Raw genomic sequence first — 72,089 nt, forward strand, 5'->3', positions numbered from 1 at the left:
ACCATATTTCTTTCCCCTGTTCCTGTCAATCATTCCCTTATGCTCTCTCTCTGAAACTCTGTACAACCTCTGGTTCTTTCAGTTTATCCATGTCCCATTTCCTTAAATTCCCATCTATTTGCAGTTTCTTCAGTTTTAGTCTACAGTTCATAACCAATAGATTGTGGGCAGAGTCCACATCTGCCCCTGGAAATGTCTTACAATTTTAAACCTGGTTCCTAAATCTCTGTCTTACCATTATATAATATATCTGAAAGCTGTCAGTGTCTCCAGGCCTCTTCCACGTATACAACCTTCTTGCATGATTCTTAAAAGTATTAGCTATGATTAAGTTCTGCTCTGTACAAAATTCTACCAGGCACCTTCCTCTTTAATTTCTTACCCCCATTCCATATTCACCTACTACTTTTCCTTCTCTTCCTTTTCCTACTATCGAATTTCCAGTCCCCCATGACTATTAATTTTTTGTCTCCCTTCACTATCTGAATAATTTCTTTTACCTCATCATACATTTCTTCAATCTATTCATCATCTGTGGAGCTAGTTGGCATATAAACTTGTACTACTGTGGTAGGTGTGCGCTTTGTGTCTATCTTGGCTACAATAATGCATTCACTACTGTAAAACTGTGATGTCTATTTAATATGTGAAAAAATTGAAACATAAAATTTGGAGTGCAGTGTTTCCAACCATACATCAAGTCTAAAATGTGTGTAATTCTGGGCCTCTATAGGAACCAAGCTGGAGATCTACTCCAAGCTTGGTGTAAAACTTTAAAGTCAATCACACCCATCTCTAAAAGGCAGTCCTTTGCACAAATCTCATAAAGTCTTGTTTCTTGTTGCCATTGGTGACCAATCAGTGGTATGGTATGCAACTGTGTCTGGCACAAAGAGTTTTTTATAGGCCTGTTGTATCATGAGAAGTTGTCTCCTGATGTGATGCCGCAAGTCACTAGCCTCAGTGCAAAGGCTTGGTATGAGGTCGATTCTAAAGCCCCAAGTTACCAACCAAATTCCTTCATGTTTGCACCACGTCCAACATTTTTGCACCTGTACTCCCTTAATCAAAATAAAATCACATGATGGCCATGTAAAACTGGTGCAGACAATTTAGTCTGTTACCCATGAAATGAGGCTAAGACATTTTAAAATACCAAGTGTTTTTAGGGACTGTCTTTGCAAATCCTTCTGGTGAGGCAACCATGTGAGTTTAGTCAAATGTGGGGCCTGGAAACATCAACAGATCTTTAAAATTAAGAACAGTGTCCTCCATCCACAACTCAGGAAAGTTTTAAACAGAGCATGAACAGTTAAAAAGAACAAGGATAAACTTTTCAGATGAGAAATTAAAACCTTTCTCCCATGCATAAAACCCTTTTTCTCTGTGCATTCCTCCAGTCAACAAATAGCCAGTTGCAACTGACAAGTTGTTGTTGCAAGGCTTGAAAAGAAACAAAAGACAGAGAAGTCATCAAAAAATAAGAAACAATGGACAGGATATTTAACTACTGATGTGTTATTATTAATGGCTATGGCAATGACAGTTACACTTAAAACTCTGTTTTGAGGTACACTGTTATCCTGCTCAGAGCGAGCAGAGAGGAAATCATTGACTTCATACATAAAAAAGCATGCTGAGAGGAAGGACTGCATAAAGATCAAAAGAGACCCTCAATAACACCACTCATTAATCTGCCCATGGATATTATGTCTCCCAAGTAGTATCATAGGCCTTCTGAATGTAAAAAACTGTATCCATTAAGTGAGGCTAGTGCAGGAAAGCCAGTAATACAGCTCTTTCCAGGAGGGCCAGGTTATCAAAGGTGGAGTGATTTCTCTTGAATCCTCACTGAAAATGCCTAAGGAGCTTCCTGGATCCTAAGTTTCACATAAGGACACAGTTGACTATTTGTTCCAAGATCTTTCCCACATAACTAGTAATAAATATTCCAGTATGTACAGTCTTTCCTGGTTTTAGAAGTGGAATTAAAATTGCTTTTTGCCATGAGTTGGGAAAGTATCCTGCCTCCCAAACAAGATTAAGAATGGTGATGAGGATGTCTTTGCTTTGTTCTGTGGGGTGTCATAACATACAATAATTGATTTTACCATGACCAATTAATTTATCATGAGAGACAGATAATGCAGAATCCAGCTCCCACATGGAGAAGGGGCAGCTGTATTCATCAGTGGTGGAACTGTCTCTCTCAGCAGTCGCTCTGTAGTATTGGAAGGATAAATCTTGACTGGCAGTGGCAAAATAGGACGTCATAGTTTGGGCAATGTCTTTCAGGTTGGCCTTGATACTTCCATTTGCCATTACAACAGCCATTGGGTACCTCTCGTCTCTCACAGAAATCCTCCGGATTGTGTCACTTACTACTGTATATTTACTGAAGCAGTTCATAGTGGTCAAGAACTGTTTCCATGATCTCTTTCTGCTTTCTTTAATCCTGCAGCCATGGGTGACATGAAAGTGTGCATTCAACTTTCTCTGGACAGTTTTGTAGGTCCTGCTGTTATCCTGTGGGACATAATTTCTACTCTGTTTGCATGTCAGCAGTCACAGTTTTCCTGTCAAATACTTTTCTGTTGCTCTGGAACATCATAGGTTGCTATTTTCCTGTCATATCTTTTTCTGTTACTCTGGGACATTGGAGATCAATATTTTTCACCTTATACTTGGAACATTGATTCAAGAATGTCAGTGGGGGAAAAAAAAAGCTTTTATAACATTGTATATGATTTTTGAATATCTCACATTATTCATGTAAAATGTCAAAAATCAGCTCTGGTTTTCTTGTTACATTCCCTTAATTCTATTCTTACAGCTATTATAAATATTGAATAAAAATTTCCTGTGACTTTCTATGGAAAAATCAGAAAATTGCCCACAGTTAGGAGTTAACAGTTCAGTGACCCTTTCTACCGAAAAGGCTATGAGATTCTCTGAAGCTTCCCCACACTTGAACCTATAGACCATCACATGGTCATGATTGCAGAACAGCACTCATCATTCCACCATGAGACAGGCTGCTTTTTCAGCTGGCCTGAAGACTGCAGAATGGATACTTCAGTGGTATGGTGAATAATTTTGGTAATGTGATCCTCCAATTCCTGGATGCTGGAACAATGTTCAAACACAGCAAGTTATCTGTTAAGTGTCCATTCTGCCATTAAAAAACACTCATCTTGGTGGCTTTCTGTCAGGAAACATTCTGTGTGGCAGGTGAATCCAGATCAGGAAGTGATCACTTGTGTCCAAGTCATTAATAGCTTCCCACTGAATTGTTGTGCAAGATGTGGAGTGCAGTAACAGTGAATGACTTCACAGTACTGAAGTGCTTGATCTGTCACATGTTCAAGAAACATGCACATCAGAAATTTAGAAGGCTCTCAATTGCTCTACCCCTGGGACACAGGGTTGCAGATCCTCAAAACACACTGTGTGCATTAAAATTAGCAGAAAGAAGGAAACGTCAGGGGAGCTGAATATGTAGATCATGGAGAGCCTCTCCGTCCAGCATCTCATGTGGGGGCAGGTAGAGGGAACATATTGTTAACCTATGATGCACATGCACTGATAGAGTGGCTGCTTTTAGGTTGGTTGCAAGAGAGAGAAGCAATTACTAATAGGCATTATTTATGACAATAGCCACTCTGCCTTCATCTCTCTCTCCTCTAAGGTGATCCTATTTGTGGATAATGTAGCCACATATCTCAGGGGCATCAGAGAATTATGAATGTGTCTTTTGAAGACAGATGCATATTGGTCTACCCTGAACTAACAAACCTAGTTCTTCCACAAGAGTCCTGAACTAATTCAATATCCACTGAAATATGGAAACATCTTAATTGAGAAGTTTTCCTCTGTCTTTCACCCTGTTCTTTCCCTGTGTTGGGCAGTTAATAGTGGAGGGGAGTTACTTGAGGGACTTGCCAGTTCTCTCAGGTTTATATCAATGTCCATACTATAAATGGGACAGTCATCATCTGATATGTCAGACAGGATCAACATCCCATAGTCTGATGGCTTTGACACAATAATTTTCTCTAGTGTTTTTTTCCCCAGCCTGGATTTTGGGGATAGTGGTAAGGCCATTTCGACAGAAACATTTTGCTGGTGCTCTTGTTCTGCCTACCACGAGGAACCATTATGCTTTCTGATATTAGGTGCTGCAACTACCATTATTTCAGCAGTAGTAAGTCTAGGTAGTTGAACTAGTTATGCAGGCTTGCAGCTGCATTTACAGATGCAGGTCTATGTGTCTTGATAAGTTGTGAAAGTTTGGATGCCAACACTGGTCTTTTGTAAAGGCTGCTTCAATGCTGAGGGGAACAACTTAATGAAAGTGTGTGGCTATGTGGCCTCAAATACCTTCTTTGATCAGATTATGAGATGTGTTAGGTGACTTTAATCTCTTGGATTTTCTTCTCATCTGTGGGATAAGGCATTCTTTGGTCCAAAGCAGACAGGCTTCAGAGCAATTGACACACATGGCTGGGGCAGCGCATTAAATAACTGGTTTGTGGGCAACAGAGCCACATCCTCCACACATGGCCTGACCATTACTACCCATGGTGGTGTTACAGAAGCATTGACACTGAAAGCAGCACACTGTATTAGGTACAGAGGGCCTAAATTTAAGGAGGAGAAAGCCTGGTGCAATGTATTCAGGCGGATATGGTAAATTGAAGGTTGGGATAAAGGATAGTGATATCTTGAGCTCACCGCCAATGCTTTTCCTAAAATTCTGATCTTCAGTGACACATTCACTTTCCCATTCCTCTTGCAATTCTTTGGTATCTATAGCCATTATGCCCCAACATGTTACAACTCCTTCACACTAACTTAAACCAGTGTGCAGCTCACTGTTAATAGCATATTCTCCAAATAGTCTGGCATTTAATAACTTGGCTACCCTTCAGAGTATTAATCAGGTATCAATCAGGTATCAATCACTGTGAAGCCTCTTGATAGATTTAGGTTTCCTTGCAAGCCGCTCAAGAGCTTTACAGCTGTAGAGAAGTGATAATTTTTCAAAGAAACTGTCTCACATTTTATATTTGTCTGTTAATATTACTGCTTGCAATGATATTCATGTCTGCATCCATAGATGGGTGGGCAACACGACAAGCACTCATGCAGGGTACCTGCAGCCAGTTCCTGATACTTCCAGAAATTTTTCCTCAGTGGGAGGATAGCTCCAGAGTGCAGTCAGCCTTATTATGTCAATTGAGGATCTACCTGATTGAGAGGTAGTGGCTACCAAGGTCCAAATGTTGACAATACCTGGGAGTGCAGTGTACTGTCACCAAGACACTCTGTACTGCACCTGATGACAAATAGCTGAGGGTGACACGGTGGTTGGTCCACTGCTGTGTGGTCTTCAGGGCCTGATTGTGAGATTAAAGTATTTACTGAAATTCACAGAAATCTCAAATGGAATAGACACACAAGGCTTCTTTGTGGTTTGAGTGTTAATACCATCCAATGGACCACCTTAGCTACTGCAAACAGTAGAAAGTAAGGTTTAATGCAAATCCCAAGAGAAATCAGGGAAGTAGGTGGCCACCCAGATAGAGCCGTGCCTGCATGGGTAAGCCTTATACAACAGAGATATGGCAGGTTTCACAGAGGTTGGCTGATAATGACTGTTTCCACCTCAACAGCCATGCATCTCACCGGCATGCAGCACACCTTCAGATTGAGGTCTTTTTATAATGGTTTTCACCATCCTCTCAAGCCAGGCAGTTAAGCCAAGATCCCTGTTCCCTGTGACACACAATATTTCACTGGTATGTCACATGTTGGTCACTGAAGTAAGTCCAGAGCTTCCACTTACAGGGTACTGGCAGATCTTAGCAGTCCCCAGCACAGGCAGCCTGGGTATGTCAAGCCCATACCCCTATTTACCTACACCTCTCTAATTTCTTTTATAGTTCTTTGTACCTTTGTGCCCAGTGTTGTTACAATTTCATCATGGACACTAATCCCTATTTCCATGTGAACATCTATAAAAGGTCAGTTCTGAAAAAGTGTTGTATATTTCCATGAAGTGCAGGTTTTTGGGTTATCTGTAACTGGTAATTTTCAAAGAAGTCCTTTATAACTGTTTTGCAGGGTTTTTTGCATCTGCCACTTTAGAAGTTTTATTTCCCAAACAACTGAGGTGATTAAAATTCCCTCCATTTACTATAATATGATTGCATGACTTTCTCTGAAGTTAGTTAATTCTAGAGCTGAGTTTGATTGTTAGTGAAAGGATCTAACTATATCTTTTACACTGTTTGTGCCCAAAACATTTTAACTGTAGACTTAATTGCTACTTCTGTTGATTCAAGATTGCCATGCAGCCTGTCTTTTAGTAAACATTTAGGATTATCTGAAAAAACTTCACTGCTTTCAATTTATATTTATAGCTTAACTCTTGGTGACAAGCATTATGCAGGCCCAAGAGTTTTTCAATAACACTTAGAACTTCAGCTCTTTTTTTTAACATTTCTACAGTTTGTGGCACATTTGCTGCTTACAGACTTAAATCCAGACAGGAGGAAGGTCAAGATCTGCATAGAACATTGGCCACACCTTTAAACCATACGTGCAGAAGTAACAAGCCAACTAAATTTAGTGTTCACATTCAATCAACTTACAAGACTGTGCTTATTTTTCCCCATACAAAATTATTATTATAACAGCAAACACAACAAAAGAGTTCACTGTTCTCGGTTTCATGTTTTGTTACTAATCAGAGGCTTTGCAAGCATCTAGGACTGCATGATGTATTAGCAGGAAATCAGCAGGTCCCAGTACAATGGCCTTTGTAGTTGGCAGATAGATATTTCATAAATACCATCATTTTGCAAGTGCCCACTAAGATCTTTTGGTGCTGCGCTAAATGTGTGAAGACCCATGGGGATCACTTTCACTGGTTTAGACCAGAGTTGCTGTAGTTTGATTTACAATGCCTCATATCTGGCAAGTTTTGCCACCAGTCTCCTGCCACTGGCAGATGGTAAAGCTGATGTGAGTCCCAGCAGATATTTTGGGCCAAATCATTGTACTTCTGCTTTATCAGTGTGAGTTATCTTTTTCTAACAGCTCAAGATATGGGCAATTGTTTTGACAGCTTCTTTGCAGAATCTGCACTCTAGAGTCCTTTTCAGAATTCTTGATTTTGGCTTTCACAAAGTTGGTTCTGATGCCTTGTTCCTGTGCAGGAAAAATCATTCTTCCAGTTTCCCTCTTAAGTGCTGCACTTGTGGGGCAGCAGGTGGAATAATTGAATAAATGATTTGTATTTATGCTGTTTGCGTTCTCAACACTGGCTCTCTAACTACAATATTGGCAACCAGGAAGTGATTAGCAAAACGTGAAGCCTGTAATTAGAATTCCTAGTGCCCACTTCATCTGAGAAATACATTTATAGCTACAGCTTATAGCTCTGAGGAATTAGGAGATTGTCTGGGATTCATAATCAAAAACCATTCTCTCTAAAATGTTCACTATATTCTGAAAGTCACAGACCAAAAAGAATCCACACAATCCAACTACCAGAGCAGTTCAGAGTCTAATGCACTGATGCCACTATAACTGTTCAAATTAAATGTTTAAGTGAATGCTCGCCATAATTTGATGATAATGTTCACCAAATGCCACGCAAAATATTGGTAGAATGTCTGTCCTGCGGCGGCACGTGAAAATACGACATACGCAAACTAAAGATAGATCATTAACGTCATCCCAAAATTAACACTTCACTCGAAAACGATTTCATGGTTATGTGTATCCCGAGTAACTTATTACTGCATCCGAGGCTGTTTATATCAACGATACCGACACGATGCGACTCCCGGCACAGATGGTGCGCTAATCAGTGTCTGGAGAGCACTGGGGCCTTCTTTTTTTCTCGCGCAGCATTCTTATATATAAAGCCGCGGTGCGGACGGCTAAGGGAACGCCTGATCAAATCTGGTACTCTCCCGACTAGCCACTGGGCTAGTAATGCACCACTTTAAGTTATCGAATAAATCATTGCTTCCTTTGCTGATGGCCGATAAAGCTTTCAATTTAATTGTGCAATCAGCACACAAGTAAGTAGTCATAATAAAAGTCTGACATGGCTAAGTCAAATATTTTTGGCGAGAGAATTAATTTAATTACACTACACGCAGTAGACGAGCTCTGATCTTGCTCTTTGGAGATACGCTATAGCTATAGTTTTATAGTTATTCTGTTGAAACTTCTTACATTTTTATGATTATAGTGGATCTCCCCTCTACTTAAATTTAAACATCCTAGCTTTATTTATTCGCCTACTTAATCTATCTTGCTTCCTTAATTTCTAAGACGAAAACCAGAAAATCATGAATTTCAACTAAAATTTTAATTTGTGAGATCCAGAATACTGTTTCTACTAAATTATTATGCAAAAGGAATCTAAATATAAATTTTAAAGTTTCTAGCTCTTTTCTGTTGCGCCAATGATTTTTACAGAAAAACGTCCAAATTTCGAAAATGGTTAAAGTTATTGAACTGATATTCAACACATATTGATTTTGTATTACTCCTGACATGCTAGAAACGTTTCAGGTTATTTACTTCATTTTAAAGTATTGCGCAATATTTATGACGTCAGAGCTAGTTACAGCGGACTAGGCTGGCACACAATGGAAATACTGATGTGAATTCTATAAGGTGTGAGTATGCTGCTTCCCTACACACTGATCAGTCAAGAGCAGGTCCTATCTGTATCTATTTTGCCTTCAATCTTCTTTAAAAACTGGCCATCCAATGCTTTATTGCATAGGCTGTCAGTCTAGCATTGGAGCACAGCTTTCTGGTATTAATTACTATTATTATAAATTGAATCTTTAGAAAATATGGTTGTTTATTAACCAATGGCTTATGCTAATGCTGTGAAGCAAAATATTCCTACTCCTCAGTAACCCAGCCTACATATCAAATATGAATCACACTACACACTGCACTATTCACAAAATAAAGTTCAAGTGTCATTATATCTCATGTATTTTAATATACTAGCCTTTTCCTCATGGCATCACTCAGTAATTTGTTCAACACATACATCACACAAAAATCCTCCTCCACCTCTCTCTCTGTCCACCTTCTCACGCCCCATTCTCACTGCCCATCTCCTCCTGCACCCTCTTTCCACCCATCTCCTCTGGTTTCCCTCTCCCTACACCTCCACTTTGCCACATCACCCATCTCCTCCTGCCCACCTCTGCCTATCCATTTCCTCATGTTCCCCCTCTCCCTATCCATCTCCTCCTACCCCTGCCTCTGTCCCTCTTTCTTCTCCTCTCCCTGTTCATCTCTTTCTCTTCCCTCTTCCTCTCCATCTCTTCCTCCTCCTCCTTCTCTCTCTGTCCCCCCTCCTGCCCCCTCCCTCAGTCCCATTCATCCTCATCCCATCTCTCTATTCATCCCATCCTGACCAACCCCTCCCTCTGTGTCCAACCCCTCCTGCTGCCTCTCTCCCTAATCATCCCCACCTGCTTCCTCTTTCTATCCATCCCCACCACTGTGTCCATCCAGATCTATAGCCCCTGTACAACAGGTTTATGAAGTAGGCTGATACTACTCCCACAGCATGCCTGCTTTATTAGGCAGCCTGTATGTCAGGGATTTGAGAACTGTATTTTTGCCCCTGACATATACGGTGCCCTATAAAGAAGGTCGATAAGGCAGACCTGTACTACTCCAATATGACATTTGTGCAGGGCAGCCAATGCATAGGGCGCTGGAAAGCTGTTTCTTGTTTCTGATGTGTAGGCTGCAGTTCAAATCAGGTGGGTAAAGCAAGCTGGTACTATTACCACGAAACACACCTGTTGTGCAGGGCTGCCTGTATTGTATGGACTGAGTAAAACATACCTTTGCCCATATCCCCACTCCTGTTGGAGCTAGGGGTTATAAAGCTCATAGGCCTGATAATTGTTAGACCTGCTGTTTCTGTGGGAAATTTGGTTGAAATCGATCTAGGGCTTTGGGAGGAGATTCTAGACATACAAACAACACTCTGTTTTGTATATGTAAAGGGTTGTTGCTTTCTATTAAATTGTTTTAACTTTTTAGAACAAGGAAAAAAGTCAAGTCAACAAGAACCACTGTTAATGTATGCCAAATTCAAGTTAATTTATAATTTTGTCTGATCTGAGATAGTCTGGCTCAGGTCTTTGTTAGAATACACATGCAGTGGAACTGAAAATTTATTTCTATTTTATACAGTGTTGTCACCTTGCCACCAGTGGTGCTGTGAGATTTCACTTCATATATTCTTATTGGCACTCAATGAAAGACAGACTTTCCTTTGGTGGAAATTGAAATTTGGTATAAAAATATACATGATTACAGTTTCAAAAATCTTTAACAGGGCTTTTAACATCACAATTCATCAATGATCAGCTTACCACTCAGCCAAAATCATCATTATGACATCAACTTTCACCAATAAAGGGTGGGAATAATGTTTCTAACATGTTTCGAATATATTTCTATTAATTCAGTGAATGTGTTCACTTACAAATTCTGCTTAATTTTACTGGACACGTGTTGGAGCATGTTTTGTCAGCTATTCTCATAACTGTCCACCACACTTTTTTTAGACCAATTTTTTTATTCTGAAGCCATTAATGGGCCCAAAATCCCCTAAAATTTTGAATTCGCGACTCCTCCAATAATATATTACTAAGGTCCCATATTTTATAGTGGCAAAAGAATTTGATTTTCTACTTCTAAAATACTTCTGTCAGAAATGCTTCAAAATCTTTCACAAAGAGTATTTTCCCCTCTCCTCCTTTCATTCTGGAATATCTAGGTGGCATTGTTTTTCCTCAGGATCCCCATTGTCACTTCTTGGAGGATCTAGTTCAGTTTCTGGTTCTATTTCAGGACATGGAATGTCTTTATATTCCTCTTTGCAGTAGGTCCTGATGTTTTTAAAAAGATAATATTTTTGTTGTTTTGTCATCCCTGCTCGAATTACAGCACCGGGAAACCCAATAGATCTGTTACCTTGGGAAAGATGTGGTGTGCAAACTCAATTCCATCAATGTCCATTTTGTAATGTACACTACCTGTGCAGCTAACAGTGAACTCAAAGTGGATATTTTTAGTTATGTGAGGTACTTTGTTATCATTACTATTTTTCAGGACATTTAGCCAGTCATATTTATTCACTGCAACTTCACCTTTTGCATTTACAGCAGCAATAGCAGTGTTTAACATGTATTTTAGGTGTAAGTTTTTGTTGCTACAGTAATGTCTGCCGTCAGCTGGCATTTTAGTGCTACCAATCACAAATCTGTTACATCTGTAGGCATTTATAACTCTTATATAAAGAAGCCCCCCCCCCAATGAACCATAGACCTTGCCGTTGGTGGGGAGGCTTGCGTGCCTCAGCGATAGAGATAGCCGTACTGTAGGTGCAACCACAACGGAGGGGTATCTGTTGAGAGGCCAGACAAACGTGTGGTTCCTGAAGAGGGGCAGCAGCATTTACAGTAGTTGCAGGGGCAACAGTCTGGATGATTGACTGATCTGGCCTTGTAACATTAACCAAAACGGCCTTGCTGTGCTGGTGCTGTGAACGGCTGAAAGCAAGGGGAAAGTACAGCCGTAATTTTTCCCGAGGGCATGCAGCTTTACTGTATGGTTAAATTATGATGCCATCCTCTTGAGTAAAATAGTCCCCCATTCGGATCTCCAGATGGGGACTACTCAAGAGGACGTCGTTATCAGGAGAAAGAAAACTAGTCTTCTACGGATCGGAGCGTGGAATGTCAGATCCCTTAATCGGGCAGGTAGGTTAGAAAATTTAAAAAGAGAAATGGATAGGTTAAAGTTAGATATAGTGGGACTTAGCAAAGTTCAGTGGCAGGAGGAACAAGACTTTTGGTCAGGTGAATACAGGGTTATAAATACAAAATCAAATAGGGGTAATGCAAGAGTAGGTTTAATAATGAATAAAAAAATAGGAGTGCGAGTAAGCTACTACAAACAGCATAGTGAACACATTATTGTGGCCAAGATTAACACGAAGCCCATGCCTACTACAGTAGTACAAGTTTATATGCCAACTAGCTCTGCAGATGACGAAGAAATTGAAGAAATGTATGATGAGATAAAACAAATTATTCAGATAGTGAAGGGAGATGAAAATTTAATAGTAATGGGTGACTGGAATTCGATAGTAGGAAAAGGAAGAGAAGGAAATGTGGTAGGTGAATATGGATTGGGGGTAAGAAATGAAAGAGGAAGCTGCCTGGTAGAATTTTGCACAGAGCATAACTTAATCATAGCTAACACTTGGTTTAAGAATCATAAAAGAAGTTTGTATACATGGAAGAAGCCTGGAGATACTGACAGGTTTCATATAGATTACATAATGTGAAGACAGAGATTTAGGAACCAGGTTTTAAATTGTAAGACATTTCCAGGGGCAGATGTGGACTATGACCGTAATAGTCATAGTGGACTATGAACTGTAGATTGAAACTGAAGAAACTGCAAAAAGATGGGAATTTAAGGAGATGGCACCTGGGTAAACTGACTAAACCAGAGGTTGTACAGAGTTTCAGGTAGAGCATAAGGGAATGATTGGCAGGAATGGGGGAAAGAAATACAGTAGAAGAAGAATGGGTAGCTTTGAGGGATGAAGTAGTGAAAGCAACAGAGGAACGTAGGTAAAAAGACGAGGGCTAGTAGAAATACATGGGTGACAGAAGAAATATTAAATTTAACTGATGAAACAGAAAATATTAAAATGCAGTAAATGAAGCAGGCAAAAAGGAATACAAACGTCTCAAAAATGAGATCAACAGGAAGTGTAAAATGCCTAAGCAGGGATGGCTAGAGGACAAATGTAAGGATGTAGAGGCTTATCTCACAAGGGGTAAGATAGATACTGCCTACAGGAAAATTAAAGCGACCTTTGGACAAAAGAGATCCACTTGTATGAATATCAAGAGTGCAGATGAAAACCCAGTTCTAAGCAAAGAAGGGAAAGCAGAAAGGTGGAAGGAGTATATAGAGGGTCTATACAAGGGCGATGTACTTGAGGGCGATGTTATGGAAATGGAAGAGGATGTAGATGAATATGAAATGGGAGATATGATACTGCGTGAAGAGTTTGACAGAGCACTGAAAGACCTAAGTTAAACAAAGCCCCGGTAGAAGACAACATTCCATTAGAACTACTGACAGCCTTGGGATAGCCAGTCCTAACAAAACTCTACCATCTGGTAAGCAAGATATATGAGACAGGTGAAATACCCTCAGACTTCAAGAAGAATATAATAATTCCAATCCCAAAGAAAGTATGCGTTGACAGATGTGAAAATTACCGAACTATCAGTTTAATAAGTCACAGCTGTGAAATACTAAAGCGAATTCTTTACAGAAGAATGGAAAATCTGGTAGAAGCCAACCTTGGGGAAGATCAGTTTGGATTCCATAGAAATATTGGAACATGTGAGGCAATACTGACCCTAAGACTTATCTTAGAAGCTAGATTAAGAAAAGGCAAACCTACATTTCTAGAATTTGTAGACTTAGAGAAATCTTTTGACAATGTTGACTGGAATACTCTCTTTCAAATTCTGAATGTGGCAGGGGTCAAATACAGGGACCAAAGGGCTATCTACAATTTGTACAGAAACCAGGTGGCAGTTATGAGTCAAGGGGCATGAAAGGAAAGCAGTGGTTGGGAAGGGAGTGAGAGAGAGTTGTAGCCTATCCCCAATGTTATTCAATCTGTATATTAAGCAAGCAGTAAAGGAAACAAAAGAAAAATTTGGAATGGGTATTAAAATCCGTGGAGAAGAAATAAAAGCTTTAAGGTTCGCCGATGACATTGTAATTCTGTCAGAGACAGCAAAGGACTTGGAAGAGCAGTTGAACAGAATGGACAGTGTTTTGAAAGGAGGATATAAGATGAACATCAACAAAAGCAAAACAAGGATAATGGAATTTAGTCGAATTAAATCATGTGATGCTGTGGTAATTAGATTAGGAAATGAGATGCTTAAAGTAGTAAATGAGTTTTGCTATTTGGAGAGCACAATAATTGATGATGGTCGAAGTAGAGAGGATATAAAATGTAGACTGGCAATGGCAAGGAAAGAATTTCTGAAGAAGAGAAATTTGTTAACATCAAGTATAGATTTAAGTGGCAGGAACTCATTTCTGAAAGTATTTGTCTGGAGTGTAGCCATGTATGGAAGTGAAACATGGACGATAAATAGTTTGGACAAGAAGAGAACAGAAGCTTTCTAAATGTGGTGCTACAGAAGAATTCTGAAGATTAGATGGGTAGATCACATAACTAATGAGGAGGTATTGAATGGAATTGGGGAGAAGAGGAGTTTGTGGCACAACTTGACTAGAAGAAGGGACTGGTTGGTAGGACATGTTCGGAGTCATCAAGGGATCACCAATTTAGTACTGGAGGGCAGTGTGGAGGGTAAAAATCATAGAGGGAGACCAAGAGATGAATACACTAGACAGATTCATAAGGATGTAGGCTGTAGTATGTACTTGGAGATGAAGCAGCTTGCACAGGATAGAGTAGCATGGTGAGCTGCATCAAACCAGTCTCAGGACTGAAGACCACAACAACAACAACATATAAAGAAGAACCAATTGTCCAATTTGGCATGAAAGTTCTCCTTTTATAGAAAGCTACTCTGAGCACCTTAAGATTACTACAAAATTTAGGAGATACTATTTTGTGAAGAACTGCTTTCTCAGCTGTGAGATATAGAGAAAGGGCCTGTCTTTGGACCAATGTGATTTCCCCACAATGACAAGCGTTCCTTTTCTGATGACTGACATTCATTGCTTAGAATGATGTTATTGACTACTATTGGATTCAAACAACTTTCAAATTTTTGCAACAGAGATCACAATCAGGTGGAAAATAACATATGGGGCAAACTTAACAAAGGAATCTTATTTCATAAGAACAATAAACTAGACAAATGGTTACTCTGCATTCCTAGAGTCACCATAAATTTATTAATGTGGTACATACAGGGTGTTACAAAAAGGTACGGCCAAACTTTCAGGAAACATTCCTCAAACACAACTAAAGAAAAGGTGTTATGTGGACATGTGTCCGGAAACGCTTAATTTCCATGTTAGAGCTCATTTTAGTTTCGTCAGTATGTTCTTCCACCTATGCTCAATGGAGCATCTTATCATGATTTCATACGGGATACTCTACCTGTGCTGCTAGAACATGTGCCTTTACAAGTACGACACAACATGTGGTTAATGCACGATGGAGCTCCTGCACATTTCAGTCGATGTGTTCGTACACTTCTCAACAACAGATTCGGTGGCCGATGGATTGGTAGAGGTGGACCAATTCCATGGCCTCCACGCTCTCCTGACCTCAACCCTCATGACTTTCATTTGTGGGGGCATTTGAAAGCTCTTGTCTACGCAACCCCGGTACCAAATGTAGAGACTCTTTGTGCTCGTATTGTGGATGGCTGTGATACAATACGCCATTCTCCAGGGCTGCATCTGCGCATCAGGGATTCCATGCGATGGAGGGTAGATGCATGTATCCTCGCTAACGGACATTTTGAACATTTCCTGTAACAAAGTGTTTGAAGTGACGCTGGCACATTCTGTTGCTGTGTGTTTCCATTCCATGATTAATGTGATTTGAAGAGAAGTAATAAAATGAGCTCTAACATGGAAAGTAAGCGTTTCTGGACACATTTCCACATAACATATTTTCTTTCTTTGTGTGTGAGGAATGTTTCCTGAAAGTTTGGCTGTACCTTTTTGTAACACCCTGTATATGTAGGTGATGAACACTTGGGACCAAAGAAATGTATGATGCATATGAGAAAGCATTATTATTTTAAATCTAGTGGCAATGGTGGTCAAAATAAATAAAACTGTATCATATAAGAAGAAAGATGACAGATAGTGTAATACTTAAATTAAAGGATCACTATTCAAATTATGTCAGGAAGCCTAAGAATTTATTATCCAATAACATAGCACAGTTTATAACCAAACAATTTCAGTAGTTTTTGGCATGAGTGAATGTTAATCATGTTTAATCTCTAGGTACCATTTGCCAGAGTAAGCTAGCAAATCAAACCATGTGTGAGCTGGGTAGTTTGTGCCAGATATACTGTGCAATAATTCCAAGTATTTATTATCTACATGAAGGGGGCAGTGGTCATTTCAGTCAGGTGCAACAGTAGATACATAGGCTAATATCAATGAGAGTACTTGTTACTCACATTTGACTTTGTACAGAAGCTATTCATGCCTTTTGGCATCATATTTTATGACATGTTATGGTTAATAACAAGATGTCTGGTTTGAGAATGGGCATGCCAGCCCAAAATAAGTAACCACTGCAGCAAAAATTGTATATTAATGCAACTAGGATGGGTAAAATAAAAAAAAATTCAATTTCCCCAATACTGAACAGCAGCAGACTTACCATCCCGTGGCAGCATACCTTGAATCAACAAGTACATCTCTTTGGTTAGAGACATATACCAACTGTATGTACATATCTTTGTGTTAAAATTTACATGTCTCTGTAACTGTTAACAATAGAGTCAGTCAGTTATGGAGTAGTGAGCTGCTGAATATGACAGTGCAGTGGCTAGCACACTGGACTCACGTTTGGGAGGACAATAGTTCAAATGTGCATCTGGCCATTCCAGATTTAGGCTTCCCACGATTTCCATAATTTCTCCAGGCAAATGCCAGGATGGTTCCTTTGAAAAGGCATGGCCAATTTCCTTCCACATCCTTGACACAATCTGAGCTTGTGCTCCCTCTCTAATGACCTTGATTTCAATGGAACGTTAAACCCAATCTTCCTTCTTTTGCTTCTGAAGTATTGAGTTGGAAGTTAGCAGTTTATAGCAAGAGCTGTTGGACTACGAACTGCTGTGGTTTTGAGTGGAAAGGGTTTTGTTGATATTTTTAGTACAATGGGAGTTTAATTTGTGCAATGTAGTGAACATATTACAATGTTTTCTACCCATTCCCCAGGGTGTTGGCAATGTATAGCCATTATTGCAGGGTGTGGGTGGGGGAAGATGTGCCTCTGTAAGCAGGGATATAGTGCGGGTGGGATAGAGCTGCTATTTGCAGATTCAAGAACCTGTGCTGGGGGAGAGGAAGGGAGGGGAAGATGTAGACAAGCAGGAAAGACTAGTAGGAGCATTGAGGCTTTTCCTCTTCTTTATGTCTCTTTTCTCCCCTTTCACCTCCACCAGCACAACTTCCTGACTCAGCATCTAGTAGCCCTATCCTGTTTCCACCATGTCCCCATCTATTCGCACAGGAGCACAAAATCTTCCCCCACTTCTACCCTGCAATACCTCCTCCTCCTCATCCCATGCCTCCTCGCTACCTTTACTGCCCCCTCCATATTGCTGCACATGTCAGACAGAGGCTCAACCTACTGTCTGGACCAAGCAACCATAGGCAGTAGCCATATGTATGTGAGTCATGCTTGTGAGAGTGTGTACGTATGTGTATGTGTGTTTTCTGCTTCTGAAGAAGGACGTTTTTTTCCAAGAGCTAAAATGTCTAGCAGTCTTTTCATTGTGCCTGTCTGCACCTCAGTGCCTCACCTATCTGGTAAGAGCAATCTACCATTTTCATAATATTATTGTTATTCCATTGTGGACTTTCCATTGTTCGATTCATATAATTACAAGTAACTGCTTTTGCTGAATCTTTGTCAAAAAAGCCATTTTTTTTTTTGTTACTTAAAACTGTGCTTGAAAATGGGCAATGCGCTATAACAATTTAAGGGCCTACTATATTTAAAAACGTCAGATGGATTTGTAATCAGTGAACTTCCTTTAAAGGATATAGTGTGCATATTCTCTTCTTTTTTTCATAGCACAAGTGTTTGTAAAAGAGTGTGTAATAGTCTAAGGGTCCCCATACATTAGCCAGACAGCACATGGTTCATTAATCAAAATTCTTCAAATTATACTTTCATGTACATCTACATGATTGCTCTGCAATTCACAATTAAGTGCCTGGCAGTGTGTTCCTCAAACCACCTTCAAACTATTTCTCTCCCTTTCCAGTCTTGAACCAAGCATGTGAAAAATGAGCACTTAAATCTTTAAGTGTGATCTGATTTCATTTATTTTATTAAGATGATTGTTTCTCCCTAAGTATGTGGGCACCAACAAAATACTTTTGCAATCAGAAGAGACAGCTGGTGAGTGAAATTTCAGAAGAAGATCCTGCTGCAATACAAAATACTTTTATTTTTATGGCTGCCACCCCAGTTCACATATAATGACCATGGCACTCTCTCCCCTATTTCCCAGTAAGACAAAATGAGTTACCCTTCTTTGAACTTTTTCAATGTCCTCACCAGTCCCATCTGATGCATATTGCACACCACACAGCAATACTCCAGAAAATGACAGACATATGTGATGTAAGAAGTTTCTTTAATAGACCTGTTGCAAATCTACATGTTCTGCCAATAAATTGCAGTCCTATGTTTACCTTTATTAAGACTTAGACAATTTTACTTTGTGGAACTTTAACTTAAAGTGCAAGAGCTTGCTATTACAAATTGTGGTACCCACTGTGCATGTTGCTGTATTATTTAGTAATTGTTAACCTTTCATTGTGGACACCATGCTGGTTTCTTTTATAAGTAACACAGAAATTGTTTCTTTAAAAGTGCATTAAAGCAACATATTGGATTTAGGGTCCTCATATGATATGTGTGAGAAAAGTTATGAGGCAACACAGTGAGCAATCTAGGAATGCTGTGCTGTTCTGCTTGTCTGGACTGGTGTCTTCATTCCCTCCAGATTCTCAGTGTGGATTGCAGCTCTGTACAGCTATCAAGTGATTTTTGAGAGCACCATCAGTGAAGCAGTGTTCTGTTGTTTGTTACAAAATGGAAGATTGGTGTTTAGAGCAATGTTAATCCTCAGGTTTTGTGTTCAACTTGGGAAATTGCAATTGTGACCTTTGTAAACTTGGAACAGGCCTGTGGGGGATATACCTTGTCAATAGCATGTGTTTTTCACTGGCACAAATCATTTTTAAAAGGCTGAGAACATGCTGAAGATGAGCCTTACTCAGGGAGACCTTCAACTTCAAAAACCAATGAAAACATTGAACATGTGCATGCTCTTGTGAGATAAGACCAATGTTTAACAACAAGAATGATGGGTGACCTGTTAAATTTAAACTCTTTCTCCATACATCAGATTTTGATCAAAGTTTTGCACATGTGGAAGGATTGTGCCAAAATGGTGACAACTTCAAAAACTAATGAAAATACAGAATGTGTGCTTGCTCTTGTGAGATCATAGCACTGTTTAATAATGAGGGTCATGGGTGACTTGTTAAACTTAAACACTTTCACCATACATCACATTTTGACTGAATTTCTGCATATGCAAAAGGTTTGTGTCAAAATGGTGCCAAAAACTTCACAATTGAGCAGAAGGATAATCGAAGAAACAAATGTGTTGATCTTCTTGAGAGGATTAGCAATGACCATGAATGGTTCAGTAGTGTGATTGCAGGTGATGAATCCTGAATTTTTGAGTGTAAGCCTGAGACAAAGCGACAAAGTGAGGAGTGGTGCACTGAGATACCTCCTTGACCAAAAAAAGTGTGAATGAGCAAATCAAAGATTAAAACAATGTTGATTTGCTCTTTTGACAGTAGGGGTATCATGCGTAAGGAATTTGTTCCTCCAGGACAAACTGTCAGCCAAATGTTTTATAAAAATGTTCTCAAAAGGGTCTGGAGAAGGATGAGTAGAGTGAGATTGGACATTGTAGATAAGTGAATGCTGCATCATGTTACTTGGACTCCAAGGGCCCTCCTGCTGTTCCTCCTCCTCCACTCCCCCCCCCCCCCCCGCCCTCGCCTTCCCCTTTTCCCCCATACTCACCTGAGCTGAATCCTTGTGACTGTTTTCTTTTCCCAAAATTGAAATAGGCCTTAAAATGACATCATTTGGGTCTCTGGATAACATTCAAAAGAATGTGATCAACATATTAAAGGCCCTACCAACTGAAGGCTTTCAGCACTGCTTCCAAGACTGGCAACAACTACTCCACTGGTGTGTGGCTGCAAAATGGGACAACTTTGAAGTGGACAATATTGTTGTTTGGAAGAAAAAAGTAGATAAGAAATAAATCTCTTTACTTTTTTCACACACTTGCCATACTACTAACTTTGTTGACCATTAGTCAGGCAGTGCATGTTCAAGAAACAAAATTCACATGGATTATGGGCTAGTTCATGTTAGTGCGACAAAATTAATTGCAAAATTCATGATTAGTGATGAAGACAGACAACTTCATGATAAGACAGATTTGGTACTGCAAACAACTTGTTCATTTGGTTCTGTTGCCATTCTGCTACTTAAATTTGAAGAAAGTGTATAGTTCACATTTCATTCAGGAAGTATAAAAGTCAGCATTGTTTGTGACTTCAGTAATTGCTCAGTTTGAGGTGGTGAGCATATTTATTATGTCCTTGTCACTTACTATTTTACCTGTCTGAGGAATCTTGATTCAAACAGCATTATTGATTCAGTATTCTTAGGATACATTGCGATACCAGGAAAAGAAATTCATTGTCTGATTGCTTTATTCAATTAGATATATACATTCATGGTCAATATAATCCTAGAAAAGGGCTAACATTAAGCGAATCTTCAATACCAAATATAGGTCTAGTATTATATTTTCCATTACTGTGACAGGACTTCTTTTACCATGATGAAAGTACCTAATATAAGTAACCCTGGTTAATACTGTAAGTGGTCCACTTTACCCTCCTTCCTCCTTAAAATCTTCACCAACTAATAACTCATTTATTTCTAAGAAAAGTGTGTAGTTCTGAGAGCTGCAGTCTGCGTCACGTCTGCTGTGCAGTGAGCTACGTTAATTTAAGTATTAACTGTATTTTTCTTACTTGTCACTTCTTCTTCCGTGTATTTTTGCTTTTATGAAGCTTTAATTGTTGAGTGCTAGTAATAGTGTTCAATAGATTTTGTGTTTGTTTTGAATACAGTCAGAGAGAGCCCCTTTAGTCAGCCATAGCGCCAGTAGTGCTAGTATTTGTTTTCAATACAGTCCACAGACAGGTAGTGCTATTTTCATTGTTTTGTACAAGAAGTGTCTAGTAACCACAGTTAAGTCAACTATCAGCTCCCTTTAGTGAATAAACAGTCTAGTTAAAAGCTGATTAACTCTCCACAGTAAATTGATTTCTTAGGATGGGTAGGATGTGTGACTGCTGTGTACAGACACATGAGGAACTGGCCATTGTTCGCAAACAGCTGAACGTGTTGATGGCTGTGGTCAGCCGTCTTCAGGCTGCTGCCTCAGAGTGTAACGGCAGTGGGGAGTCTGGTGCATCGCATGGTACACCCCAGGTGTTACATGCTTCACCCACTGTCCCTGCTGTCGAGACATCTTCACGGGTACCAGGTGCGGTTGTGCCACCCTCTCCCCAAGGGGAGTGGCGGGTTCAGTGGTGTTCGCAGTGCACGAGGTGGAGGGTCAATGTGGAGGCTGGCCATGTGGCATCGCCCGCTCTGCCTGTGAGTGGACATGTGGCTGCTCCTTCAGCAAGGTCGGAGCAGGCACACGAGAGGAGGGGTTTATTAGTTATTGGGAGCTCCAACATTAGGCAGGTGATGGAGCCCCTTAGGGAAATAGCAGAAAGGTCGTGGAAAAAGGCCAGTGTTGACTCTGTCTGTTTGCCAGGGGGTCTCATCCGAGATGTGGAGGAGGCCCTGCCAGTGGCGATAGAGAGCACTGGGTGCACCCGACTGCAAATTGTTGCTCATGTCGGCACCAATGACTCCTGCCGTCTGGGTTCAGAGGTCATCCTCAGTCCGTATAGGCGGTTGGCGGATTTTTGTGAAGGTGGAAAGCCTTGCTTGTGGAGTGGAATTTGAGCTAACTATTTGTAGTATCGTTCCCAGAACCGATCGTGGTCCTCTGGTTTGGAGCCGAGTAGAAGGCTTAAACCAGAGGCTCAGACGATTCTACAGAGATCTGGGGTGCAAATTTCTCGACCTCCGCTATCGGGTGGAGAAATGTAGGGTGCACTACACGCAGGAAGCGGCTACAAGGGTAGCGGAGTACATGTGGAGTGCACATGTGGGTTTTGTAGGCTAGAGAATTCCCTCCCTATGCCCGACAAGACGCCTCCTGAGACGCGGCAAGGTAGGGGTAGGCAAAATGCAACAGGGAATAACAATATTAATGTGCTCATAGTAAACCGCAGGAGCATCTATAGAAAGGTCCCAGAACTGCTCTCATTAATAAACGGTCACAATGCCCACATAGTACTAGGGACAGAAGTTGGCTGAAACCAGATGTAAACAGTAATGAAATTCTAAACTCAGATTGGAATGTATACTGCAGAGACAGGCTTCAGAGTGAAGGGGGAGGCGTGTTTATAGCGATAAGAAGTGCAATAGTATCGAAGGAAATTGACGGAGATCCGAAATGTGAAATAATTTGGGTGAAGGTCACAGTTAAAGCAGGCTCAGACATGGTAATTGGATGTCTCTATAGGCCCCCTGGCTCAGCAGCTGCTGTGGCTGAGCACATGAAGGATAATTTGGAAAATATTTCGAGTAGATTTCCCCACCATGTTATAGTTCTGGGTGGAGATTTTAATTTGCCGGATATAGACTGGGAGACTCAAATGTTTATAACGGGTGGCAGGGACAAAGAATCCAGTGAAATTTTTTTAAGTGCTTTATCTGAAAACTACCTTGAGCAGTTAAACAGAGAACCGACAATGGCGATAACATATTAGAACTTCTAATGATAAACATACACTAACTATTTGAAACAGTTAACGCAGAACAGGGAATCAGTGATCATAAAGCGGTTACTGCATCGATGATTTCAGCTATAAATAGGAATATTAAAAAAGGTAGGAAAATTATTCTGTTTAGCAAAAGTGACAAAAGGCAGATTTCAGAGTACCTGACAGCTCAACACAAAAGTTTTGTTTTAAGTACTGATAGTGTTGAGGATCAGTAGACGAAGTTCAAAACTATCGTACAATATGCATTAGATGAGTATGTGCCAAGCAAGATCATAAGAGATGGAAAAGAGCCACCATGGTACAACAACAGAGTTAGACAACAGCTGCGGAAGCAAAGGGAACTTCACAGCAAACATAAACATAGCCAACGTCTTGCAGACAAACAAAAATCATGCGAAGTGAAATGTAATGTGAGGAGGGCCATGCGAGAGGCGTTCAGTTAATTCGAAAGTAAAGTTCTCTGTGCTGACTTCGCAGAAAATCCTAAGAAATTTTGGTCTTATGTCAAAGTAGTAGGTGGATCGAAATAAAATGTCCAGACACTCTGTGACCAAAATGGTACCGAAACAGAGGATGACAGACTAAAGGCCGAAATACTAAATGTCTTTTTCCAAAGCTGTTTCACAGAGGAAGACTGCACTGTAGTTCCTTTTCTAGATTGTCACACAGATGACAAAATGGTAGACATTGAAATAGATGACAGAGGGATAGAGAAACAATTAAAATCGCTCAAAAGAGGAAAGGCCGCTGGACCTGATGGGATACCAGTTCGATTTTACACAGAGTACATGAAGGAACTTGTCCCCCTTCTTGCAGCGGTGTACTGTAGGCCTCTAGAAGAGCATAGCGTTCCAAAGGATTGGAAAAGGGCACAGGTCATTCCTGTTTTCAAGAAGGGACGTCGAACAGATGTGCAGAACTATAGACCTATATCTCTAACGTCGATCAGTTGTAGACTTTTGGAACACGTATTGTGTTAGAGTATAATGACTTTTTCTGGAAACTAGAAATCTACTCTGTAGGAATCAGCATGGGTTTCAAAAAAGACGATCGTGTGAAACCCAGCTCGTACTATTTGTCCACGAGACTCAAAGGGCCATAGACACGGGTTGCCAGGTAGATGCCGTGTTTCTTGACTTCCGCAAGGCATTCGATAGAGTTCCCCACAGTCGTTTAATGAACAAAGTAAGAGCATATGGACTATCAGACCAATTGTGTGATTGCATTGAGAGAAGTCTTCCGAAGTAAGAGTGATTTCAGGTGTGCCACAGGGGACTGTCTTAGGACCGTTGCTATTCACAATATACATAAATGACCTTGTGGATGACATCGGAGGTTCACTGAGGCTTTTTGTGGATGATGCTGTGGTATATCGAGAGGTTGTAACAATGGAAAATTGTACTGAAATTCAGGAGGATCTGCAGCGAATTGACGCATGGTGCATGGAATGGCAATTGAATCTCAATGTAGACAAGTGTAATGTGCTGCGAATACATAGAAAGGAAGATCCCATATCATTTAGCTACAATATAGCAGGTCAGCAACTGGAAGCAGTTAATTCCATAAATTATCTGGGAGTACGAATTAGGAGTGATTTACAATGGAATGATCATATAAAGTTGATCGTCAGAAAGCAGATGCCAGGCTGAGATTCATTGGAAGAATCCTAAGGAAATGCAATTCAAAAACAAAGGAATTAGGTTACAGTACACTTGTTCACTCACTGCTTGAATACTGCTCAGCAGTGTGGGATCCATACCAGATAGGGTTGATAGAAGAGATAGAGAAGATCCAATGGAGAGCAGCGCACTTTGTTACAGGATCATTTAGTAATCGCAAAAGCATTACAGAGATGATAGATAAACTCCAGTGGAAGACTCTGCAGGAGAGACGCTCAGTAGCTCGGTATGACTTTTGTTGAAGTTTCGAGAACATACCTTCACCGAGGAGTCAAGCAGTATATTGCTCCCTCCTACATATATCTCGCGAAGAGACCATGAGGATAAAATCGGAGAGATTAGAGCCCACACAGAGGCATACCGACAATCCTTCTTTCCACAAACAATACGAGACTGGAATAGAAGGGAGAACCGATAGGGGTACTCAAGGCACCCTCCGCCACACACCATCTGGTGGCTTGCGGAGTATGGATGTAGATGTAGATTATTTTTCTAGTTAAGTCTTTTTATTGACAATATAATGTAGAAATTGGATCTACATCTCCATCTCTTGACAATTTCTCCTTTTCCCTCAGATGGATTTATCATTTTGAATCTGACTGTTTTCAACAAGATTCTTTCCACATATGAGCAACAGTTTTCCTCATAAGCCCCAGCTACATTTTTGTGTAATATTTACTTAAGTTCATAATTTCAATTCCAACAAATTTATTATACATACTTTTACTTACAACACTGAGCTATTAACTACAACTCTGACTAAAATATTTCTCATAAAGCTTTATTAAAACTTGAGTGAAATATTTTGATTTTTGCAGGGCCAAGAAAGAAAATGCAAAGGCATTTTACCTTCACCCAAAAGATCCTTTTATTTCACCAACTGCTGACTTCATGGAGGTTTTAGAATTTGATAATATAGAGTATCCTCCAGGATATCAGACTGTACGTCAAATAATATTAGATGAATGTATACCAAAAACACTCACTTCTGTGGGTAAAGAAGTGACCCTGTTGAGGCCAGGACCATTTAGTGAGCACTATGGATCTTTAATGTTAACTGTAGAAAGTGTTTCATCATATCCTGAGGTGCAAAATATGGTATGTTTCTTGTTTCCATTATTTTCAAACACAATTTGCCTCCTTTAGTCTGTTAACCAAATTCTCATGTTTATAGTGTGTGTGTGTGTGGGGGGAGGGGGGGGGGGGTCAGGGAAAGAAAGAAAGAGAGAGAGAGAGAGAGAGAGAGAGAGAGAGAACAAAAATTAAAGCTGTTATCAACCCAAGGGTTGGTTTTACCACCACAATACTTTACTGGACATAGTTCCATTGGAGGTTGTATGCTGTTGCCTTCCTCTCACCTTTGAACAGACTTACCCAGGGAGTTATAGGGGTAAATACAGTTTAACATGAGCTCTTAGCCATGGAGCAACCTAGTAACTTTTATATTAATGGATGACCTGAAAAAAGTGGTATGTGACAGGATGTACCAAGGAAGAAGAAAAAAATATTATGAATTTAATCCTTTTAGTATATTCTATGACCAAGCCAAAGTATTTTATTGTGTAACCATATAGTGTTACTTGGGAAACTAAAATATCATGTAAAATTAGAAGGAAGGTCAGCATTGGCCATAATTTTGATGATTTATTAACAGCAAAAACGATTTTCGATCACATAATGAACATCTACCGTGCATTAGCATACAAATTAAAGCTCGTAGGCACTGGTGTCTAATTATTAGCAGTAACAGAAGCTATGAAATGATTTCGATAACTCCACGGTTATCATGATCATTTCATAGCTTCTGTTACTGCTAATAACTGGACATCAGTGCCTACAATCTTTAATTTGTATGCTATAATAATGATAACTTCACAGTTATCAAAAATCGATTTTGCTGTTAATAAATCATCAAAATTATGGCCAATGCTGACGTTCCTTCTAATTTTATTTATCATGTGGTCATTGTGCACACAGCACTCTTTGGAGTCGCCAATCCATAAAATATCATGTCATTTCTCTTGCATCAGAGGAGCTGTATCTATCATAACAGACAGCAGTGTGTCACAACACATACTAAGCATTGGTCCAATCTTATCATTGCAGACAGGGCCCTGAAGATATCTTAGTGTGCCCACAGTCAGTCCACAGTAAATATCACAGACTTAGGTACTACAGTATCAAAGAAATAAAGATGACTTGGTGAGACCACATATAGACTATAACTGTGCACCTCATCCCTTGTGATCCAACTTGAACACAAAGCTAAAATGGAGTCCATGTATACTTGCAATCTCAAAAGAATCTGAATGACCTGAATTCCATTCCACATGATTTGTATGCAGCCGACATAACGTAACTTTCTTGTAGGTCCTGTAATCACTTTTTGGCACAGTCGGTTGACTATGTGCACTGGTTACCAAAGTAGATGAAGAGACAACACTGCTCTGACACAGTCTTTAATACTAGTAAACTCAAATTTATTACAGTAAGCGATATTTCAAAAAGCAAGTTACAACATCAAGTTGTATGATGAGTATCTTTTATCGAGTGTAGACCTGTCTTTTATCCAGCAATGATTGTCCCTCTTAACAAATCATGAAAGATCTTAAATGTGGTCTCATTCACAAGTAATAAACTGTGTGCCTGATTAAACTTGAAAAAACAGATGAAGTTTTGTTTTTGGCTGGGATTCAGACCCACCACTTACTCAGACTGTTAACTATGCATGATCAAAAGTTAGATATTTAAATTTTTAACCAGTACAAAGATGATTGAACTTGAACAGATGACACAAGTAATTTATTGCCTTACTGATATTGTTGAGAATCCACAAAAAGCTGTTAAAAATCATAAATATTTTTCATAAATAATTTAGTGTACCCGTATTACAGCTTCAAATGATGAGGTGAAAATGTATGTGCTGGACAAGGATTTGAACCCAGACATGTGACTTTCGTGGAGAACCTGAGAAGTTTGGATTTTTGGGTAAACAATGAAATGATGAAACTATATTGTCCCAAAGCAGTCAAATTCCATGAAAGGAGAGATCCATGTTTGAATTCCAGTCCACCATGAACCTTACAGCATCTCAACTTCAAGTACAATAAAAAAACAAGTGGTCTGTGATCTTACATGAGACCTGGTTCATTAAAAAATAAATTGTCTTGTGCAGAAAGCTTCCTGCAGACAAATTTCTATTTACTGTGGCTTCTGCATCTGTATCAGACCAACCTAAACCAAGTCTCCTCCAGTCGTTTGTGAAGGGACTTAAAGTACAATGTGTTATGGAAAACATGGTGAAACCTGCAATGTTCAATTGATGTTACCAGATGTGAAGAGGGTATTTTTGTGCCTGTTAAAACTGATCACCTGAATTGTGAATTGAACGCTGACCTTGAATATACTAAAAGAGAATCATTTCTACAGACCACCAAACTCCACATTTGGTTGCCTCATGCTTTTGTCATAATGGAGGATGTGCCAAACTGGATGACAATTATGCTCTATTGTAGGTGGATTACAACCTGTTCAATGCATTCAGTTTCTTGTTCAGCCTTACTGCAATTCACCAGGTGCCTTAGCTACTCAGTGTGCCCCTTTAGACTGATTTTGTAACCACTGAAAATATAATCACATAATGGCTCTCTGCAAAAGCTGGAAACACTGTAGATGCAAAACTTTCTATTACAAATTTCCACATGTGACGCTGTGGGGCTTTGTGTGTTGGTGGCCTAGTGATAACATCTTGCAGCATAAATGAAACATGAGGTATCAAGCACACTTCTCTCTATATACTTTTAAACTGCATTTTGCTTGATATAATAGGGTAGGCAATAGCATCATACCATTGTTCATGCATATGATTTGATGATTACTGAAGTATGTAATCTAACATTGCATGCAAAATTTCCCTGGAGGTAGAGAGAGAGAGAGAGAGAGAGAGAGAGAGAGAGAGAGAGAGAGAGAGAGAGAGAGAGAGAGAACATTGATGCATAAGTTCATGTAGATTTTACTTGCATGTTGTCACACAGGTTGCTATAATTTGATTTATGAGTTGCCATTTTTGTTTCAGATCTACAGTTGTTCTTGCAGTGGTGTATTGAATGTTGCATACCTGAAAGTTATTATGAACATTGTTTAAGCATTAAAACAATGTGTGAGATGAAATGAAGTCCAACATGTGTGACAGTTTGTTCTCTTTCAAATTAATGGAGGTGTTGCGCCGATGAGGTCGACACCAACATCGATATACGTTTGTCTCTAGACTCCGAGCACCGTCTTTGGTCTCTTCTGCATTTTCAGCTCTTTGTAAGCCTTTGATGTGTTTAGGTGAATATACAAACTACTGCAAAATGGGAGTGTTGTTTGCTGTAACCGAACCAAAATTCCTCGTCACTGGTGACCCCGAGTTGTAACATCTTCCGTTTTCACCGTATTACTGTGTCTGCGACCTCTGCGTCAGTTATTTTTGTGTGTATTATGTCAACACAGCATTTGAACAATGACTTCGACCCAACGCCTAATGCCGGATTTTGTGATTGACATGCATCATGTTGTGGGCGATGTACACCCGCCAGGACCACAACACGATGCCTCTCACTCAACAATTGCGACGATTTCGCCGAACGTTTTCGAGCCTGCAACAATAAGTGAGCTTAGGAGTGTGCATGACTCTGGCTATTAAACGCCTTTGTTCCCACCACATGTGCCCTCGCTCATCGACTGTGGAGTTACCTCTTACGGATCCCTGTGCAGTGTGGGACCAATGCCGATGTCTGCAGATGCTTCATTGAACAACCTACCACCACCAGGACAATGATTTGCCACACCGCAATCCATACAGTACCACATGGATACCTGCCATGTGGCCGGAACTGCTTCGTTCACAGGTCAACCTACTCAGCATCCAACCATGCCCACGCCTGCCTCGGTTTGGCATCAGCACTTGACTTCCTACTTCGATACCTCAGCCTGCAACAGGAACAATAACTTGTTATCTGTGCCTGACCTCCACCTCTATCCCACTGCTATACCTCAGTGTTTTGTGCCTTGACATTCACCTTATCCGCACACCGTTTTGAGTGGAATGACTAAGAACAGTGAACTTTCACACATTCCATCCCATGTTCGACATCATTTCCCACACTGTGCTTCTGGACAGCCCGCACCTCCACAGCCTTCCTGCAACACAGGTGGCCCCATCTCTGATCATACATCAAGCTTTCTGTGGACTAACGTGCGTTCTCAAACTTTGAACTTTTTCTCACCTGCTGCCCACGCGCCGGCTCCAGTCGAGCTTCTGCTACTGTTCTCGTCACATCTCAGTGCCTCATCTGTGTCAGTCTTCCACGATGCATCAATTTGAACACACCCACAACATGTTGAGCTTCCGCAACTGCAATCGACACGTTATGGTGTCTCACCTGCGTCGGCCTTCCGCGTCGCAACGGATCACACTCAACCACAACGTGTCACCTTCACACTGCCTCCCGAACAGCCGTCGAAGCCACGTACCCTGGAGGCACACTCTCCTGGAATACTACAGCAACAACAGCTCGTTTCAGGCAGTGCCCCAACGAACTCAACTCAATGTGTTCTTCTGAACATTCTACAATGCTTTCTGACGCTTTGCCGTTTAATCCAGAGAGAGCTACACCCTGGTTCAAAATTGCGGACGAAGTGTTCGACCATTACAAACTCGACGAGTTAACGAAATTTCTGTGCCTCATCACCCCCCTCCACGACCAGGAGGTCTCGATTGCTGACCTGGTCGACGCCCCGGACTCATCTACCCGGTACACTCTAGCCAAAGAGACAGTTCTACGTTGGCTTGCACGCTCAACTGAGGCAGCAATACAGCAAGTACTCCATGTCGAGCAACTACGCAACAACAAACCTTCCCAGCTCTGGAGATGGCTACGTGCCCTGGTCAGCGCCAATCTATTCTCTGACACAGCTCTCCTCACCATCTGGTCAGTTAAACTATCTCCTCACATCCGCTTTGCTCTGGCTGAAAGGCCTCCTGAACCTGTCAAGCAAAGAATGACGATTGCTGACAAGCTACACGATGCATCACTGCTCCACTTCGCCAGCCACTGCCTACCTGACAAGTCTCAGGTTCAGGCTAAAGGCCTCCTGAACCTGTCAAGCAAAGAATGACGATTGCTGACAAGCTACACGATGCATCACTGCTCCACTTCGCCAGCCACTGCCTACCTGACAAGTCTCAGGTTCAGGCTCATCGCCCTGTGGCCGGACGTGGCTGGGGCCATACTGTGCTGACCTTTCAACTCACTCCGGGAAGCAGTAAACAAGCAACTGGGACATCACCAGCTCTTCCCGCGGTCATGCCCCCTCCTGCAACCGAACCTGCTGTGGCCACTGAACATCGGCCACTGCCACTGGCAATGAACTTTCCACAGGAAATGCAACCGCACTACCCGTACTGTTACTTCCACACACGGTTTGGTTGAGGTGGCATAGAACTGCAGACCACCCCGCTAATTCTCAAATGCCAATCGCAGGTAGGTTCGGGTGCCACCTCCTGTGCACAACATGACAGGCACCCCCCAGTGCTCCATTCTGTCCGGGAATGACCGAATAATTGTGGACGACTTTACATTAAAGACATTTCGTCAGGATACCTTTTCCTAGTGGACACAGGCCCCAATGTTTCACTGCTGCCCATGTCCTTAGCATTGTTGAACATCCACCCCGATCATACTTCACTGCAAACCGTGAATTCAACTAAACTACAATGCTCGGGTTCAACTTCACACGTCGTCTCACTCTCCGCAAACTGCAAACTTGAGTGGACTTTTTTAGTGTGTGAAATTGACGAACCTATACTAGGCACTGACTTCTTGCGACACCACAAACTTTCACTGGACCTAGTGCAAAACAACGTGTTTCATCATTCATCCAAGACTCACTTCCTCTGTGCTCTGTTGAGCAAACCCCCCGATGACACATCGGTCCGGGCTCATCTCATCCGTTTATGATTGTCTCTGTTGACGATGTTACAAGAAACCACGCACAAGTGCCTTGTGGAGCTCGAACATGTCGCTCGCCTACGCAAGGAAAACTTTGAGCTCTCCTTCCAGCTCCACGAAACACAGCTCCAGCTTTCTGATGCAGCAAAGGAATTACAGACACTAGAGCAAGGACAAAGCAAGGTCAGTAAGTGCGCTGAATCTGCTTGCAATCCCAGCAATCGAGACTCCGTGTGTTTACCTCCCACTACCCCTCGCAACTGTGCTATCAAGACTGCCATAACATGTACTGACAGTTCCGCAGGCCCACACCCTCCTAATACGGCAGCATTTGACACTTGGCCGGATACAAGTTCGCATGCGCGACGAGCGTCACGTGTTCCTGAACTGACGGACCCTGTCCCGCTCCTCATGGACAGCACCTCAAACTATGCAACTTGCCCTTGGACAATGGACTCACTAACGGCTCATGAGTTCTACCAAGCTCACCCAACCATGGTGCCACTGCTTCGGGCCGGTGGCCATCTTGTTGCATTGACTCCTGGGATACTTCACCACCTCGGCTCCTGTCGGATCCGCCGAGTGGCTCCGAACACCATGACCACGCCTCGCCTGCCCCGCCTGTCACACATTGTAAACAAACTGCCTCCTGTGCCACCGGCAACATTTCCGTCAACACCAATGGCACAGTTCACAATCTTCACCTCACACCAGGTCCCCCGATCTCCACTAAACCATGACGACTTTGTCCCAAGCACCTCTCCGACCTTCAAAATCAGATTTCTGAACTACTAAGCTCTGGCATCATTGAAGCCTCTGCCAGTAGCTGGCTACGCCCATACATATAACACCCAAGAAAAACGGGTCCTGACGCATGTACAGAGACTACCGTCGACTAAACGCTTGAACAATTATGGACACCTACCCCATACACAACATTGCCGACTTTACCAGTTCCCTCGCAGGTGTGACCACATTCTCTGTCATTGATTGCAAACAGGCCTACCACAAGATCCCCATGGCACCTGAAGACATCGAGAAGACAGCAATCAGCACCCCAATTTGGTTATTTCAGTTTTGATTCATGCACTTCGGTCTGAATTACGCAACCCAGACCTGGCAACGCTTCATCAACGAAGTGCTATTCGACCTAAAATTCTGCTTTGCATATCTTGATGACATTGTTGTGTTCAGCTCCTCTGTTGAGGACAATATTCGACATGTGCACACTGTTATGAACACTCTCACGGCAGCAAGTATCGAGACCAACCAGGACAAATTGCAGCTACATCAACCCACTGTCACTTTTCTTGGTTTTTGGGTCTCTGCTGATTGCATTTCACCACCCCCTGAGAAAGTACAAACAATACTAAACATACCCAGACCTGTGTCATTCAAAGAACTCCGGCGCTTTCTGGGGACGATTAATTATTATCACTGACATCTACCTCGGGCTGCAGAGATTCGGCTCCACTGATGGACGCCTTGGCAGGCACCCACACTTCTGGATCTCAGCCCATTCCATGGACCCCTGCTATGACTGACTCTTTCACTGCCCTCAAAAAAATTCTTGCTGAGGCCTGCACCATCGTGCATCCTCATCCCAATGCGCAGCTTTTCATCACCACAGTGGCACTGTCCTTAGCCAGACAATCGATGGCCAGACTTCGCCTCTGTAGTTCTTCTCACGCAAGCTCACCAATGCACAACGGAAATATTCAGTGTTTGACAGGGAGTTGCTCGCGGTCTACGAAGCGATCAAGCATTTTAAGACTGATGTTGAGAGACGCCTTTTCTATGTTTTGACAGACCATAAACCCCTGGCTGCGGCCATTACAAACCTGCCAGCTGACCCGCCTCCTCACCACTTCAGATACGTAGACTTCATATCTCAGATCACCACCGATGTCAGACACGCAAAGGGTGCTGACAATATAGTTGCTGATTTCCTTTCACGAGTCAACGCCGTTCATTCGCTGTTAGACCTCTCTGAACTGCCTAACCTCCAACCTGCTAACGAGGACACACAAAACCTGATTTCAGACCCCCACCTCTTCACTACACTTCGTCCGCACCACCTTCCCTGGCATTTCTGGTGAGATCTGGTGTGACGACAGCAGGGGCACGTTACGCCCCCTCGTCCCAACCATGCTCCGTCAAGCTGTCTTCTACGTACTGCATAATTTAGCCCACCCTGGTGTTCGTGCATCTGCCTGCCTCGTTGCAGAGTGCTTTGTGTGGAGAAATGTCAACAAGGACTGTCAGCAATGGGTACGTTCCTGCATCGTGTGCCCACGCTGCAAAATACACAATCACACTACACCCCCCCTCCCCCGTTGGAGCCTTTTTGATCCCTCCTGGGCGTTTCCAGCATATTCGTATTGACATTGTCGGCCCTCTCCCCCCCCCCCCCCCCCCCTCTAATGGCTTTCATTATGTTCACCCGTCTATTGACCGAACAACTTGCTGGGTCGAGGCTGTCCCCCTCCCCAATATTACGGCAGAAACTATTGCTTGAGCTTCTGTCGAGTCATGGGTATCACATTTCAGATGTCCAGCTATCATCACGACTGACCAGGGCAGACAATTTGAGTCAGCCCTGTTCAACGAGATTTGTAACATCTGCGGCATCCGGCGCATTCGTACCACAGCATATCCCCACAAGGTAACGGGCTAGCTGAGTGCTGGGGCACCGCACCTTCAAGGTGGCTCTTCAATGCCATGACTCTCTATCGACAGAGGCCCTTCCCCTTGAGCTACTTCGCATTCATGCTATCTATAAGGAAGACCTCAAAGGCACAATAGCTGAGTTCGTATAGGGCTAGAACATTGTTCTCCCTGGCGAACTTGTGAGCCCTTTCGCCTTCTCTCCTTCAGTCTGACTTACCTTCCTTCGTGGACCATGTCAGATGCCACTTCATCAACCTCCATATCCCTCTGCCTGCCAGCCACTCCCATCCTAAGGTTCACGTCCCGAAATCACTGGACAATTGCGAATACGTCATGCTCCGAGATGACACTGTCCGTGCTCCCCTCCAACCTCCATATGCTGGCCCGTACTGAGTTCTCTGACGCTCAGCCAACACCTATGACATCCAGATAAAAGATTCAGCTGTTACAATCTCTCTCAACAGACTTAAGCCTGCTCATGTCGAGCCTGCTTCTACCCTCCTTCAGGCCACGACCACACCACTCACTGTCATGGCTGACGATGCTCTGACCAGTCCCTCCTCGTCGGACTTACACACTCCGTCCAGTGACTTCCAGCTCCAATCGTCGAGCTCTTCTCCAACCTTGCCCTCTACTCCGGTCTCACGCACTCCGGCAACTGATTTGCCACGCCCACCAGAGACATCGTCGTCGTCGCTCCGTTCCACCCGCATACCGCCGGCCTCCCTGTCGCCGCATGACCAGCACGCCCAGAACGATGCCCGGCACGCTTCAACGACTTCCAGGTTCGCTGGCTGAACCTTCCTTCACGACATCTACCTATGCAGCTCCCTGACGACACTGTCGAGCTGACCGTGGTCCATACTGCATGGTGGGAAGGGGGGGGGGGGGTCTATGTGGTGCTGATGAGGTTGATACCAGCATCAATATATGTTTGTCTCTAGACTCCGAGCATCGTCTTTGGACACTAAGCTAAGATTATCTTTGCTCTCTTCCACAATGTCCAGTTCTTTGTAAGCCTTTGATGTGTTTAGGTGAATAATCAAACTACTGCAAAATGGAAGTGTTGTTTGGAGAAACCGACCCGAACTTCCTCCTCAGAGGCATGCAGGCATAAGAGGCAGCTGGAAACATTTATGCCATGTATGGGGTAAGCACATAAAAGAAATCACTTCAGAAAATAGTTTTCTTGTTTCAAGTGAAATCAATTAGATGGGAATAACTCACCAGATGAAAGAAAACCTACTAGCTTTGATGATGGAAGTTTACCAATGTCATCCAGCTCAGTGTACCCAGTCATTGACAAATATGATGAACTGTGAGCATTTGGCCTTTGTGAGACAGTTGCATTCAGTATGCAATGTTGTCGAAAAAAGAAAGGAAGGAACATCAGAGTTAAACATCTCATCAGCAATGAGATTATTACAGATAAAGCAGAAGCTTTAATTGGGAAGGATGTGGAAGGAAATCAGCAGCTCCCTTTGAAGGAAAGATTCCAGCCCTTGTCTTAAATGGTTTAAGGAAATAGTACAAACCTATATAAGGATGACAAGACAGAGTTTAAGCCACTGTGTGTTAACTACATTAAAAGAAAATGATGATCAGCCTCAGCAAAAAATATATGAAGCAAGGATAATATGTGTCTGTAAAATGTTATGTTATACATCTGAAGATGTTTTATGTCATGAACTGCATTCCAGGGCTGTGTCTACTGCACTGGGCATCTGTTGCTTAGAAATATGATATCTTGTGCCTTCAATATCAAGATAATTATCGAGGATACCACATCAAGTGTTATTACTGTGCAATATTCATCTACACTCAGTTAGTTTTACAAAATAATCTGTTCAGGTCATTGTCTGGAAAGCCATCAGTACCACAGTTATTTTTCTAATCTTCTCACCTTAAATGTTAACCTACAGCATGAGCTGATGATCAGTAATATCAAGAGAGAAGTTGATATGTGATGGGGATATCCTGCAGGCATTATTAAGCTTTACAGTACTTCAAGGTGAAATGAAATTACCAGTAGCATCAACTGCTGACCAAGATTTAGCTGCAAGCACAATAGCATGTTCCAACAGCTACACCTCAATGATTCTCATACGATTTTTCTGAAAGCTTAGGGCATTTTTAGTGTGAAACAGTCAAGAAGTAATCTGTGAGCAAAATGTGCCAAATGTGAGAAGTTAAATGGAAATTTGATCCCACTCTAAGCTAGTTGAACCTCTTCCTGTCATATCTTCCTGCTACTTTGGTTTCTCTGTGTCCTCAGATCTCTGAAAATTGAAAAGCTCATTCATCAGGTTATTTTGCTTTTATTATTGAAGCAGCTTCAGCTGTTGTATTGTATTCATTATGAGTTGGTAATGCTGTTAATTCCTTGGTTTTTAAGGAAACCATGACAGTTTTGCTTAAGGATGACACATTCATGACATTACTATCAGTGTTTTGTGTTCCTTATTCCAGATTCTAATCACAGTTGCTTTTCCTTTTGTGTTAACAGAAGTTGTAATCGAATTTGCACCACTTTCATTCATTTGCTTCATGGCTTTTTGAACCCAATTTTTTGGTCATTGAACAAGATTTCCTTGCAGAGTTGCTTTTTTGATTTGAAACTTTGTTATTCATAGGTTATGAAATATCTTTGTGGATGTTCTTGTTTTGTAATTAGTGTTATGTTGTCTTTTCAGTTGTGTTATTATGAGTTAGAAGTGGTGCCAATGAAAGCATCCCAAATGAAAGCTATATTGCACATAACTACAATTTAGACCTAAATCCTGTTTACAGAAATGGGAATGAAACTCATTGGCCTATACCTGAGGTATTTCCTCCCCCAGTCAGTGAGACAGCAGCCAGTGATGCCACATCTTCAAAGCTCAAGATTCCTGAGTGCAAGTCATCTCAAGAATGTCATTGACTGTGGAAATGAATTCTTCCTGCTGCTGGTCTAATGGAGCATCGGTGAGATTTTAGACTACATATGGCAACAATGTGATGGTTGTCTTACTTCCTCAAGTGGTACAGAATTATCTTGCTAAATTCATTTCTACATCTTCATCTACATCTATATTCTGCAAACCATCATGAGGTACATGGCAGAGGATATGTCCCAATGTACCAGAGTTTCTTTCTGACCCAATCACGTATGGAGCACAGGAAGAATGATTGTTTGAATGCCTCTGTTCATGCAGTAACTAATCTAATCTGATCTTCAGGATCCCTTTGGGAACAATATGTAGGGGGTTGTAGTACATTCCTAGATTAATCACTTAAAGCTGGTACTTGAAAATTTGTTAATAGACTCTTCAAGAGTCTTCCATTTCACTTCATCAGTATCTCTGGGATACTCTCTCATGGATTAAACAAATCTGTGACCATTCATGCTGCCCTTCTCTGTATATGTTCAATATCCTCTGTCATTCCCATCTGCTGTGTATCCCACACACTTGAACAATATTCTAGAACTGAGTGATTTTTAAGCAATCTCTTTTGTAGACAGACTGCATTCCCAAGTATTCTACCAGCAAACTGAGGTATACCACCTGCTTTACCCATAACTGAATCTATGTGATCATTCCATTTCATATCCCTATAAAGTGTTACATCTGGGTATTTTTATGACTTGGCTAACTCCAACAGTGACTCATTGATATTATAATCATAGGACACTACTTTTCTTGTTTTGTCAAGTGCAAAATTTTACATTTTTGGATATTTAAAACAAGTTGTCAATCTCCGCACCACTTTGAAAACTTCTCAAGATCTGAATGAATAATTATGCAGGTTCTTTCAGATATTATTTCATTATAGATAACTACATTATCTACAAAAAGCCTGATTTTACTATTAATATTGCCTGCAGGTCATTAATATACAACATGAACAACAAGGGTCCCTACACATTTCACTGGGGTAGACCCAAAGTTACTTCAAAATCAACTATGACTTTCCATCCAAGATAAAATGTTGCATACTCCATACCAAACCTTATATGTTCATCCTTTTGAGAGTAGGTGTAGCTGTGGTTCTGGGTCAAATGCTTTTTTGAAATCAATAAATGCAGCTTCTACATGACTGCCTTGATTCAAAGCTTCCAGAATGTCACATGAGAAAAGTGTGAATTGGATTTAACATGACTGATGTTTTTGAAACCCATGCTGGTTGACACTGAGGAGGTCATTCTGTTCAAGATACTTCATTATGTTTGAGCTCAGAATATGTTCTAATATTCTATAGCTAGTGGTGTCAAGGATATTGGAAGTAGTTTTGTGAATCACTTCTACTACCCTTATTGTAGACAGGTGTGACCTGTTCCTGATTGAGATGTGACACTACTGACATTTTATCTAGTTTATATAAAAAACAAAGATGATGAGACTTACCAAACAAAAGCACTGGCAGGTCGATAGACACACAAACAAACACAAACATACACATGAAATTCAAGCTTTTGCAACAAATGGTTGCTTCATCAGGAAAGAGGGAAGGAGAGGGAAAGACGAAAGGATGTGGGTTTTAAGGGAGAGGGTAAGGAGTCATTCCAATCCCGGGAGCAGAAAGACTTACCTTAGGGGAAAAAAGGACAGGTATACACTCGCACACACATGCATATCCATCCGCACATACACAGACACAAGCAGACATTTGTAAAGGCAAAGAGTTTGGGCAGAGGCGTCAGTCGAGGCGGAAGTACAGAGGCAAAGATGTTGTTGAAAGACAGGTGAGATATGAGCGGTGGCAACTTGAAATTAGCGGAGGTTGAGGCCTGGCGGATAACGAGAAGAGAGGATATACTGAAGGGCAAGTTCCCATCTCCAGAGTTCTGACAGGTTGGTGTTAGTGGGAAGTATCCAGATAACCCAGACGGTGTAACGCTGTGCCAAGATGTGCTGGCCATGCACCAAGGCATGTTTAGCCACAGGGTGATCCTCATTACCAACAAACACTGTCTGCCTGTGTCCATTCATGTGAATGGGCAGTTTGTTGATGGTCATTCCCACATTAAAAGCTTCACGGTGTAGGCAGGTCAGTTGGTAAATCACGTTGGTGCTTTCACACGTGGCTCTGCCTTTGATCGTGTACACCTTCCGGGTTACAGGACTGGAGTAGGTGGTGGTGGGAGGGTGGATGGGACAGGTTTTACACCAGGGGCGGTTACAAGGGTAGGAGCCAGAGGGTAGGGAAGGTGGTTTGGGGATTTCATAGGGATGAACTAAGAGGTTACGAAGGTTAGGTGGACGGCGGAAAGACGCTCTTGGTGGAGTGGGGAGGATTTCATGAAGGATGGATCTCATTTCAGGGCAGGATTTGAAGAAGTCGTATCCCTGCTGGAGAGCCACATTCAGAGTCTGATCCAGTCCTGGAAAGTATCCTGTCACAAGTGGGGCACTTTTGGGGTTCTTCTGTGGGAGGTTCTGGGTTTGAAGGGATGAGGAAGTGGCTCTGGTTATTTGCTTCTCTACCAGGTCGGGAGGGTAGTTGCGGGATGAGAAAGCTGTTTTCAGGTTGTTGGTGTAATGGTTTAGGGATTCGGGACTGGAGCAGATACGTTTGCCACGAAAACCTAGGCTGTAGGGAAGGGACCGTTTGATGTGGAATGGGTGGCAGCTGTCATAATGGAGGTACTGTTGCTTGTTGGTGGGTTTCATGTGGACGGACGTGTGAAGCTGGCCATTGGACAGATGGAGGTCAACGTCAAGGAAAGTGGCATGGGATTTAGAGTAGGACCAGGTGAATCTGATGGAACCAAAGGAGTTGAGGTTGGAGAGGAAATTCTGGAGTTCTTCTTCACTGTGATTCCAGATCACGAAGATGTCATCAATAAATCTGTACCAAACTTTGGGTTTGCAGGCCTGGGTAACCAAGTAGGCTTCCTCTAAGCGACCCTTGAATAGGTTGGCGTACGAGGGGGCCATTCTGGTACCGATGGCTGATCCCTTGGCTGTTCCCTTTAATTGTTGGTATGTCTGGCCTTCAAAAGTGAAGAAGTTGTGGGTCAGGATGAACCTGGCTAAGGTAATGAGGAAAGAGGTTTTAGGTAGGGTGACAGGTGATCGGCGTGAAACGAAGTGCTCCATCGCAGCGAGGCCCTGGATGCGCAAAATATTTGTGTATAAGGAAGTGGCATCAATGGTTACAAGGATGGTTTCCGGGGGTAACAGACTGGGTAAGGATTCCAGGCATCAAGAAAGTGGTTGGTGTCTTTGATGAAGTATGGGAGACTGCATGTAATGGGTTGAAGGTGTTGATCTACGTAGGCAGAGATACGTTTTGTGGGGTCTTGGTAACCAGGTAGAATGGGGCAGCCGGGATGATTGTGTTTGTGAATTTTAGGAAGAATGTAGAAGGTAGGGGTGTGGGGTGTCGGTGGGGTCAGGAGGTTGATTGAGTCAGGTGAAAGGTTTTGTAGGGGGCCTAAGGTTCTGGGGATTCCTTGAAGCTCCGCCTGGACATCAGGAATGGGATTACCTTGGCAAACTTTGTATGTGGTGTTGTCTGAAAGCTGACGCAGTCCCTTAGCCACATACTCCCAACGATCAAGTACCACTGTCATGGAACCCTTGTCCGCCAGAAGAATGACGATGGAACGGTCAGCCTTCAGATCACGGATAGCTTGGGCTTCAGCAGTGGTGATGTTGGGAGTAGGATTAAGGTTTTTTTAAGAAGGATTGAGAGGCAAGGCTGGAAGTCAGAAATTCCTGGAAGGTTTGGAGGGGGTGATTTTGAGGAAATGGAGGTGGGTCCTGCTGTGACGGAGGACGGAACTGTTCCAGGCAGGGTTCAATTTGGATAGTGTCTTGGGGAGTTGGATCATTAGGAGTAGGATTAGGATCATTTTTCTTCATGGCAAAGTGATATTTCCAGTAGAGTGTATGAGTGTAGGACAGTAAATCTTTGACGAGGGCTGTTTGGTTGAATCTGGGAGTGGGGCTGAAGGTGAGGCCTTTGGATAGGACAGAGGTTTCGGATTGGGAGAGAGGTTTGGAGGAAAGGTTAACTACTGAATTATGGTGTTGTGGTTCCAGATTGTATTGATTGGAATTTTGAGGTTTTGGAGGGAGTGGAGCTGGTTGTGGGAGATTGAGTAGATGGTAGGGACCGGGTTTGTGTGCAATGAGAGGAGGTTGAGGTTTTCTGGAAAGGTTGTGAAGGGTGAGTGAGTTGCCTTTCCGGAGGTGGGAAACCAGGAGATTGGATAGTTTTTTAAGGTGGAGGGTGGCATGCTGTTCTAATTTGCAGTTGGCCTGTAGGAGGATGCTCTGAACAGCCGGTGTGGATGTGGGAGAGGAAAGATTGAGGACTTTGATTAGGGATAGGAGTTGATGGGTGTGTTCATTGGCTGAGTCGATGTGTAGGTGAAGGATTAGGCGGGTAAGGGCTATGGATTGTACAGTTTGGAACTGGTATAGGGACTGATGGAAAGAAGGATTACAGCCAGAGATGGGAACTTTAAGTGTGAGGCCTTTGGGGGTAATGCCACATGTCAGACAAGCCTGAGTAAATAAAATACGGGAGTGTAATCTGGCTAGGGCGAAAGCATGTTTGCAGAGGGAATGTAAATAAAACTTAATGGGGTCGTTGTGGGGGTGTTGTGAGGGTGACATGGTATTAGAAGGTGGAAAGTGTAACATGAGGCTGAAATGAAAATGAAAATAAAAATATATGGGGAGAGATAAGGTGAACTAGAAAGCAACTGGAGATCTGGTGTGAAAAACGGCGAAAAAGTGTTGGTTAGAGCTGGGCTATGTTGATCCCGTGGCGAACTTGAGTTGGTAGACAACGATGTGCACAAAGGTAAGGTGGTTGTGTTGCCGCCAAAACACGTTAAAGGCTGGAGAAATTCGGCAAAATTTCGAAAAAGCTGCGTGTAAATGTATTAAAAGGAGTGGTTTTGTGGTGGCAGATTATGAAAATGACGCTAACAATTGTCTGACCAAGAAATAATGACGTTAAAACATGTGGGCAGCGGCTAAGAATGATCAGTGATGTGAGAAAAACGGAAATGGAAATAAAGCAAAAGTTATTAGAACTAGCCAAAATGGTTGTTTAATAGGTGAAAGGAACTGTTTGTGAACTAGAAATGGTGGATTTTATAGCAGTGGTAGTGTGGAAAGAGGGTAAAAAAATTTTTTTTTTGGTTATGGTTTGGAAGTGGGTTACGTATTATTACGTATTACCTATTATTGAGTATATATTGGCGGGATAAAATTGTATAGTAGTTTACGGTAAAATGGAGAAGGTGAATACAAAGTGAAACTACTGGCAAAAACAGATAGAGAAAATAAGACCACAGAAAAGATTTCGAAATGCAACAGTGACAACAACAAACGTAATTGTTGGGTTCAAATTAATGATATGAATATAATAGAGGGAAACATTCTACATGGGAAAAATATATCAAAAAACAAAGATTATGAGACTTACCAAACAAAAGTGCTGGCAGGTCGATAGACACACAAACAAACAGAAACATACACATGAAATTCAAGCTTTCACAACAAACGGTTGCTTCATCAGGAAAGAGGGAAGGAGAGGGAAAGACGAAAGGATGTGGGTTTTCAGGGAAAGGGTAAGGAGTCATTCCAATCCCGGGAGCGGAAAGACTTACCTTAGGGGGAAAAAAGGACAGGTATACACTCGCACACACACGCATATCCATCCGCACATACACAGACACAAGCAGACATTTGTAAAGGCAAAGAGTTTGGGCAGAGATGTCAGTCGAGGCGGAAGTAAAGAGGCAAAGATGTTGTTGAAAGACAAGTGAGGTATGAGCGGCGGCAACTTGAAATTAGCGGAGGTTGAGGCCTGGTGGATAACTAGAAGAGAGGATGTACTGAAGGGCAAGTTCCCATCTCCAGAGTTCTGACAGGTTGGTGTTAGTGGGAAGTATCCAGATAACCCGGATGGTGTAACACTGTGCCAAGATGTGCTGGCCATGCACCAAGGCATGTTTAGCCACAGGGTGATCCTCATTACCAACAAAGACTGACTGCCTGTGTCCATTCATGCGAATGGACAGTTTGTTGCTGATCATTCCCACATAGATAACTTCACAGTGTAGGCAGGTCAGTTGGTAAATCACGTTGGTGCTTTCACACGTGGCTCTGCCTTTGATCGTGTACACCTTCTGGGTTACAGGACTGGAGTACGTAGTGGTGGGAGGGTGCATGGGACAGGTTTTACACCAGGGGCGGTTACAAGGGTAGGAGCCAGAGGGTAGGGAAGGTGGTTTGGGAATTTCATAGAGATGAACTAAGAGGTTACGAAGGTTAGGTGGACGGCGGAAAGACACTCTTGGTGGAGTGGGGAGGATTTCATGAAGGATGGATCTCATTTCAGGGCAGGATTTGAGGAAGTCGTATCCCTGCTGGAGAGCCACATTCAGAGTCTGATCCAGTCCTGGAAAGTATCCTGTCACAAGTGGGGCACTTTTGGGGTTCTTCTGTGGGAGGTTCTGGGTTTGAAGGGATGAGGAAGTGGCTCTGGTTATTTGCTTCTGTAACAGGTCGGGAGGGTAGTTGCAGGATGCGAAAGCTGTTTTCAGGTTGTTGGTGTAATGGTTCAGGGATTCGGGACTGGAGCAGATTCGTTAGCAACGAAGACCTCGGCTGTAGGGAAGGGACCGTTTGATGTGGAATGGGTGGCAGCTGTCATAATGGAGGTACTGTTGCTTGTTGGTGGGTTTGATATGGACGGACGTGTGAAGCTGGCCATTGGACAGGTGGAGGTCAACGTCAAGGAAAGTGGCATGGGATTTAGAGTAGGATCAGGTGAATCTGATGGAACCAAAGGAGTTGAGATTGGAGAGGAAATTCTGTAGTTGTTCTTCACTGTGAGTCCAGATCATGAAGATGTCATCAATAAATCTGTACCAAACTTTGGGTTTGCGGGCCTGGATAACCAAGAAGGCTTCCTCTTAGCGACCCATGAATAGGTTGGCGTACGAGGGGGCCATCCTGGTACCCATGTGTAATCCCCTTAATTGTTGGTATGTCTGGCATTCAAAAGTGAAGAAGTTGTGGGTCAGGATGAAGCTGGCTAAGGTAACAACCATTTCGGCTAGTTCTAATAACTTTTGCTTTATTCCCATTTCCGTTTTTCTCACATCACTGATCATTCTTAACGTCATTATTTCTTGGTCAGACAATTGTTAGCGTCATTTTCATAATCTGCCACCACATAACCACTCCTTTTAATACATTTACAAGTAGTTTTTTCGAAATTTTCCCGAATTTCTCCAGCCTTTAACGTGTTTTGGCGGCAACACAACCACCTTACCTTTGTGCACATCGTTGTCTACCAACTCATGTTCACCACAGGATCAACATAGCCCAGCTCTAACCAACACCTTCTCGCCGTTTTTCACAGCAGATCTCCAGTTGCTTTCTAGTTCACCTTTATCTCTCCCCATATATTTTTATTTTCATTTTCATTTCAGCCTCATGTTACACTTTCCACCTTCTAATACCATGTCACCCTCACAACACCCCCACAACGACCCCATTAAGTTTTATTTACATTCCCTCTGCAAACATGCTTTCGCCCTAGCCAGATTACACTCCCATATTTTATTTACTCAGGCTTGTCTTACATGTGGCATTACCCCCAAGGGCCTCACACTTAAAGTTCCCATCTCTGGCTGTAATCCTTCTTTCCATCAGTCCCTATACCAGTTCCAAACTGTACAATCCATAGCCCTCACCCGCCTAATCCTTCACCTACACATCGACTCAGCCAATGAACACACCCGTCAACTCCTATCCCTAATCAAAGTCCTCAATCTTTCCTCTCCGACATCCACACCGGCTGTTCAGAGCATCCTCCTACAGGCCAACTGCAAATTAGAACAGCATGCCACCCTCCACCTTAAAAAACTATCCAATCTCCTGGTTTCCCACCTCCGGAAAGGCAACTCACTCACCCTTCACAACCTTTCCAGAAAACCTCAACCTCCTCTCATTGCACACAAACCCGGTCCCTACCATCTACTCAATCTCCCACAACCAGCTCCACTCCCTCCAAAACCTCAAAATTCCAATCAATACAATCTGGAACCACAACACCATAATTCAGTAGTTAACCTTTCCTCCAAACCTCTCTCCCAATCCGAAACCTCTGTCCTATCCAAAGGCCTCACCTTCAGCCCCACTCCCAGATTCAACCAACAGCCCTCGTCAAAGATTTACTGTCCTACACTCGTACTCTCTGCTGGAAATATCACTTTGCCATGAAGAAAAATGATACTAATCCTACTCCTAATGGTCCAACTCCCCAAGACACTATCCAAATTGAACCCTGCCTGAAACAGTTCCATGCTCCATCACAGCGGGACCCACCTCCATTTCCTCAAAATCACCCCCTCCAAACCTTCCAGGAATTTCTGACTTCCAGCCTTGCCTCTCAATCCTTCTTAAAAAACCTTAATCCTACTCCCAACATCACCACTGCTGAAGCCCAAGCTATCCGTGATCTGAAGGCTGACCATTCCATCGTCATTCTTCTGGCGGACAAGGGTTCCATGACAGTGGTACTTGATTGTTGGGAGTATGTGGCTAAGGGACTGCGTCAGCTTTCAGACAACTCCACATACAAAGTTTGCCAAGGTAATGCCATTCCTGATGTCCAGGCGGAGCTTCAAGGAATCCTCAGAATCTTAGGCCCCCTACAAAACCTTTCACCTGACTCCATCAACCTCCTGATGCCACCGACACCCCACACCCCTACCTTCTACCTTCTTCCTAAAATTCACAAACCCAATCATCCCGGCCACCCCATTGTAGCTGGTTACCAAGCTCCCACAGAATGTATCTCTGCCTACGTAGATCAACACCTTCAACCCATTACATGCAGTCTCCCATCCTTCATCATAGACACCAACCACTTTCTCGAATGCCTGGAATCCTTACCCAGTCTGTTACCCCCGGGAACCATCCTTGTAACCATTGATGCCAGTTCCTTATACACAAATATTCCGCATGTCCAGGGCCTCGCTGCAATTGAGCACTTCCTTTCACGCCGATCACCTGCCACCCTACCTAAAACCTCGTTCCTCATTACCTTAGCCAGGTTCATCCTGACCCACAACTTCTTCACTTTCGATGGCCAGACATACCACCAATTAAAGGGAACAGCCATGGGTACCAGGATGGCCCCCTCGTATGCCAGCCTATTCATGGGTCGCTTAGAGGAAGCCTTCTTGGTTACCCACGCCTGCCAACCCAAAGTTTGGTACAGATTTATTGATGACATCTTCATGATCTGGACTCACGGTGAAGAACTCAAGAATTTCCTCTCCAACCTCAACTCCTTTGGTTCCATCAGATTTGTAGTTGACTGACAAGGCAGCCAGTCCACAGTGACGGGTAACCGAAACGCACGCGTACACACACGCCGACTGGCGTTAAGTCTGAAACAGGATACGTGATGAAAGCTATAAAGAAAAGAACGGAGCTTCTCGTATACTTAACTTTAATTCATTGTGGTCCATTTCTCTTGATAATACAAGTGAGACTCTCTCCAGATATGGTTAATGGCGCCTTGCTAGGACGTAGCCATGGACTTAGCTGAAGGCTATTCTAACTGTCTCTCGGCAAATGAGAGAAAGGCTTTGTACGTGTAGTCGCTAGCAATGTTGTCCGTACAACTGGGGCGAGTACTAGTCCGTCTCTCTAGACCTGCCGCGTGGTGGCGCTCGGTCTGTGATCACACAGTGGCGACACGCGGGTCTGACATGTACTAATGGACCGTGGCCGATTTAAAGATACCACCTAGCAAGTGTGGTGTCTAGCGGTGACACCACATTCCTCCCCCGCAAATCGGCGAACGGTCGTGTGATAAGACTTCCGCCCGCCGTGGGGAGGACCCCATGTTGACGTATGCGATGAGGTGGGGAGCCGAACAACAGGCGAGGCTGTGCCACCCGCACCCGGCCATTCGGTCCAAGGGGAGCTAGGAAACGCCTGAAAACCTAGTCCAGGGTGCACGTCAACATGCGGTGTATGCGCCCGTAAAGAGACAGAAGGGGCCGAAGGGTCGACCTCCATTGCGTCGGGGTATCCGACGCGCGACGACGCCATGTGGTCCGGAGCGGGCAAGAGTTTCATAGCGGAGGACAGCTGGTCACGATAAGCGGACGGCGGCGCGTGACCCAGGGAGGCGCTTGGCGGCTGCAGCGAAGCGTCCACTGCGGGTGGCGCCGGCGGCAGCTGCGGCGGCGGCGCGACGCCATGAGGCCAAATGGAAGGCATCGTCGGTAACACCTGGGGATGAGGTGAGCCAGTAGATGGGTCCCCAGGGCGCTGGCCGGACGGCACCGTCGCTGAAAGCAGACGGGGAGCGGCAGAACCCAGGTGACGACAGAGGCGCAGCTGATTGAGATGCCGATGCACCTCACCAGAGGCCCCCAAAACCAAATACATCACGCGGCCGAGGCAGCGAAGAATGCGCCCAACAAGCCAACGCCGTGAACCTCGATAGTTGTGATAGAAGACAACGTCGCCAGGAGCAAAAACAGGAGTCTGCCGCTGCACAGGAACCTGATGCGGCAGATGCAGATAAGACATCAAGGTTCGATGAGGACGACCATGCAACAACTCAGCCGGCGAGCGACCATCGCGGGGCTGAGAGCGATACGAGGACAAAAAGAGCAATAACGCGTCCTCCCGAGAATGCGACTCTTTCAACTTCAACATCTGTGACTTGAAAGTCCTGACCAATCGTTCAGCGGCACCGTTTGACTGAGGCGAAAACGGCGCGGACGTCAGATGTTGAATACCATTGGCCGTGCAGAATGACTGAAATTCGGCGGACATGAATTGTGGGCCATTGTCTGAAACAATAGTCTGCGGAAGACCTTCAATGCAAAAAATAGCAGATAACGCCTGGATTGTGGCAGAAGACGTCGTGGAAGACATCCGGACAACAAAAGGAAAATTACTGAAAGAATCGACCACAACCAACCATCGAGCATTCCAGAATGGACCAGCAAAATCATTGTGCAATCGTTACCAAGGGGAAGTGGTGTTCGGCCATGCAAAGAATTTCCGCGGTGGTGCGGATTGTTATTCGGCACACGCCATGCAAGAAGAGCACATATTCGTAATCGCAGCATCGATTCCGAACCAAGTACAGTGCTGACGAGCAAGTTGTTTCGTACGCACTATACCCCAATGTCCTTGGTGGAGAAGCTTTAAGACAGAGGACTGTAATGAACGTGGGACCACGACCCTGGACTGATCATTATCAGAACGCAACAACAATACACCACGTCGTACAAAAAGTCTCTCCTAGTGAGCAAAAAATCAGCGAACCAACGGATCCTCGATCCGCGATTTCAACAAGGGCCATTGCGTAGCAACAAAACGCAAAACAGTAGCAAGGACAGGGTCAGCAGCTGTGGCTGTAGCTACACGACGAAAATCAATCGGAAACGAGTTGACCACGTCATCCGTTTCCGCATCAATGAACATGCAAGCGAGTTCGGAAGAATCGAATGCATTATCCGCAGCAACAGGCAAACGGGACAACGCATCAGCATTTCCATGCTTAGCAGTGGACCGATACAAGATATCGTAGCGGTACTGCGAGAGGAAAATAGACCAGCGAATGAATTTCTGCGCTGTACGTGGAGGTACAGGCTTGTGCGGATGAAAAAGCGATGTCAAAGGTTTGTGGTCTGTGATGATGGTAAAGTGACGACCATACAAGAAATCGTGAAACTTCGTAACACCAAACACGAGAGCCAAAGCGTCTTTCTCTATTTGTGAATAATTCCATTGCGCTGACGAGAGCAATTTGGACGCAAAGGCAATAGGGCGATCATGCGAACCATCTTTGTGTGCAAGCACAGCACCGATCCCGAAATCCGATGCATCTACCATCAACAAAAGTGGTTTCTGGGGATCGAATGGCGTAAGGCAAGTATTAGAAAGCAACGCCGATTTCAACTGGCGAAAGGCGCGTTCGCATTCCGTCGTCCAGACGAACGGAACACCTTTATGGCGTAAGCGATGAAGCGGAGCTGAAATGGAAGAGGCATTGCGCAGAAAGCGATGATAATAAGTTATTTTACCCAGTACACTCTGTAGCTGCTTCACATTCTGTGGCGAAGGCAAGTCCTGTATGGCACGGAGGTGCTCTGGACTCGGATGTATGCCTTGGGCATTGATTACATGATCCAAATATGGTAAGTCACGAGCAAAAAACACACATTTGTCCTTCCTCAAGCGAAGACCATTTTGCCGCAATACCTGAAATAATGTGCGGAGGTTGGCCAAATGTTCGGCTTCTGTCTTTCCGGAGATCACAATATCGTCCAGATAGTTCGCAGCAGTAGGGACCGACGCACAAACAGTTTGTAAATATTGCTGAAACAACGCAGGGGAGGATGCACACCCGAATGGCAGTCTTTTGAATCGGTACAATCCAAGATGCGTGTTAACCACCAATACGCGCTGGGATTCTTCGTCCACCGGTATTTGCAAGTACGCATCTGCTAGGTCCAACGTTGAAAAATACGTTCCCGGGCACAGTTTGTCAAAAAGATCTTCCGGGCGGGGCAAAGGAAAAGTAGCAGTCACAAGTTGTGGATTCACAGTTGCCTTGAAGTCCACGCAAAGTCTCAATTTTCCGGAAGGTTTTTGCAAAATAACTAAGGGTGATGCCCAGAGAGAAGCCTGCACACGTGCAATGACACCTTGCGATTCTAAATCGTGTAATGTTCTGGCGACCTCATCACGCAATGCGTGGGGAACATTGCGCGCTCTGAAAAATTTCGGTTGCGCGTTCACTTTCAGTTCCAAATGTGCTTCATAGTTCTTAGCGCAACCAAGGCCTGGTGCAAAAATGTCTGCAAATTCTTCACATAGACGAGAAACACTGGCTGAAGGCACAGTCTGGTTCACTGATAGGACCTGATTTACGATAGACAAGTTAAACAACTGAAATAAATCTAAACCAAACAAGTTCACTGCCGAAGAAGAACGAAGAATGTAAAAAGACACAAGTTTTGTTTGTCCCTTGTATGTTGCAAGAAGACTGCACTGTCCTAACACAGGGATATTCTGTCCTGAATAACTAGTGAGCTGAACATTTGCGGCACGCAACGGAGGTGCGCCCAGTTGTTTGTACGTGGCGTGATTGAGCAATAAAACTGCAGCTCCGGTATCGAGCTGGAACGGTATCACTTGTCCGGCAAAGTCCAAATCCACACAAAGTTTATTGTCCTGCTGATGACAAGAGCGACTGTTATGTGCAACGTGAACAGACACTGGTACAGAATCACGTGCGATGTGACGGGACTTACGTCGACTTCGACGCACACTTGTTGTGGGACGAACACAGTCACTGTTAGCGAGAGGAACACTGGGCAGAGTGGCATTAACTACATGAATGTCCATGGGCGAAGGTTCCCGAGCCTGAGTGTCCTTGATTCGATTCCGGCGCGAAGCAAAGGGCCTGGAATGGTTGTGATTGTCTGATCTGAGCTTTTTCTGGCAAACACATTGAACATGCCCTTTCTTATTACAGAAAAAGCAAATAGCTTGGCGTGATGGGCAGTTCTCACGCGAATGTCTAGTTGCACACCGCGGGCATGATTTCACTACATTTGCTTGCTTGCGCGGGACACGTGCCGGTGCGGACATGCGCGAAGGCTGTTTACAGGTCCGCGCAGCGTGCCCGGCAGGCCGGTTAATGCGACACACTGCTGGCGAAGTTTCAAATGATTCCTGAGCAAAGTCAAGTGTGTCTTGCCTATTCAATATGTCTATCACTTGTTGAAGGGAGGGATTGACGAGTTTCAAAATCTGTTCCCGTATGCGAACATCAGAAACGTTCTGTGCAATTGCATCACGCACCATAGTATCTGAATAAGGGAGTCCACATTCACATTCAAACGCACAATCCCTAGTAAGTCCTTGCAATGTTGCAACCAACTCCCTATTAGTCTGACCGGCTGTACGTTTTGTACGAAAGAACGTATACCTTTTTGCAACGACATTGACTGTTTCCTTGAAATAGGCATCTAATGCAGACAAAATTTCTTCATAGGACAGAGTTGCTACGTCGCGTCGGGGAAACAGTTTCACTATCACACGGTAGGTGGACACACCGACACACGAAACCAAAAACGGCTGCCGCTCATTACCTTGAATTCTGTAGGCGGCGAGATGAAATCCAAATTGTCGGGACCATTCCGTCCACAATTCTTGGGTTGAATCAAAAGTACGGAAGGACGGTGCAACTGCGTGTTGTGGCTGCGGTAGCGATGAAGCGGCGGCGGCCGCATCGTTGTGCAGCGCACGTTGACCCTGGACGAGCGGTCCAAGGGCATCCAATAACGCCTGCGTCTGCTGATTCTGCAAGCGATAAAATTCGGACAGTACATCTGGAGATTGTGGCGAAGCCATGACACAAGCAAATTAGTGCAAATTAGAAAGAACACATTTACACTCGTCGCCAATGTAGTGGACTGACAAGGCAGCCAGTCCACAGTGACGGGTAACCGAAAGGCACGCGTACACACACGCCGACTGGCGTTAAGTCTGAAACAGGATATGTGATGAAAGCTATAACGAAAAGAACAGAGCTTCTCGTATACTTAACTTTAATTCATTGTGGTCCATTTCTCTTGATAATACAAGTGAGATTCTCTCCAGATATGGTTAATGGCGCCTTGCTAGGACGTAGCCATGGACTTAGCTGAAGGCTATTCTAACTGTCTCTCGGCAAATGAGAGAAAGGCTTTGTACGTGTAGTCTCTAGCAATGTCGTCCGTACAACTGGGGCGAGTGCTAGTCCGTCTCTCTAGACCTGCCGTGTGGTGGCGCTCGGTCTACGATCACACAGTGGCGACACGCGGGTCCGACATGTACTAATGGACCGCGGCCAATTTAAAGCTACCACCTAGCAAGTGTGGTGTCTAGCGGTGACACCTCAAGATTCATCTGGTCCTACTCTAAATCCCATGCCACTTTCCTTGACGTTGACCTCCATCTGTCCAATGGCCAGCTTCACACGTCCGTCCACATCAAACCCACCAACAAGCAACAGTACCTCCATTATGACAGCTGCCACCCATTGCACGTCAAACGGTCCCTTCCCTACAGTCTAGGTCTTCGTGGCACTGAATCTTCTCCAGTTTGGAATCCCTGAACCATTACACCAACAACCTGAAAACAATTTTCACATCCCGCAACTACCCTCCCGACCTGGTAGAGAAGCAAATAACCAGAGCCACTTCCTCATCTCCTCAAACCCAGAACCTCCCACAGAAGAACCCCAAAAGTTCCCCACTTGTGACAGGATACTTTCCAGGACTGGATCAGACTCTGAATGTGGCTCTCCAGCAGGGATATGCCTTCCTCAAATCCTGCCCTGAAACGAGATCCATCCTTCATGAAATCCTCCCCACTCCACCAAGAGTGTCTTTCCACCATCCACCTAACCTTTGTAACCTCTTAGTTCATCCCTATGAAATCCCCAAACCACCTTCCCTACCCTCTGGCTCCTACCCTTGTAACCGGCCCTGGTGAAAACCCTGTCCCATGCACTCTCCCACCACCACCTACTCCAGTCCAGTAACCCGGAAGATGTACACGATCATAGGCAGAGCCACGTGTGAAAGTACCCACGTGATTTACCAACTGACCTGCCTACACTGTGAAGCCTTCTATGTGGGAATGACCAGCAACAAACTGTCCATTCGCATGAATGGACACAGGCAGACAGTCTTTGTTGGTAATGAGGATCACCCTGTGGCTAAACATGCCTTGGTGCATGGCCAGCACATCTTGGCACAGTGTTACACTGTCCGGGTTATCTGGATACTTCCCACTAACACCAACCTGTCACAACTCCGGAGATGGGAACTTGCCCTTCAGTATATCCTCTCTTCTCGTTATCTGCCAGGCCTCAACCTCCGCTAATATCAAGTTGCCACCGCTCATACCTCACCTGTCTTTCAGCAACATCTTTGCCTCTTTACTTCCACGTCGACTGACATCTCTGCCCAAACTCTTTGCCTTTACAAATGTCTGCTTGTGTCTGTGTATGTGCAGATGGATACGTGTGTGTGTGCGAGTGTATACCTGTCCTTTTTTCCCCCCAAGGTAAGTCTTTCCGCTCCCGGGATTGGAATGACTCCTTACCCTCTCCCTTAAAACCCACATCTTTTCGTCTTTCTCTCTCCTTCCCTCTTTCCTGATGAAGCAACCATTTGTTGTGAAAGCTTGAATTTCATGTGTATGTTTGTGTTTGTCTGTGTGTCTATTGACCTGCCAGTGCTTTTGTTTGGTAAGTCTCATCATCTTTGTTTTTTGACATATTTTTCCCACATGTATATACATATATGCATGCTTGTTTTTGTTGGCTTTTGTACTTTAGTAATCATTGTTGCCACCTGAGTAGCAGCCTCTGATGTGTAGTGCACACTTGACCTACTTAGGGGGACCCCACAGTTCTAAACCCTATGGCACAAGTCCAGGAAGCCACAGTCTAGCTTGTCCCAGAACCTTCGAAGTCTCTGGTCACTGAAGCCAGTTTCTATGTGGACATCCTCAAAGAGGTCAGGTCAATTGTTTACCATTAGACCCATTATATTTCCATCATGATTGAGGTTCCTAACTGCTATCTGTTTTAGGTAGTTAGCAGAGAAGGCATTTAGTAAATTTTCACAGGATGTCTCACAACCACTGCCACTGAGAAACTGTTATTTTCCTAATTAATTGTTGAATGATTAATGTCTCCATCTATGATTACAGTATGATTTGAGAACTTATGTGTAAGTGAACTAAGGTTTTCTCTGAAGTTTTTGGTTACATCAGGAGATGAGTCTGGTGGGTGATAGAAGGATCCCATTATCTTTTTATGCCAACCCCTGATACTGAGTCTTGCCTAAACAATCTCACATGCAGCCTCAGTGGATTTGAGTTTGTTGTCTGCTGCAACAAATACACAACCTCCATTTCCCATTTTCTTATGCTTTTGATACATGCTTAAATTTTCCCCAAAAATCTCACTGCTACAAATTTCAGGTTTCAACAAGCTTTCTGTACCTGTGAGCTTCACTACTTTGCAAGAGTGCTTCAAACTCTGGCCCTTTGTTATGAATGCTTTGGCAGTTTATCAATAGGATTTTAATACTGTAACCTGTGCAAGGAATTTCTTTTGATCTTACACTGATATTTCTGGGTTTCCTACAGCATCATTATCTGGATTGGACACCCTTTTGTGCATGCCACACACAGTCAGCTACCTGAGTAGCAGCCTCTGATGTTTTGTGCACACCTGACCTATTTAGGGGGACCCTACAGTTCTCAACCCTATGGCACAAGTCCAGGAAGCCACAGTCTAACTTGTCACAGAACCTTCGAAGTCTCTGGTTCAGTTCTTCCACTCAATTCAGAAGCAAAGAGTCGCAACCAATTATGGGGACAATGTTGCAAATTGTGAGCTTTGTTGAAACTGCATGCATGAGGCTAGTCTTCTCAACCTTCTCTACCAGTTGCTGGGCTGACCAAGAATGGCCACGGAGCCCAGATGACACACATCACTGTTCCTAAGTGCACCACTATCTGCAGTTGGATTCCCTGAATGGCTACTGAAATAGTCTACTCACAATGATGGACAGGGATGGACACTGGGTGCACCTGGAATCATTTCCTGTCCCTTGCTACCATTTCGCTAAGGGATATCATGACTTGCTGTACATTTGAAGTATATACAATTAATAGACCCCAAACCTTTTATGTTTGCCTTCTCCTGACACCAAACAAAGCAGGTTTCCTCAAAATAGATGAAATGAGTCTCACTGGCTCAGTTCCAGTTTCAGTGAAAGACAGCACCTCAAACTTGTTGGTCAGAGGATCAATTTGACTGATTTATTTGTTATACTGAATAATTTGTTTACTGGAATTTTTTCTGAGCCTACTGTCATTCCATATTTAGATAATTTCATGGTCATCCTTAAGTCAAGGTCAAACACACATAATAACTTTCTAATGTGTCAAGTTGTATGCAGATTCATTTTACAGATGATTTACACTTTATTAAAGTATACATTCATCACAGAGTTATCAAAAAAGGTGAATTCACTTGTTTTACAAGAGGGCATATTTTTAAAGTGTTTCTTGTTTGATATTGTTTATAAAAAAAATGTAAGAGAGAAATTAATCATCTGCAATATGTTTTGTCATATCAACAAAAAGTGTTTGATGATGCTGATGCAGGTATTGATTCCAAGCCTGCAGAAACCTACTAGCTTGGATATAAAGATGTCATCAGTCCAATTACACTCCTGGAAATTGAAATAAGAACACCGTGAATTCATTGTCCCAGGAAGGGGAAACTTTATTGACACATTCCTGGGGTCAGATACATCACATGATCACACTGACAGAACCACAGGCACATAGACACAGGCAACAGAGCATGCACAATGTCGGCACTAGTACAGTGTATATCCACCTTTCGCAGCAATGCAGGCTGCTATTCTCCCATGGAGACGATCGTAGAAATGCTGGATGTAGTCCTGTGGAACGGCTTGCCATGCCATTTCCACCTGGCGCCTCAGTTGGACCAGCGTTCGTGCTGGACGTGCAGACTGCGTGAGACGACGCTTCATCCAGTCCCAAACATGCTCAATGGGGGACAGATCCGGAGATCTTGCTGGCCAGGGTAGTTGACTTACACCTTCTAGAGCACGTTGGGTGGCACGGGATACATGTGGACGTGCATTGTCCTGTTGGAACAGCAAGTTCCCTTGCCGGTCTAGGAATGGTAGAACGATGGGTTCGATGACGGTTTGGATGTACCGTGCACTATTCAGTGTCCCCTCGACGATCACCAGTGGTGTACGGCCAGTGTAGGAGATCGCTCCCCACACCATGATGCCGGGTGTTGGCCCTGTGTGCCTCGGTCGTATGCAGTCCTGATTGTGGCGCTCACCTGCACGGCGCCAAACACGCATACGACCATCATTGGCACCAAGGCAGAAGTGACTCTCATCGCTGAAGACGACACGTCTCCATTCGTCCCTCCATTCACGCCTGTCGCGACACCACTGGAGGCGGGCTGCACGATGTTGGGGCGTGAGCGGAAGACAGCCTAATGGTGTGCGGGACCATAGCCCAGCTTCATGGAGACGGTTGCGAATGGTCCTCGCCGATACCCCAGGAGCAACAGTGTCCCTAATTTGCTGGGAAGTGGCGGTGCGGTCCCCTACGGCACTGCGTAGGATCCTACGGTCTTGGCGTGCATCCGTGCGTCGCTGCGGTCCGGTCCCAGGTCGACGGGCACGTGCACCTTCCGCCGACCACTGGCGACAACATCGATGTACTGTGGAGACCTCACGCCCCACGTGTTGAGCAATTCGGCGGTACGTCCACCCGGCCTCCCGCATGCCCACTATACGCCCTCGCTCAAAGTCCGTCAACTGCACATACGGTTCACGTCCACGCTGTCGCGGCATGCTACCAGTGTTAAAGAATGCGATGGAGCTCCGTATGCCACGGCAAACTGGCTGACACTGACGGCGGCGGTGCACAAATGCTGCGCAGCTAGCGCCATTCGACGGCCAACACCGCGGTTCCTGGTGTGTCCGCTGTGCCGTGCGTGTGATCATTGCTTGTACAGCCCTCTCGCAGTGTCCGGAGCAAGTATGGTGGGTCTGACACACCGGTGTCAATGTGTTCTTTTTTCCATTTCCAGGAGTGTATTAAGTGGATCTATGTATATAGAGAAATTTTCTTCATGATTGTCAATAATGAGGAAGGACGGTAAACATTTGTTGTGAGTTGATTAGAAGAATAACTGTGGTATCGGTGACTTCCCAGATGAGAACCTGCATAAATTTTCCTGTGAAATCAGCAGTGTGCAGATGGTATTATACAGTAGCAACATTTGATGCAGTGTCTGTGGTCATTATTCTTATATTGTGACTGAAATATGTCAGATTTGTAAGCAACAGATGACAAATGTGGTAGACACACTCCTGGGATGCAATTTGTAACACTAAACATCTTCTTTGTGCCACCAGATATGTAACATAACATTTTACAGACCCAAATTGTCCTTTGCTTCATATATGTTTTGTTGAGGCCAACCATGAATTTCTTCTAATGTAATACCATCCAGTGGTTCAACCTCTTTCTTACCATTCTGATATAGGTTTCCTTTTATTTCCTTAAACTAGTTAAGACAAGTGCTGGAATCTTTCCTTCAAAAGGGCACAGTTGATTTTTTTCCATGTCCTTCTCAATCCAAACTTGTGCTTCACATCTAGTAACCTCATCATTGATGGGATATTCAAGTCTAATCTCATTTCCTTTCTCTTTTCCTCCACATTGCCCACTGAACACAAGGGTCTCGTGCAGGTTAAATGTTCATAGTTCAACATATTTGTGAATACTTTGGTCACGGAGGTGGACCATTTTAGTAAACTATAAAACCTTTCTTCATCATGTCCAATACATCTTCTTGTGTGTAATGAGTAATTCACATCAAATCAATCATATCTTATACAACAGAAGTATTTTCTCATGTGATTTCTTTGATGCACTTACTCCATATGTGGCAAAAATGTTTCAGGCTGCCTCTGCTCCCTGTTCTGCTCTATTAATTTGAAAGCAAACAAAATGCCACGCTTGCTAGACATAATTGTAGTTCACAATTGGGTTTTTAATGCTTAATCAATGCTCTTCATGACCTTCAAATATGCAACACTCAGTAACTCAGTGCAAAAACAACTCTACTTGTAGACAACTCTGCTTATAGTAACATGTGTGAGAATGCAAACAAAATCTGCATGAATTGATCACAAAACAATTTTAAGTAAGTTTTGCATACAATGTTAGATTTCATACATCAATATTCTTGACATCATTTGCATGATGAACAGTCACTATGCTGTTTCTGATTGTAAAACTCCAAGAAAATTTTTGTTTCTTTATGTTTATGTTTATTTCTTTATGTGAGGCTCCAGGAGTCCTCAAATATTAATAAAAACTTTTAATACTTTCTATGATAATAAAGGATGGTGCAGCATTCACATTTTTTCAGTAGGTAGCAAAGAGATACTTCACTGTTTTGTATTGCCTTTTGTTCTTCATCTTTTATTATACAAGCACCTATCTTGTTAGCTCTTAAGAACCATGAACATATTTACATATATTTAAATTTATACCTTTCAGATTTGTTTATTTGACAACCCAAACATTGTATTAATTTCTTGTAATTATCAGCTTTATTTGCACCTGTTTGTAAATGAAATGTGGAAGTGCTGACATGGAGCCCATCTGCCATTGGTGAGATCCAGATACTGATAAGCAAATTATCAGATACCGGTATTTAATCATGCACCAATGAGCCTGCAGTCTTTCAGAAATGAAGTCTGACACTCAATTAACCATACAGCTTAACATGACTGTTCAATCACATTATGTACTTACCTTTTGAAAATTACATTGGGTCATGTTTCCAGCTTTGTGTTTATCTCCAGCAACAGTCTGGAGTAATAGGAAATCACAACAGGAATCACCAAGCTCTGTTCAGCTAATTTCAGTTAATATTACTGAGTTGACTTCCTGCTGGGACGTGGTAGCTGACTGCAACCATATTCCTTACACTCACTTGCTTCCTTCCATCCTTGCAAGAAGGCAAGGTAGCAGTTACAACTCACACTAAGTCCAGTGGGTGCTGGAATACCACTGAGGGAGTGGTGTGGAGGATATTGGGTAGGATACTCCTCATTTCAGGGCATGATGAGAGGTAGTTGAAGCCCTGGCAGAGAATTTGATTCAGCTGCTCCAGTCCTGAGTACTACTGAATTACGATGGGAGTGCTGTTTTGTGGTCAGATGGTGGAAATGTGGGAAGTGTTAGGTGACTGGAGGGACAAGACACAGCAGATCTGTTTCTGTACAAGGCTGGGAGGGTAATTTTGGTTTGTGAAAGCCTCAGTGAGACCCTTGGTATATTTTGAGAGGGACCGCTTGGCTGTACAGATCTGATGACCTTCAGTGGCTAGGCTTATGGAAGGGACTTCTTGGTATGGAATGAGTACCAGCTGCTGAAGTGGAGATATTTCTGGTGTTTGGTAGGTTTGATACAAATGTACATTATCTCTTATATGGCTATTTATGTGAAACTGTTGCTTATGGATTCTATTTTTCATTTTATACTGATTATTTTGTTTCAAAGCAATTGCAAGTAACTTAACTGCTTTATCAAAAGCTTTTGATATGTTGCCTACTTTCTTGTTGTTACTAAACTATGCTGATTGTTTTGCCTTTGTTGTCAACTGCTGTGACTGCCTCCTCTGTGAAATCATCCACATGATGATAAATCTTTGCTTATTTCTGACTGGTGAGAGCCGTTCTTGAAATGTTATGGTTTGCCACATTCATAACACAACTGGTTCTAGCAGTTTGTACTGGTTTTCTTTTCAGTGTGAAATGTCTTGGATTTCACATCTTCAGTTCCATCCTTGTTTTACAAATCCATCTTCTAAACTTGACTTTTAATGTACTCAACTGTCTAATATTCTTTCAAGACATTGATCAGGTCCATGATATTGTTCGAAGATTCAGGCAGTGTTATCAACAATTAGTCTAGGTTTACCTTTTTGTCATGTTCATGCCTGCTAATTTGAATTCATTCAAAAATACTGAAGAATGTTGCCATTTTACTATAGTCTTTGAACCACAGTTTGTTCATTGTGTTTCTGCAAACAACCAGTAACCTCCCAATTGTTTAAGATTTGAACTCAAATGTGTAAAACTGATTCACACACCTGAATACTTTACAAATGAGTTAATGCATTAAATGTTTGCCTTTAAACATGAAAGTGGGAAAAGTATGGGAAAGGTTTGATATTAAGCTTCAAGTTTTTTGGAAGCTTCTAACTGCTGTCACACAGGCTGAAACACAGGATCAATATAATTTGGGTAATTTGCACTCCATTTTAATCAAAAGCTAGTTTTTCATACATCTTAATGCCTATGATGTCATATCTCGTAGACCACTTATTGTACAAATATATCTAAAAACACAGATGATGTGACTTACCGAACGAAAGTGCTGGCAGGTCGATAGACACACAAACAAACACAAACATATACATGAAATTCAAGCTTTTGCAACAAACTGTTGCCTCATCAGGAAAGAGGGAAGGAGAGGGAAAGACGAAAGGATGTGGGTTTTAAGGGAGAGGGTAAGGAGTCATTCCAATCCCGGGAGCGGAAAGACTTACCTTATGGGGAAAAAAGGACAGGTATACACTCGCACACACACACATATCCATCCGCACATACACAGACACAAGCAGACATTTGTAAAGGCAAAGAGTTTGGGCAGAGATGTCAGTCGAGGCGGAAATACAGAGGCAAAGATGTTGTTGAAAGACAGGTGAGGTATGAGCGGCGGCAAATTGAAATTAGCGGAGATTGAGACCTGGTGGGTAACGAGAAGAGAGGATATACTGAAGGGCAAGTTCCCATCTCCGGAGTTCTGACAGGTTGGTGTTAGTGGGAAGTATCCAGATAACCCGGACGGTGTAACACTGTGCCAAGATGTGCTGGTCGTGCACCAAGGCATGTTTAGCCACAGGGTGATCTTCATTACCAACAAACACTGTCTGCCTGTGTCCATTCATGAGAATGGACAGTTTGTTGCTGGTCATTCCCACATAGAAAGCTTCACAGTGTAGGCAGGTCAGTTGGTAAATCACGTTGGTGCTTTCACACGTGGCTCTGCCTTTGATCGTGTACACCTTCCGGGTTACAGGACTGGAGTAGGTGGTGGTGGGAGGGTGCATGGGACAGGTTTTACACCGGGGGCGATTACAAGGGTAGGAGCCAGAGGGTAGGGAAGGTAGTTTGGGGATTTCATAGAGATGAACTAAGAGGTTACGAAGGTTAGGTGGACGGCGGAAAGACACTCTTGGTGGAGTGGGGAGGATTTCATGAAGGATGGATCTCATTTCAGGGCAGGATTTGAGGAAGTCGTATCCCTGCTGGAGAGCCACATTCAGAGTCTGATCCAGTCCCGGAAAGTATCCTGTCACAAGTGGGGCACTTTTGGGGTTCTTCTGTGGGAGGTTCTGGGTTTGAGGAGATGAGGAAGTGGCTCTGGTTATTTGCTTCTGTACCAGGTCGGATGGTAGTTGCGGGATACGAAAGCTGTTTTCAGGTTGTTGGTGTTCCCACCACCGACTACTCCAGTCCTGTAACCCGGAAGGTGTACACGATCAAAGGCAGAGCCACGTGTGAAAGTACCCACGTGATTTACCAACTGACCTGCCTACACTGTGAAGCTTATTTTGTCTTTCTGTTTTTGCAAGTAGTTTCACTTTGTACTCACCTTCTCCTCTTTACCGAATCTACCATACAATTTTATCCCGCCTATATATACTCAATAATACGTAACCCACTTCCAAACCATAACCAAAAATTTTTTTCTTCCGCTTTCAACAATACTGCTGCTACAAAATCCACCGTTTCCAGTTCACAAACAGTCCTTTCAGCTATTAAACAGCCATTTCGGCTAGTTACAATAACTTTCGCTTTTTTTCCACTTCCGTTTTTCGCACATCACTGATCTTTTTTAGCCGCTTCCCACAGGTTTTAATGTCATTATTTCTTCGTCAGACAATTCTTAGCCTCATTTTCACGATCTGCCACCACAAAACCACTCCTTTTAATACATTTACACGCAGCTTTTTCGAAATTTTCCCTAATTGCTCCACCCTTCAACGTGTTTTGGCGGCAACACAACCTTATAACCTTTATGCACATCGTTGTCTACCAACCCAAGTTCACCACAGGATCAACATAGCCCAGCTATAACCAACACCTTCTCGCCTTTTTTCACACCAGATCTCCAGTTGCTTTCTAGTTCACCATATCTCTCGCCATTTATTTTCATTTTCATTTCAGCCTCATGCACTTTCCACATCCTAGTACCTTGTCACCCTCACAACATCCCCACAATGACCCCATTAAGTTTTATTTACATTCCCTCCGCAAACATGCCTTCGCCCTAGCCAGATTACACTCCCATATTTTATTTTCTCAGGCTTGTCTGACATTTGGCATAACCCCCAAAGGCCTCACACTTAAAGTTCCCATCTCTGGCTGTAATCCTTCTTTCCATCAGTCCCTATACCAGTTCCAAACTGAACAATCCATTGCCCTCACCCACCTAATCCTTCACCTACACTTCAACTCAGCCAATGAACACACACGTCAACTCCTATCCTTAATAAAAGTCCTCAATCTTTCCTCTCCCACATCCACACCGGCTGTACAGATCATCCTCCTACAGGCCAATTGCAAATTAGAACAGCATGCCACCCTCCACCTTAAAAAACTATCCAATCTCCTGGTTTCCCACCTCCGGAAAGGCAACTCACTCACCCTTCACAACCTTTCCAGCAAACCTCAACCTCCTCTCATTGCACACAGACCCAGTCTCTCCCATTGACTCAATCTCCAACTTCCAGCTCCACTCTCCCAAAACCTCAAAATTCCAATCAACACAATCTGGAACCACAACACCCTAATTCAGTAGTTAACCTTTCCTCCAAACCTCTCTCCCAATCCGAAACCTCTGTCCTATCCAAAGGCCTCACCTTCAGCCCCACTCCCAGATTCAATCAAACAGCCCTCGTCAAAGATTTACTGTCCTACACCCGTACTCTCTGCTGGAAATATCACTTTGCCATGAAGAAAAATGATCCTAATCCTACTCCTAATGGTCCAACTCCCCAAGACACTATCCAAATTGAACCCTGCCTGGAACAGTTCTGTCCGTCACAGCGGGACCCACCTCCTCTTCCTCAAAATCACCCTCTCCAAACTTTCCAGGAATTTCTGACTTCCACACTTGCCTCTCAATCCTTCTTAAAAAACCTTAATCCTATTCCCAACATCACCACTGCTGAAGCCCAGGCTATCCGTGATCTGAATGCTGACCGATCCAGCGTCATTCTTCCGGCGGACAAGGGTTCCACAACCATGGTACTTGATCGTCGGGAGTATGTGGCTGAGGGAGTGCGTCAGCTTTCAGACAACACTACATACAAAGTTTGACAAGGTAATCCCATTCCTGATGTCCAGGCGGAGCTTCAAGGAATCCTCAGAACCTTAGGCCCCCTACAAAACCTTTCACCTGACTCCATCAACCTCCTGACCCCACCAACACCCCGCACCCCTACCTTCTACCTTCTTCCTAAAATTCACAAACCCAATCATCCCGGCCGTCCCATTGTAGCTGGCTACCAAGCCCCAAAAGAACGTATCTCTTTCTACATAGATCAACACCTTCAACCCATTACATGCAGTCTCCCATCCTTCATCAAAGACACCAACCACTTTCTCGAATGCCTGGAATCCCTACCCAGTCTGTTACCCCCGGAAACCATCCTTGTAACCATTGATGCCACTTCCATATACACAAACATTCTGCACGTCCAGGGCCTCGCTGCGATGGAGCACTTCCTTTCACGCCGATCACCTGCAACCCTACCTAAAACCTCTTTCCTCATTACCTTAGCCAGCTTCATCCTGACTCACAACTTCTTCACTTTTGAAGGCCAGACATACCAACAATTAAAGGGAACAGCTATGGGCACCAGTATGGCCCCCTCGTATGCCAACCTATTCATGGGTCGCTTAGAGGAAGCGTTCTTGGTTACCCAGGCCTGCCAACCCAAAGTTTGGTACAGATTTATTGATGACATCTTCATGATCTGGACTCACAGTGAAGAACAACTACAGAATTTCCTCTCCAACCTCAACTCCTTTGGTTCCATCAGATTCACCTGGTCCTACTCCAAATCCCATGCCACTTTCCTTGACGTTGACCTCCACTTGTCCAATGGCCAGCTTCACACGTCCGTCCACATCAAACCCACCAACAAGCAACAGTACCTCCATTATGACAGCTGCCACCCATTCCACATCAAATGTCCCTTCCCTACAGCCTAGGTCTTCGTGGCAAACGAATCTGCTCCAGTCCAGAATTCCTGAACCATTACACCAACAACCTGAAAACAATTTTCGCATCCCGCAACTACCCTCCCGACCTGGTACAGAAGCAAATAACCAGAGCCACTTCCTCATCTCCTCAAACCCAGAACCTCCCACAGAAGAACCCCAAAAGTGCCCCACTTGTGACAGGATACTTTCCGGGACTGGATCAGATTCTGAATGTGGCTCTCCAGCAGGGATACGACTTACTCAAATCCTGCCCTGAAATGAGATCCATCCTTCATGAAATCCTCCCCACTCCACCAAGAGTGTCTTTCCGCCATCCACCTAACCTTCGTAACCTCTTAGTTCATCTCTATGAAATCCCCAAACTACCTTCCCTACCCTCTGGCTCCTACCCTTGTAACCGCCCCCGGTGTAAAACCTGTCCCATGCACCCTCCCACCACCACCTACTCCAGTCCTGTAACCCGGAAGGTGTACACGATCAAAGGCAGAGCCACGTGTGAAAGCACCCACGTGATTTACCAACTGACCTGCCTACACTGTGAAGCTTTTCATGTGGGAATGACCAGCAACAAACTGTCCATTCTCATGAATGGACACAGGCAGACAGTGTTTGTTGGTAATGAAGATCACCCTGTGGCTAAACATGCCTTAGTGCACGACCAGCACATCTTGGCACAGTGTTACACCGTCCGGGTTATCTGGATACTTCCCACTAACACCAACCTGTCAGAACTCCGGAGATGGGAACTTGCCCTTCAGTATATCCTCTCTTCTCATTACCCACCAGGTCTCAGTCTCCGCTAATTTCAATTTGCCGCCGCTCATACCTCACCTGTCTTTCAACAACATCTTTGCCTCTGTATTTCCGCCTCGACTGACATCTCTGCCCAAACTCTTTGCCTTTACAAATGTCTGCTTGTGTCTGTGTATGTGCGGACGGATATGTTTGTGTGTGCGAGTGTATACCTGTCCTGTTTTCCCCATAAGGTAAGTCTTTCTGCTCCCGGGATTGTAATGACTCCTTACCCTCTCCCTTAAAACCCACATCCTTTCGTCTTTCCCTCTCCTTCCCTCTTTCCTGATGAGGCAACAGTTTGTTGCGAAAGCTTGAATTTCATGTGTATGTTTGTGTTTGTTTGTGTGTCTATCAACCTGCCAGCACTTTCGTTCGGTAAGTCACATAATCTGTGTTTTTAGATATTTTTTTCCCACGTGGAATGTTTCCCTCTGTTATATTCATATCACTTATTGTACAAAGATATAATTCTGCAGATATATTAAGTGATGCACACAAATACTGTATGCAAAGTGTGTTGTAAATAGAGTTAATAGTAAAGAATTAAGAAAATTATTTCATCATGCCTGATGGTGTTTTACTGTGCACCATCTCAATCAAAAACTTGTTTTTATACTTTTAAATGTTTATGATATCATATCTTGTGCACTATGTGTTGTAATATGTAGATTCTGTTTGCAGACATTATTTGCAGATTGAATTAGTTGTAAAGAAGCTATAAATTAAAATGTCATGCCTGTTGCTGAAGTTGTACTGCATGACGAGTAAAAATGTAGCAAGCAATAAATGTTTTTCCTTTCATTATTTTGCGTATGTGTGTTTGGAGGGGTGGGGGGGAAAGGCGGGGAAGGGGGAATAAAAGGTGGGGAGGGGAGAGATGGGGAGGGGGAGGCACAGGTTGAATGAGAAAAAGTTTCATAAGGTTTGAAATTATGTGTAATCTTTGTGGAAGACATTAGGTTCTCTCATCATAAAATACCTGATGAACAAAGTTCCTTTATCTACATGCCTACACTGCCTAAAGAAAAACAAACAGTTTCTAACTGTAGTGCTTGTGTGGGGACTGTAGACTGTGAAGCATTCAAAAACATTACAGATGTACAACCTCTACAAAGTAACCTCTCTGATTTCTGCCAGAGGCAAGTTAATACAGCTTTCCTTTGCTTCCAGCTATCTGATTCTGTCTACTGAATTGTAAATACATACTTTTAGCTTGTGCAGTGTTTTTAGCAGAAAAGCCTCTCTTGTCCACCTCATTTTGGGTTTACATACTTCCGTTAAATCGTCAATGGCAATAAGTGCAGCGGTGACCGCAGACCACAGCAAGCTCTGTTAGTTTTTCACCTACAGAATGCATACAACAATAGTACACTAAGCTCAACAATGCAGCAACCACAAGGAAAACAGTATGTTGGAGAAATTATACAAAATAACGATCTTCAGTGCACGCTGTGAAACATTTTCATGGACTCAAATCCAAGATTAAAAAATGAATCTGCAACCCTGAGGCATTGTGTGGCCAACACTGTCAATGGTATTAGTGGATGTCAACAACACCCACAACAACAAGACTTACTCCATGATTTTCTACCATATTATCATGGCACATCACAGCAATAGGACTTTCTTATTGCGGTGCACCTGGTTTCTTATGACAGACACTCATGTATGTTATCCGTTTCACATGCATCAGTTACTGGATACACCAAAGTGTTCACTGTTAATTATGGAGCCAGCTGGTTGGTTGCAAAATATGTATCATGGCTCCTACAATGCTGTGAACACAACATAGCCTTTTGTCTGCTGGCCTAATGCCTATGCAGCAGGAACACAGTACTTGTGAAGTTCAGTTCAGACAAGGACCAATCCCAAAACTACCAGTTTTCCAACCCAAACATGCAACTACCTGATTCCACATCACCAGAGTGATCCTACAGAGCCACAGCATTACAGGTGACACATCAAAATTTGCAGCATTATTAAGCAACATGTCTGAGCACATATATTTTGACCACTGATTTCATAAGTGCACCGCACATTACCATCAGATACAAGGCAGCTAAAGCTGCACTCCTACAGTGCTTTTCTAAAACACTGGAACAACAACTACATGAAGTTTTGTACAAAAAGAAGTTAAGCTTGCAAACACCTTTGCAATTTTTAAGACATCTGCAAGCAATAGTGGATCCTAGCATCATGCCAGACATTATACTGTGATCCATTTGGATGTTGCAATTATCTCCCTCTCTACAGTCATTGCTAATTTTGAGGTGACAAGGGTCAATTGATATTAAGCTAAAATTGCCAAACAGACATTACACAATCCAACAGAGAAAACCAGAAGCAATTGCAAGACACAACAATGCCTTGGATTTCAAACCAGGGGCCCCTGTATGGCAGCCAGGACCAGGCAGTGACAAGGAGCACCAAACCAGTATGAGTGTGCCGACAACAATCAAATGCAGGATGCCAACCTGTAGATGTGCTCAAACTTGTCTCCCACTGTAAAAAATAACAACGTGACAGCTGATGTGGGGGTACAGCCTTGTCTTTGCTGGCTTGACACATGCATTGGCAAAAGAGTGCACAACTGTTCAACCCCTTGTGAGTTTCCAAATTCCATCAGTGGCTCACAGTTGGTGCACTGTACCACCCAATGAAATGAAGATGCCTACACAACAAGAAGAAATGCCACACCAGCTCAATGATTCCTACACCCAATGCCCAACTCCACATCTTTGATCACACGTCAAAGAATAATTTCTTGATAGATAATAGACTGGGAATCAGTGTCATCCCATGTGGAGTACCACCATCAACAGCAAGTTCTTTGCACACACACTGGGAGCATCTAATGACACACCAGTGCAACAATTCAGAACTATCAAATTAACAGTAAACCTTGGACAGGCAACAAAGTTCATGTAGCAATTCATAATAGCAGATATGGGTGAACCAATCTTAGGAGAGGATTTCCTTCATCGTTTTCACCTTTTGATGGATCTAGTGACCAAACTACTTCAGCAGACCCCTTCAGATGAAATTGTACAAGGATATGCAAGGAGAATATTAAAAAGAAAAATATCATAACTTTTCTAAAAGAAAACAAAATTAGAGTGTACTAGTTATCTAACACATTTAAAGAATAGTGTTCTTCATGTCACCAAGGTAAATGTGAATGAGCAATATCACAGTTTAATCTTAGTTTAATTAAACAATGATAAAACAAACTTACATTTTCAATTATTACCCAGGCAAGTCTGTTTGCTTTTGACTACTTTGGAGAATACTTCATTAGCATGACTAATAGTCACATTATGGCTTCCTTCCTTTTGGTAAAATCAAATAATGGAAACTCCAGGCAGAAATATTAACAATGTAGGAAAAAGACATATTGCTACTTACGATAAAGAAGACACATTAAGTTGCAGACAGGTTCAGTTAAAAGACACTTACATAAAGCTTTTGGCCACAGCCTTCATCAGCAAAAGAGATACAACCATTCATATTCACAAGCAACCACACCTAATGCGCACATGAGGCCAACTCCAGCATCTTGGCACAGAATGTAATTGTCTAGTGGGATGCAGCAATATGGATGGGGCAGGGAAGGGGAAGGGGTAGTACTGCACAGGTGGGGAGAGAGACAAACACTGTCTGGTGGAGTGTACATGGACAAGAATGCTGATAGACACAGTGTCAGGAGGGTGTGGTGCAAAGAGGTTAGGAAAAAAGGAGCAAAAAAGGAGAGGGATAGGGAAAGATGACAGGGTGTGTCGGCCGAGGACGGAAAATAAACAGGGTGTTAAATGAGAATGATGATGAGAAGATAGGACAGAGGGGGTGGAAACTGTTGCATGGAGGATGTGGGGATAGTATGTTACTGTAGGCTGAGACTGGGAAAATTACAGGAGAAGAGAAAGTATTGTAAGAACAACTTCCATCTGTGCAGTTCAGAAAAGCTGGTGTTGGAGGAAAGAATCCAGATGGTTTGGGTAGTGAAGCAGCCATTGCAGTCAAGTATGTTACATTCAGCTGCATGTTGTACCACAGGGTGGTCTATTTCCCTACTGGCCACAGTTTGGCAATGGCCAATCATCCTAGTGGACAGCTGGTTTGTAGTCAAACCAATATAAAAAGCTGTGCAGCGGTTGTAGCAGAGGTGGTAAATGACATGGCTCCTTTCACAGGTGGCATGGTCACTAATGGGATAGGATACCTGTGACAGGACTGGAATAGCAAGTGCTGGGTGGGTGGATTGGGCAGGTCTTGTCCCTGGATCTTCCACAGGGACTGGGATTGGGATTGGGAATGGTGTGGGGATGGACTAGGATGTCAAAGTGGTTGGAGGTGGGGCAGGTGGTTGGATGACAGAACACCAGTCTAGGGGGATGTACCTCGGGCAGGATGTCCCTCAATTCAGGGCATGATGACATGTAATGAAAGCCCTGACAATGGAAGTGGTTCAGTTTTTCCAGTCTGTGGTGGTACTGGGTGATGAAGGGGGCACTCCTTTGCAGCTGGTTCCTGGGAGTAGTGGGAGGATTGAGGGGAAATGGCACAGGAGACCTATTTGCAGACTAGGTCCAAAGGATAATGCCTGTTTGTGAAGGACTTGGTGAGACCCTGAGCATACTAAGCAAGGAAGTTCTTTTCACCGCAGATATCCTGCACCTGGGTGGCCAGGCTATATGGGAGGGATTTTTTGGGGGTTATAGGGATGACAACTGCCAAAATACAGGTACTGTTGGTGGTTAGTGAGTTTAATGGGGACAAAGGTGTGAATGGAACCATCAGAGAAGAGGAGGTCAACATATGGGAAGGTGGCACACTGGGTTAAGGAGGACCATGTGAAGTGGATGGGAGAGAAAGTGCTGAAGTTGTGAAGAAATGAAGGTAGTATGTCTTGGCTCTGAATACAGTACATGAATACATCATCAATGAACATGAACCAGACTAAGGATTTGCCATTTTGAGAGGCTAGGATGGTCTGCTCGAGATGGCCCATAATAAGGTTGGCATAGGAGGATGCCGTGCAGGTGCCCATGACTGTTCCATGAATTGGTACTAATAGTGCTACTGCCTGAGGTAAATGATGCCAGTAGAAGTCCATTGACCCTAAAAACCTCCTAAGTTACTTACTAGTAATTGGAAGGTCCAGGTAATGCTTGCAAAAGTTCTATATGTTCCTGTGTGGGATGGATTGTAGTATGTTCGACTATTATACGCTTAGGCTGGCAAAAAGTTTGTGAGAGCATAAAAAAGTTGTTTAGGTTATTAACATCTAGAGAATTTCTGCTGTGCACACTTCAGTTTTGCTTTGTGCAAAGATGATGTGAGGAGTGTTTGCACAGGACATCACAATGCAGTCAAGAGTCTCTAACTGCTTTGGATGTGTTGCTTATACATTCTCATCACAGCTTGGTGGTGTTTTGAAAGTCACAGAGCAAGCATGTATGCTGATAATGTAAATATCCACAGAAACACTGGACAGAAACTGAGGAGAAATGTCATTCCCTTATCTGTTTTTCTGAGATTCACTTTAGAAATTTTCCTCTGACTAATAATGTATATGTCATCTAATGTTTCAAATGTTAAACATGAGAGCAATCAAATAGGGAAGGGTTCTTTAAAAGGGCAGTTACATCATTTCGTAGTGGGCTGGCACAGATGAGAGCTCTCTTACAACCCTCGACACTCTGCAGTTGGAGATTGCAACTTCACTCGGGCTTGTACACAACCTTTTATCATGACTCGTCTGCAAAAGGGGTTCAGTTGTGCACAGCTGCATTCATGCCCTATACTGAGTAAATAGCCAGCCTAAGTACAGCAGTGAATGAATTCAAGTATATGTCTAGATCATGATCACTCACAAATGATTTACACCGACAACAGTTTAGAATGAAAACATTTTTATTTTACTAAATCACATCCACAAAACCAACTGATCGCCATGTGATACTATGTCGGTGGCTCTTAGCCGCACCGACCTTACCAAACCGACAGATCATGATCAAAAGACCACGACCTTTGTCCCCTATCCTTTGTCCTGTGTCCGGTCATGTGACATTACATTAGTCAAATATATTATTTCTAAACATGGCCATCATGCATTTACAATGTTACAATATTGAAATACATGAAACTAAATACCTTATATTATTTTGTAGACAATCATCAGATTATTTACATATTTAAAGGCACTCCACTTTTTGGCAGTTTCACCCCTCCTCTTTTGTTTAATCATGTCTTTGCCTAAAAGGTGTGGCATATGAAATACTCATTTTGCTCTACATATATCGAAAACTGAACAGTACCTTCACAATAAAAGACAATAACTTATTATGCAGAGGTTCTCAAACATCCTTACAACTTAATTTTTATATAAAACCTGTTGTTTAATGTACAAAACATTATCCCTGCTACTATGCTTTAAATTTGAGTTTTGAACTATTTTTAAGAGCTCTTATGTTTATGGAGTACTCCTATTTCACTGATCAGATACCGAGCAAATCCAATGATTAGCAAGACAACACACCTTACATTATTAACATATGTACCAAGTTATGCACTGAGACATAGGCAATTATGTAACCAAGTAATTCAATGTGAAACTGTTATATGCTGCCTCCTCTCTTTATCAAGAAGGTGACTCCATAAATATATTGACTTGTGCTTGCTACATCCCAACTGTTCTTCCACAGTAAACATTACCACATCCAGCAAATCAGTTATACTATTACAGTATCCCTTGTAACCTCACAAGATGAAATCCCATAGTGCCTTTAGTGCCACTACACAGCAGGTCCACTGCATCAAGAAAACACAAGAAAGTGACAGTAAATCTTGAATAAGGTGAAAGTGCTCATGAACAACATGAAGGTGACAGATCATTAGAGAAGTTGTTGGTTAAGTTACAACCTTTAAAGAACCATAACACAACTTGGCTCCTGAGTTGAAGGTCACAGATAGGAGCCACTGAAATAAGAGAGCTCTGTGATGATAAAATGAACTTTCAAGAATTAAAGGAAGAACACATGATATTGCCTAGCCCATACCAAAGTAAACAGTGGA

The sequence above is a fragment of the Schistocerca nitens genome, chromosome 1, assembly GCF_023898315.1.
Source record: "Schistocerca nitens isolate TAMUIC-IGC-003100 chromosome 1, iqSchNite1.1, whole genome shotgun sequence".
NCBI lineage: Eukaryota > Metazoa > Arthropoda > Insecta > Orthoptera > Acrididae > Schistocerca > Schistocerca nitens.